Source organism: Phascolarctos cinereus, unplaced genomic scaffold (assembly GCF_003287225.1).
Source record: "Phascolarctos cinereus isolate Bilbo 61053 unplaced genomic scaffold, phaCin_HiC Scaffold_5;HRSCAF=322, whole genome shotgun sequence".
Taxonomy (NCBI): domain Eukaryota; kingdom Metazoa; phylum Chordata; class Mammalia; order Diprotodontia; family Phascolarctidae; genus Phascolarctos; species Phascolarctos cinereus.
This window is the reverse complement of record NW_027555958.1, coordinates 16,433,032-16,493,979: the sequence shown is the minus strand read 5'-3', so window position 1 is coordinate 16,493,979 and position 60,948 is coordinate 16,433,032. Positions and strand designations below refer to the sequence as shown.

At 44.2% G+C, this 60,948-nt stretch overlaps 2 protein-coding genes across 6 annotated transcripts in view; both read left to right on the top strand.

Moving 5' to 3' along the window:
• The first annotated feature begins 2,489 nt into the window (after positions 1 to 2,489).
• KLHL6 (kelch like family member 6) lies at positions 2,490 to 41,669 on the top strand. 2 transcript variants are annotated; one of them, XM_021005760.2, is made up of 7 exons: positions 2,490 to 2,904; positions 20,459 to 20,624; positions 27,193 to 27,642; positions 30,299 to 30,536; positions 31,781 to 31,983; positions 34,188 to 34,401; positions 38,330 to 41,669. In XM_021005760.2, exons 1-7 carry the CDS (start codon positions 2,645 to 2,647, stop codon positions 38,629 to 38,631), a joined length of 1,833 nt encoding a protein of 610 aa, XP_020861419.1. In that variant the 5' UTR covers positions 2,490 to 2,644; the 3' UTR covers positions 38,632 to 41,669. The 2 variants fall into 2 exon arrangements, with proteins under 2 accessions (XP_020861419.1, XP_078010827.1); XM_078154701.1 differs by lacking the exon at positions 2,490 to 2,904 and adding an exon at positions 16,293 to 16,916.
• Positions 41,670 to 49,846: 8,177 nt separating this feature from the next.
• SCIMP (SLP adaptor and CSK interacting membrane protein) overlaps positions 49,847 to 60,948 on the top strand; it is a 20,050-nt gene continuing 8,948 nt past the window's right edge. For 3 of the 4 annotated variants that reach the window (XR_013486796.1, XR_013486795.1, XM_021005773.2), the window contains exons 1-2: positions 49,847 to 50,062; positions 59,334 to 59,457. Coding sequence is in view for 2 of the 4 variants with exons in the window: in XM_021005773.2 (XP_020861432.1) it covers positions 59,346 to 59,457 (112 nt within the window). In the remaining 2 variants the exon portion in view is untranslated. Of the gene's footprint in view, positions 50,063 to 58,927; positions 59,259 to 59,333; positions 59,458 to 60,948 lie in introns of those variants that run through there. The other variant, XM_078154700.1, reaches the window with a different exon arrangement.

Genomic DNA, 60,948 nt, shown 5'->3' with positions numbered 1-60,948 from the left:
ACCCTGGGCAAGTCACTTAACTTCTGTCTGCTTCAGTGTCCTCAACTATAAAATGAGGATCATAATATTATCTACCTTCCAGGATGGTTGGGAGGAACAAATGCGATAATATCTGTAAAGTGGTTAGTACAGTATCTGATACATAGCAGGTGCTTAATAAATGGTTTTTCCCCTTCCTCCCCACTCTCCCTTCCCCAATCTTCTTGCACATCACTCCCTTCCATATGCTTTATGATTCAGCCATATCGAATCTTGTGGAATAGACCTGCTCTCTCAAGTTACACTGGAGCCCTCTACGCATTTTAGAGGGCTTTCTCTCCTTGGGTCATCATTCGTGGTGAGTATGGGTGCCCTGGATGCCTGCGTTGATCCAGCACCATGGATGGAGCCCAGACACTCCAGAACAGAGTGAGTTCAGCTGGTTTCCTTCAAGTCTTGTCTCAAGTAGCACCTTCTGCAGGATGCCTGTCCTGGTCCCCCTCCAAAGTTACCTTGTATCTGCCTTGGCCATGTTTTATACATGTATACATCTAAACTGTCTCCTCCGTTAGAACAGAGGCTCCTTGAGGACAGGCACTGCTTCATTTCTGTCTTCATAGCTCCTAGTATAGTGCCTGGCACATAGTAGGTCCTTAATAAGTGCTTGATGATTGATGGATTGAGCTGTGGTCTCTACCCGGCTAAGACCCACCATGACGTTATATCCAGCTGAGGTCTCTCTCCTCCAGTTTCCCCACCATCCCAAAGGAGCGATGTCTACTAGTGGGCACTGACACCTGATATGTATAACCCTAAAAAGTTTCATAAAATCATATATCTGGAACTGGAAGAGACCTCAGAGTCATGTAGTCCAACCCCTTCATTTTACAGATAGGGAAACTAAGGCCTAGGGTGAGGGAAATGTGATGCATAAATCCACATACATTGTGTCAAAGGTGCCCTCTGCCTGGTTATAACTAACTAAATTACACAGATGGCTCCTAGGAAGAGCCAATAAACCATTTAGGAGTACGCCATGGAGATACCCTTCTATTTTAAAGGTGGAAACCTTGGTCATTGGACTGGGTTTAGAAGGGCAATCTAAAGCCGTGAGAACATTTTTTCTTCTCATGAAGCTACTGCCTCATGTGGGGACTGAACCCATCATGTTGGCCAGCCATGTTTACAGCAAGTTCCAACCCAACGAGCTAAATAGTCCAGGCAAACTGTACTTAGATCCACTTCCCACTGGAAGCTTCAGCCCACGTTCTGTCTTTCTTTTTTCTTAGTTGGGTGGTGCATTTCTCATTGTAGACAAAGATGCTGCAATGACTTAGACGATGGATGAGGTCAGCCATGGCGGATGCCAAGGGCACAATCATCTTCGGGTGTCAAGGGTGAGAGGGAGTCCAAGATGGTCTGGGACTTCTGGGTCCGTGTTTCAGGGCAGCTCAGGCTTGTACCAGCTTGTTCAACTGGGAGTATGGAGTGGGCATGGGATCAGAGACTCATACAGAGGAAAATGGGCTGGATTCCGTGTCAGAGAACCTTGGTTTGAACTCCTCCTACTGCTTGTATGACCTTGGGCCAGTTCCTTAACCTCTCTGGGCCTCAGCTTCCACATCTGTAAAACGAAAGCATTGGGCTTCGTGGTTCTTTCAAGCTCTCTGACTTTCCACCATCTTAATGATGATTCCCAGAATTATTCCATCAGCAGAGGGACTCACCGAGAGATATTAGAAACGCAGTCCATAGCCGGGACTGAACTGAAGACCTCCATTACAACTGGTAGTTGATCATCATATTAAGGTAGAAAATTCCCCGAATCAGTCAGTCGATAAGCATTTGTTAAGGACCTACTATGTGCTAAGCACTGGGGATACAAAGGAAAGCAAAAAGTCCCTGCTCTCAAGGAGCTCCTGGTCTAATGGACACAAAGTTGACAGAGAGCTGGAATCAGGAAGCTATTCAGTCATTTCAGTCTTGTCCAACTCTCGGTGACCCCATTTGGGGTTTTCCTGGCAGAGATACTGGAGCGGTTTGCCATTTCCTTCTCCAGCTCATTTTACAGATGAGGAAACTGAGGCAAGCGGGGTGAAGTTACTTGCCCAGGGTCACACAGCTACTAAGTGCCTGAGGCTGGATTTGAACTCAGGTCTTCCTGACTTCAGGTCTCGAGCTCTATCCACTCTACCACCTCACTGCCCCAGTACAGAAAGACCTGGATTCAAATCCTGTGTCAGATAATTATTAGTTGTGTGAGCCCAGGCAAGGCACTTACAAGTTTCCTCAGCTGTAAAATGAGGAGCTTAGACTCAATGATGTCTGAGACATCTCCTGGCTCTAAATTTGTGACAATATGTGTGATCTGTGACCTGAATCTCCCCCTTATATCCTGGCTTCTCCCTTTGTATGTCTGTCTGAAGTTGTTACTAAATGCAGTGGTATTTCAAAGAAAGAAGAAAAAAAAAAGAAGTTGCCCTCATTTGTAGCAACAGGATGAGAAAGTGCAAGGTTTCCTGTTATGTGTATGTGTGTGACAGCTGTTGATAAGTGGAGGGCCTTGGACAGGAAATCTGCTTAGCCCCTACGGTGTGACCTGGGTGCAACATCAGAGCTCTTTCAGACTCAAGTGTTGACGGGATGACATGGTGCCCCCTGAAACATGGGAGACACTGTGGAAAAAAGCCTAGAAGGACCCCTTACTCCTCTGGATGAGGGCCATTCCAGGAAAAACGGGGATCTGGTGGAAATCTTGAACGACGAAAAAGTGAAATTCGATGACACGGAGCTCTCAAGAATAATACAAAATGGCCTGGAAAACCTTCGACTGGAAAATTCCCTGACTGATGTCATCTTGTGCGTGGACATTCAGGAATTCTCCTGCCACCGGGCAGTGCTAGCTGCGGCCAGCAATTATTTCAGGTACACGATACCCAGAATGAGAGTCATGTTTGGCATTCGTTTGAAAAAGTGCTAGGGTTGAAACTAATTGCTAGGACGCTGTAGCCACGGAGAGGCCCAGAGGTGGTGACCCTAAAAGCTTTTTGCAGACTAAGTCATAGAAAAAGCACCATTTTAGGCATGCGTTTCAATGGAAGGCAAAGCCAAGTGTAGTTGTTGTAGGGGAAGATGAAATGAATTGAAACTCCTGGCTCTTGCTGAGTTCGGTTGTTGTTTTTTTTTAAATTCGGCACCATTGTTATCCTTGCTCTTTGAAACAGAATGTTAGAGAAACAGCATGTAAAACAAGAGTCCCTTCTTTTTCCCAGTTATAGCACGAATCGCTGAGGATGCTCTGTGCACCGACTGACTTTGAATCACCAAACCTGGGTTCAAATCCTGACTCTAGCGCTCTCTATCTGTCACTTCACCTTTCCCAGGTCTGAGGGTCCCCATTTGTAAAATGACTTTGTTGGACTAGATAGCCTTTGTTGTCCCTTACAAATGTAGATTTAGGATCCTATAGTTGAGGGGCTTAGGGAGATAGGGGGAGAGAAGGGAGCCTTGGCACAAAGTAGGTACTTTACAAACGCTTGTTGACCTGACTTGACTGATAGGAAGCTCATGGGAGTGTAGATTTAAGGGTAGAAGAGACTTTAGATGTCATCTAGTTATAGGACCATAAGATTCTAGCTCTAGATCTGGAAGGGACCTCAGTCACCCTAGCCTACCCCCCTCATTTTACTGATGGGGAAACTGAGGCCCAGAGAAGAGAAATGATTTAGAATGACATGACTGTAAATATAGAGACAGAAGGGACCTCAGAGATCAGGTAGTCCATTACCTTCATTTTACAGGTAGGAAAACCAAGGCCCAGAGAAATGAAATGTTTTGCCTGAGGTCACACAGGTAGGAAGAAGGAAAGCTAGATGTCAAACCTAAATTTTCTGATTCCAGACCCAGCCTTCCTCCCATCCCAGAATGCTGCCAATACAAGCCACAAGGTATTGTTCATAACTGGTGTCTCGGAGTCCCATGGCAGGGACGTTCCTGAGGCTGTAGAGTGTCATTGCCATGGAAAAAGGAGAAACCATGTCATGATCCTCCTTGACATCAAGGAAAGGGATCTTCCCATTCACTGTCTTAGATCACAGAGAAAAGAACAAACAGCTTTAGTTTTTAAGTTTTAACGATTCTTTTTGCATTTACGCCATAGTATCATCCTCTTCTCCCTCCACTGAACCATTCCTCGTAACGAGCAAAGGTATTGAACCAAGCCAAGCAATGCAGGCCTGGTGTTTGAGATTAGAGGTCCCATTCTGCTTCATTAGTCCCCCCACCTCCCTCCTGGGAGAACACCCTTTGTCGTCTGAGACCGAGACTGATCATGACAGTTATTCAGGCTGCCTTCATTTACATTATTGTAGGCAAGCTCTGTACCGACCTCCTGATTCTGCCTGTTTCCCCCATATTAGCCCATACACATCTTCCCATCCAACAACACATAGTAAATGACACATTTGAAAAACACAGCAAGAAGGCTCTTCTCCTAGCAGGTACGGAATAATATTTGCCTCGTGAGTGACATGAAAGACCGTCTTTCTTAATTCATTTTTCATGGGATGGGTAACAATAGCTACTTTGACATCCATGGACAGAGCGGGGGATACAAGCATCCACGTGGAACTGATTTGTTATTGCAGGCCCCTAAGACAAGCAGACCCCTGTGGTGGGTCTCCATATTGAATCCATTGTCACTACGGGAAAGAGAGAGGACGGCAAAAGGTATGAAAAGTGAATGCTAGCCCTGGAGCCAGAACATCTCGGTTCCTTTGACACTTAATGCCATGTGACCTTAGGCAAGTCACTTAATATTCCTCGGCCTCAGTTTCCTCACTTGTAAATGTGGAGGTTGGGCAAAGTGGCCTCTGAGATCCCTTCCAGATCTAGGATTCCATGAAATCCCATTAATCTCCCTGAGTCTCGGTTTCCTCATCTGTAAAATAAAGCGGTTAGACTCCTATGTTCCTTCTGATATACTTTGATAACTCCATCATTTCAGTCCCTGAGCATTCCCCCCAACATTGCAAATTTCCATCCTTCCCCACCCATTTTGTGTGATTCTTCCCTTGGTTTTCTTAGCACATCAGACCTAGCCATTAGCCTCCCACTGCTTCTTCCTTGTCTCTCCATCTTTCTACCCAGCCAGCCCACTTCCTTTTTCTAGTCTCGCGTATTCACTTCGATGTTGCATGCTATTTATTGCTGGAAGAATGGCTCCATTTCCTGTCTGATAGCCGACCTTTTCGTTTCATCCACAAGCACTTTTGGATTGACAGGAAGCATTGTGAGAGCACTGAAGATGAAGGAAAAGGACAGGGGGTGGGTCAAATCCTGGCTTTTTGTGACCTTGGGCAAACCAAACAATCTTTCTGGGTCACAGTCTCCTCATTTGTAAAAGGAAGGGCTTTGTCTCCACTTCTTAGCTGGCTTAGCTAGATCTCATGCCAAGCTTTAGCAGGTGGGTTGATAGGGCTTAGAATCTTCCATATTTCTCTATAATGGAAGGACTCTTGCATTGACTAAATTCCCATAAGAGGCAGTGACCAAATCAATGTCTTTTGGCCATCTCCCATTTTTTTGAGTGCTTAAAAATTTTGGGTTGGAGCTGTTATAATTATTCATATTATCTCCTCATTTCTTAGAATTTGATGTTTACTTGGACTTTTGCTGATAAGACTGCTTGTTAGAAGCTGGTTCTAAATGACTAGAATCCCACCTTCTGCAAGCTGCCTTTCCCAGTCCTCCTTAAACGTAGTATCATCCCTCTGAGACTGTTCCCTCATTTATCCTGTCTATAGCTTAGCAGATTCTGACTCATCAAATGAAGAAAGTATTCGTGAGTATTCTTCAGGTGTGAAGCTTCTCCAGCGTTTACCTGCTTCTGGCCTCTTTCATTTTTTGACCCCCTTGCGTATTTTCCAACATCGTTTTCACTGTTGTCCATTGCGCTTATTCTCAGGCTGAAGTCATTGAATATCAAGGTCTGGGTTGACTAAGTATGTTGAGTTTTTCATAGAGTTTCTCCATCTCTTTATTTTCTGCAATGGGTATTGGTTCAGACCTGAGCTCCAAACTGTCCTCGCTGTGTTTACCTACAGTCATCAAAAGCTTGGCGAGGCAGCAGAACTTCATGGCCTGTAACATGATGCTTCTTATCTTCAGATAACATAAACGTGCACATACATCAGTACGCAATGAAAGTCTGATGAAGAGACAGGTCAACCCTCCCTCCGCCGAGCCAAGGCTCTTTCTGATTTCATCATGACAAGAATTTGTCAGTGTCTCTGGGGTTCAGTTCCTCTAAGAGTCTGTGCCCTTGCTGGCTGTCACTTCCAAAATGTCAGGATTTAAAATTCCTACATGGTCTAAGAACTGGCTGACTTTCAGCAACCTCTAACCTGGGGGTTGTAAGCTAGGCTCCGTGGCTCTGTGGATAGATTTCAAAAGATCCACGAATTTATTTAAAACTTTTTAAAACTTAATTTCATTAGATTTGATTTCCTCTGTAATTCTCCATGTTTTATTTTAGAAACATGATTGTAAGAAGAGCTCCCTAGGCTTTGCTGGGCTCCCAGAGGGAACCTAGAACAGCTGAACTTAAGAACTCTCGCTGTAGCCCATTTTATCATGCTTCTTCCACTGTATCTATAGGAGCACAAAGGTGCCGTAGAGGAATGAAGGCTCTTCTGTAATTTTGTCTACTAAATAGATACAATTCATCTCTGAGTGGCCGGCCTCCAGGTGGTGACCTCCACTCTACTTGTCCGGCTACTCCTCTGATAGCAGGCACAGGCCAGTGCTGGTCCCATGCCCAAAGCCTTTCTAGTCTAGTAGAATCTTGTCAGAGCTTGTGGCATAACTTGGTACAACCCCTAAGAACCCAGGATCATCTTCGGGTCATGTCAAGCACTGGAGTAGGATTTATGTAAAGAAGATTTTTTTTTTTTAAAGAATGGACCTTTGATTTCATTAGTATAAGGAACTTTCAGTGAAAAAACTTCCTCTCCCACCGTAGACTGGCATCTGTTCCTCCACTAGCAGGGTGTCTTAGAGGGTTATTGGGGGTCACTGAGACCTTACCTTCAAGGTTGACTTTCTATCCTGCATCAGGATTATGTGTGTGTGTGTGTATGTGTGTGTGTGTGTGTGTGTGTGTGTGTGTGTGTGTGTGTGCATGCGCTTGTGTGTGTTTGACTTTCCTTCAAGGTCGACTTTCTATCATCTATGTGTGTGGTAGACCCTTTTGGCAGTCTCTGGGGAAGCCTCTTTATTTCTTTTCTAAACAATATTTTTAAATGATTGATGGAAAATTTCCATTTTATTAGAGATCAGTGAAAATGAAGATGCATTCTCATTAGAGTTCACAGAGCCCTTGAAATCTATCCATAGACCCCCCCCCATATTATGTTGCCACTAATAACTTATCCAGCACTTTTAAGGTTTACAAAGTACTTTGCAAATATTGCCTCATGTTATCCTTGTAGTAACCCAGGGAAGGAGGTGCTACTATTTTCATTTTACAGATGAGGAAACTGAGGCAGATGGCAGTTAAGTGCCTTGCCGAGGCTCACACAGTTAGTGCCTGAGGCAGGATTTGAAGTCAGGTCTTCCTCTCTCCAGGTCCACCCCATACTGAGCTCAATTTCCTGTCAGTATTAATGAAAATAACCCAGAGTATGGGGTTGTTACTTACTCCTATGTTTAAATAACATTTGAGCAAAACAGTTCAGAATCATCATGACTCTTCATGTTTTTCTGGACACTTTGTCCTGGAGAGGAAGCTTGGAGCTGGAATCTGGGTTCAAGGCCTACCACCCTGGGCAAGTCACTTAACCTCACTATGCTTCTGGAAACTGTCTAAGGAACACCTTTGATATGCATTAGAAGAGGGAGTTTCCCCATCAGGAGCCCCCCAGATGAATGAAATCAGAGGTTTGGGTCCTCCCCAAAACCCCTACCAAAAATCCAAGCAATCAACTATGTTCTGAAGTTTTGAAAAACTATAACCATAGGGTTAATATTTTATTCATTGTTTTTTTGTGGGTGAAAATGGCTGAAATCTTAGACACCACCAGGATCCTGGCTTCTTGAACAAAGGAACAAAGGAAAATATGAAGGAAGGCTTCCAGACTTTTATTGAAAGCCAGGAAGAGAGGAGTAGGAGAGACTGTGGACTGGCTAATTGTGTGTGTGTGTGTGTGTGTGTGTGTGTGTGTGTGTGTGTGTGTTTGCGTGAAGGCCTGTGTGTACAAACTCCCTCTCATTCCTGATTAGTCATGAAGGATTTTCCTTCTATTCTTCTCTTCAGACTAGCTACTCAGGCATTTTATCTTTGGACTCCAGAGGATATCATTCTAGCCATGGATGGGCATGGCCCTAGAGGAATGTGGTGTTTGGGTTCTAACCTCTGTCCATCTCTCTGCCCAGCTCTCAGAATCTTGGGGGAACTGAGGACTAGTTTGCTCTAGGTGTTATGTGCCCCAAAAAGCTTAGGAGTGGCCCTTCGGCCCCAGTGCCTGTGTTTTGTAAATTGTGAGGAGTTAACCAGCTGTGAACGGTGAGCTCTGAAAGTGAGGTTGGGAGAAGCATGACAAAATAGGTCTTCTCCCCCCCCCCCCCATTTATTTGCCTGTTGTAGTCACTGAGAACAGGAAAAACAGAAGGTAAGGGAGGATTCCAGACTGATTCAGGCTTTCAGGGGTTCACTAGCCCAGCGGCCAGGCCCCATCTCTTTAAGGGTCATCCTTGGGAGGGACTAGCACTCCTGGAACAGGGGGGTGTCTGGCTCTGAAACTGGCCAGGATGGGGCCCTAGTGAGGACAGAATGAGAAGAGCAATGAGACTGCCTTTGGGACAGATACATAGACTCTGCTGCTTTGAACAGCAGGTTGACCAGTGTTGGTACGGATCTACTTCTGGGTTTCTTAGACCTGGTAATGTGCGTTTACTCCTTTCACTCAACCAATAAGTATTTATTAAGAATGAAACAATTCCTACACTCAGGGGGCATAATTCTAACAGGAGATAAAATGCAAGCTGCCCGAGGGCAGGGACTGTTTCATTTTTGGCTCTGAATCTGCATCATCTAGTACATGATAGGTACATAAACTTGTTTATTGATTGGCATCGGGACAAACAACCCATAGGTATATAAATGCACACAAAATGCAATATAAATACAGGATTAACAGCGGATAAACAACCCATAGGTATATAAATACACACAAAATGCAATATAAATACAGGATTTTTTTTAGGAAGAAGAAATAATCAGTCAATAAGCGTTTATTAAGTGCCTGCTACTTGCTGGGCACTGTGCTAGTCACTTGTGATACAAAGGCAGAAATATAACAGGCCCCATCTTCAGGGAGCTGGGTGATGTCCGGAAATGCTATTGGGGGCATCTCAGTGAATTACAAACTCATAAGGGATCAAAAGCGTGCTATGGCAGCACCCAGAGCTTCTGCCATCTTAGACTACCTTCAGAGAGCCTAGCACGGCGCTAATCCCTCTGTACTCTGCCATGGTTGGCTCGTGCTGAAGCACTGAGTTCAGTCCTGCAGCATTCAAAGGAGGACAACCAGGCTAGTGAAAGGTCTTGGGTTATGCGATGGGCTTGAGCACTGGAAGAACCATGCTGGAGGAGGGGAGACAAGAATACTGCCTTCAAGTATTTGAAAGGCCATCAGTAGAGGAGGGGTGAGAGTTGGCTGTGCCTGGCTTTAGGAGGCAGAACCAGGAGCAGTGAGTAGAAATGGAAACTGTCACAGTTAGTGGTGTCCAAACATATGACCTGCATTTAGTAGTAGCGGATTCATCCTCACTAGAGAACTTCAAGCAAAGACTGGTTGACTCTTTTGGGAAGGCGTTGTAGAGTGGATTCTTGTTCAGGTTTGGGTTGGACTTGAGGGTTTCTGAGATCCTTGACGACTTGGAGATTGGTTTCATGATTCTCTGAAGGAATCCTGGTCATGGTCCAGGCTTTGTAGGACAGAAAGAAGAAAAACAACAACTAAAAACCACAACCAACAAAAATTCTGTCCTCAAGTGCAGACTGCCTGACTCTGACCACAGATAGGTGTCCTTATTTAGCCTGTCATACCAAGGTGGGATTGAAGGCCTAACCAAACTTTCTCTCTCTTCCTCACACATGACCTTCCCTGTCCCATCTCCATGCCTGGAGTCCGCTCCCCCATCGCCTTTGCCTCACAGAACCCCTGTCTTCCCTGACACACGGCCCAGGCAGCACCTTCTCCATGGATCCTTTCCTACCCCCACCTCAACTGCCCATGCCTCTGCTCCCTAACTCCCTTGTATTAATTCTGCATATTTCTTTGTTCCCCCCCGGCCTTGGAATCTCAGCTGCTGGAGAGTTGTATTTGTTTCAGTTTTGCATATCGAAGGGCTTAATAAATGATCTATTGATTCCTTCAACTTCGTCTTCCTAGCTTCAGCACCTAGCACTGGGCGTGGCACATGGCAGGCTCTTACTAAATGCCTGTTGATTGACGGATGGATGTTTACCTTCATGCTTGCCCCAACGTTACCCTCTGACTCTCTAAACAGCAGCCAGGCCGGAGCTACTCTCCACACCTCGTGAGTGACCCTGAACCTTTTCTCCCCAGTGCAGCAGCAGCAGCATCTCTCTGGAGCCTAAGATGGCGCCCTAGGGGAGCTTGGTTCAGGAAATATTCTAGTTTGGCAGCTGAAGGTTTTTCATATAGAAGAGGGATCAGCTTTGTTTTGCTTGTGGGGGGGGGGTGAGGAAAAGCAGGGAGGGACAATGAGTATACGTTTCAAAGAGGAAAAGTTGGGTTTGATTTAAGGGCAAAAACATCTCAAGTATGAGAGCCTTTCAGAAATGGAGCACCACCTCTGTACTTCTGCTTCTGCCAGGATCAGCCTGTCAGGAGGGCCCTTCTCCCAGCCTCCTCCCTCCCCACTCCAGCGGGTTCTGGGCATGCAGATTCTGGGTCATTCTCCCTCAGGCTCACCAGCACTGTCCCCTTACACACGCCCAGACACCTAGCTACATGCCTACATCCCCAGCAAAGGTCAGACGCACCAGCCTTGAACACATGTGGCTGCCCCACTATCCCCCCAAACCCCTAGGTAACCAGGGAAGTAGGGTGGGCAGACTGGAGGGTCCTGATTTTTCTCTGTTTTAACTTCAGGGCCTGATTTCCTTAGTGCCGAGATGGGGACCCCTGGCTGTTTTCACAGCTGCGGGGCAGACAGTCTTGCCGCCAAGGCTCTGTTTCAAATTTTCCCATTGACTCACTGTGCGATTATTGGGCAATTTAATTGCTCTTGGCCTGTTTTTCAGCCATAAAATGTGGATCCTAATAGCTACCCTCAGTTTCATAAGTGTCTTGTGAGGATCAGGGAGTCACTGTCTGGAAAATGCAGAGAGCCCTGCAGGGAAGGGGGTTTGGTCTCTGATATGCACAGGATCCTAGGATTTAGAGCTGGGCAGGCAGGACCTCAGAGACCACTGAGGTTAACCTCCCCAGCCCCATTTTACAGATGAGCAAACTGAGGTCAAGCAGTGACTCACTCCAGGTTACACAGTGATACCTTATATTTCCAGGTCTATGCAAAAGCACTAAGGGACCCATTAAAAGCAGAATTCAAAGCAAACGCTTCTGGCAGCAGTGTAAAAATAGGGAGAGTTATAAAGGAGTAGAATAAACTGACTGAGGCCTCCAGGTAGTGCAGTACAGTAGAAAGAACACAAGATTAGGGGCCAGGGAATCTGAATTCCAATCCTGCCTCTGTCACTTACAACCTTTGTAGCCTAGGGCATTTCACCTCACTGGGACACAGTTTCCTCATTGGCGAAACAAGGTTGGACTAGATGCCCTCTAAAAGTCCATTCTGGCAGCTGGGTGGTATAGTGGATAGAGTGCTGGAACTGGAGTTAGGAAGACTCTTCTTCATGAGTTCAAACCTGGCCTCAGATACTTACTAGCTGTGTAACCCTGGGCAAGTCACTTTACCCTGTTTGCCTCAGTTTCCTCATCTATAAAATGAGCAGAAGAAGTAAATGGCAAACCGCTCCAGTATCTTTGCCAGGAAAACCCCAAATGGGTCACAAAGAGTTGGACAAGACTGCAAAATGACTGAACAGCAAACCTGTGACTCCAGAGCTAATGCTTTTTTCCACTGTCTTGCCTACCTCCCGTCCTTACTGGCTGAACCCAAGGAATCAGGGATGGAGCCAGGAGAGAAGCGAGCATGGATGAGCCCAGAGGGAAGAAAGGCTGAAAAAGGCAAGGGGTGCCCATGATACCCCAGTTCACGTGTGAGTTGAGGGAAGGCTTTGTTGAGAAAAGAACCATGTCTACCATGGTTAGGTCATGTCCTGTGGGACACCTCAGATTACCAAAATCAAAACTAAAACAAACAATGGAAAAACCCCAGCAGTTAGGACAGACACATCTTGAAGAAACAATTAATGTCTGTGAGAAGGTGAAGATTAAACACCAGGCACACAATGAGACGAAAACATTTTTCTAGTGCTCCAAATGGCCTGCTAGAAAAACTTGGTGGGTTGCTGGGCAGGGTTGATTTTTTTTTTTTGGCACATTTCCCAGTGTGCCTCAGCCAGTCAAGAAGCATTTATTAAACACTATGTGCCGGGCTGAGGATACAAAGAAAGGCAAAAACTCAGTCCCAACCCTCATGGAGCTTCCACTCTAAGTTGGGGGAGGGGGAGACAACGTGCAAATAACAATGTACATGTAAAGCATGTACAGGTAAATGGGAGATAATCTCAGAGGGTAGACACTAGCCACACGGGGAGGGGAAGAAAGGACACCAGGAAGACTTCCTGCAGAAGGTGAGATCTGAGCTGAGGTTTAAAGGAAGCCGGGAAGCAGACCTGAGGAGGAAAAGCATTCATGAGGGGCCTGAAACGCAGAAGATGTGACTATCACTGGCTGATCCAGGCAGGCGAACAGAGGAAAAAATCTGTTTGACCATCTAGCTGTAGCGTCCTTATGATGGGAAACAACCAGTTTGACTGATGCTTTAAGTGGATTGTTAGGAAGGAGAAATCATGGCAGAGATGAAGGCGGTCTAGACGAGATCTGAGGTCAGGAAGACCTGGGTTCCAAACCACCTCTGGTACTTGCTACCTGTGTGACGTTGGGCAAGTCCCCAAAACCTTGCCTCAGTTTCCTCATCTGTAAAAATGAGGAGGTCAAACTACATGAGCCTTAAGTTGCCTTCCAGCTCTAAATGGATGAACCCATGAAACTGAGAACCATTTTGCTTTTCTAGCTGCCGGCTTTGGCTCCATTTTACAGATGGGGAAATAACTGATTATAGAATTTCCTGGACTCTGTTATGGAGGGGGGCAGAAGGAGAAGGACTGGCCATAGAAAGGATGCTTTTTAATCAGGTGAAATTTTTAAAATAGTTTGAAAGAGATGCTACAGACACCATCTTTAGGATAGAATCCCAGGGTCTTCTGTCACCAACGTTTGCTGTCATGGGAGATGTCCTGGGTGCCAGAATGGAAGTAGGGAGAGGAGTCAGGAATAAGGAAGAGGACATGACTGTGCTTCAGCAGCCCCACCCAGGCAATTTTGAAGTTTGAAAATTGAAAGAGGAAGTGAGTCCAGGCCTCCGGGATCCCTCATGAGCCTTGAGTTACATTCGGGTAGATTCTGTCCTTCCCCACCAGGGACCCAGGCGAGTCTCCAAGGTGAAGAGAAGGGGTAGATACACATTGCCAATGGGAGTCTCTTACCGGGAGCTCCTCACAAGTGAAACTGCAAGTCTGGCAATAGGTGCATATGTGCACATTTACATGTATTTTAATGTTAACAGGATTTTACTGACCCAGTCTCTAACCTGAGAACAAAATGGCAGGCCGGAGACAAAGTGCCAGTAATCAGGTAGCTCTTTAATTAATTAGTTTCATTACGAGCAACAGATTTGCGAATCGAGAATTCTCCTGATCAGAGCTGCACCTTGCTGAAGACAGAGATTAGACACATAAATCACAAGTGGAAAGGGAGGAGGGGAGGTGGATTACAAGCAATTGTTCCTGGGCCAGAGTGGTTTCCCACAACAAACCCGCCAATGCAACAATTCTGGAGTCTTGTGGGAGCAACACTGCTCAAGTCCTTGGGGGTCATCACTTAGTGGGTCCCAGGACCAGAGTTCTGTGACAGGAACAGGCTTTACAATCTTTGATTCACTTTTCCCTTCAGGTATGCAGGCAGAAGGATGCTGGGGACTGTGAGCCTTGCCAAGGTTTGATTGACCAGTTCAAGCTGCATTGTGAGTCTGACTCACAAGCTGGAAAAGGCAATTCTGCAAAATTTAATCTATTAGTATATTCGTTACACATATCATATCGATTATTATAAAAATCAGAATTCCCTCCACAATATGGAGATGGAGATGGAGATGTACTCCAAAGGGCTATAATCTCTCTGACATAGAAATTCCCTCCAACAATGCAGATTGCGACCCCTCCCTGCCTGCTCATCCTCTGTGACTCTTGTCCATGTCCTCCCACTAGTTTTCCACAGGGGGTTCCCTCCAATGTGCTGAAGGCCTTGCATGCTTCCTCCCAGCACCATGGAGACACCAGTGAAGCGATCTGTCCATCCACCTGCTGTCACTCGCTCTTGCTACGTATGTGACCAGTGCATGTTCTCTTCCTGACGTCAGCCACTCCGGGTCCTCTTCAGCATTCCCCACTGGCTGTGTGTTGTGGTCTGCTCACGCTCGCCGTGAGTCTTTCCATTACATTCTGTGTGATTCACCTGTTTGGTTCCTCAGAGGCAATGGAATTCCAGCTTTCTCTGTCTTTGCAGCACTAACGATAATGTTTGCATTGAAAGATGGGCCTTTGCCATCATGGGAATCTTGGGGTCCCCAAAAGAGCTTTGCAGTTTCTGAAGGTGATCCCCACCCATAGTCTTCCTCCTTTTCTCTTCTGGCCCTCCAGTTCATTGTCTGTCTGTCTTGTCTGCCCCAGATAGCTAGCTAGTATTTATATAGTGCTTTAAGGTTTGCTACAAGTTTTTCAATTATTATCTCACTCAATCCTCACAACAACTTTGAGCGGTAAGTGATAATTTCTACAGATGAGGAAACTGAGGAAGACAGAGGTTAAGTGACTTGACCAGGGTCACACAGCTAGTAAATGTCTAGGCAGGATTTAGACTCACATGTTCCCCACTCCATGTCCAGCACTCTGTTCACTGTGCCAATATGTATGGTCAGTTAAGCTCTGCATGCAGCAGACATTCTTTATCCGTTTGGTCTTCCCTGTGTGGATAATCAGGCCACACTCCTTTGAGTGATTACAGATCTCTTCCAGGCAGCTCTGAAATGTCTCTGGGCTTGATGCAATCAGCATAGTGTCCTCTACACCACTCCCACGCACAGAATCCCTCCTCTGGGTCTCCTCCATCACAGTGGTGAATAGCTTTGGCAGGCATCCATTTCCCTGTTTCATGCCTCGTACAGTCTAGTATCACATACTTGTGGACAGCATTATTTCTGTTGTTATATTCTCCAAGGAATTTGGAACGATCTTGATAACCCCATTTGAGGTTTTCTTGGCAGAGATACTGAAGTAGTTTACCATTTCCTTCTACGAACAGTTACTTTCCCAGGGTCGGACAGCTAGTAACTTTGCTGTAAAAGAGCCTGTCTGGTGGTGTTTCATTCTCTAATTCTTGTTTGTAATCCACGAATGATTAACACAATGAAATGTTATACTCTCTATATCTTTCAGTCAATTGTGAGATAGAAAGGTGTGGTCCATTGTAGAAAATCACCTCGGGGGCAGCTGGTGGTTCAGTGGATAGAGAACGGGTCCTGGAGTCAGAAGGACCTGAGTTCAAATCTAGCCTCAGCTTACTAGCTATGTGATCTTGGGCAAGTCACTTAGGCCCCATTGCTTCCTCCCACACACATACAAAAAAAAATCACCTAAGAAAGCCTGCCTTCAAGTTCCCTCCAAAGAGCCTCGTGAAGACTGCCCTCAGTTCATATACAGAAAACCCTCATAAAGGTTTTGTATAAATGATAGAGTAAAGACAAATAGATCACGAGTTCTCTTGGTCATTCTTTTTTGTAATCAATAAAGTCTGAAATTTCTTTGCCTTTTGACATCTTATAAATCACTCTTACAGTGTTCTTACAGTTGCATCACTTCTAACACAGATCTCTTTCTCCACCTGATTCAGTCTGAAAGAAGTATAAATGCTACAGACTTACAAAATTGATGTCTGAAAGTTTAATTATTTAAAACTTTAAAATATCTGTATGTTTCTTATTAAAATTCAGCATAATCACTAAACTTTCAGACGTCAATTTTGTAAGTTTGTAGCATTTATACCCCTGAGGTTACTCAGACTTAAACCGCACTAAGACTTTTGGGACATCCTGTATGCATACGTATACACACGTGTACATATGTGTATGTACGTAGATGTTTTGTTTTTACTTACCTGTGTACATAATGTTCCCTGATTCCTGTCTGCCTCCCAACCTGGGCCCCCTGCCCCCGAAGTGAAACTCTTTAATGCCAAGGACTATTTGGCTTCTGAGTCACCCTCCCAGAGTCTAGTCCAATGCCTGATGCTCGGTAGGCATTTATTAAATGCTTGTTGAATTAAAGTGAATGCTAAAGTGCTACACAAATAAGAGACAGATCAATCAAAAAAAAATCAGCAAGCATTTACTGAGCACCTACTGTATGCCATGCACTGTGCTAAGCATTGGAGATGCAAGTAACAAGAATAATCACTATTGAGTCGTTTCAGGTGCATCCAGCCATTCGTTCAGGGTTTTCTTGGCAGAGACACTGGAGTGGTTGGCCGTTTCCTTCTCCAGCTCATCTGACAGATGAGGAACTGGGGCAAACAGAGTGAAGTGACTTGCCCAGGGTCACACAGCTAGTAAGTGTCTGAGGCTGAATTTGAACTCAGGAAAATGAATCTTTCTGATGCCAAGGCCAGCACGCTATCCATTGTGCCAGCAAACTTACATTCTTTTTTTTTTTAAAGAATGTCTTTATTTTATTTTTTCTCAGTTACATGTAAAAACAATTTTAAACATTTTTAAAAATAATTTTTGAATTCCAAATTCTTTCCCTCTCTCCCCTCCCCCTTCCTTGAGAAGGCAAGCACTTTGATAGAGATTGTACATGTGCAGTCATGCAAAACATATTTCCATATTAGCCATGTTGCAAAAGAGAACACAGGACTCCCCCCTCCAAAAAAAAATGAAAACAAGAAAAATGAAGTAAAGGAAAAGTATGCTTCAGTCTACATTCAGACTCCATCAATTCTTTCGCTGGAGCCAGATAGCATTTTTCAATTGTCTTGGATAATTATTTTGCTGAGAATGGCTAAGTCGTTCCCAGTTGATCATCATACAGTATTGCTGTTACTGTGTACTATGACCTCCTAGCTCTGCTCATTCCACATCGCGTGAGCTGCTGTAAGTCTTTCCAGGTTTTCCTGAGAATATCCTGCTTGTCATTTCTTATAGCCCAATAGTATTCCATCAGAATTATATACCACAACTTGTTCAGCCATTCCTCAATTGATGGGCATCCTTTTGTTCTTCCAGATGAATTTTGTTATTATTTTTTCTAGCTCTATAAAATAATTTTTGGCTGTTTTATTGGAATGGTACTGAATAAGCAAATTAGTATAGATAGATTTATTTTTATTATGTTGGCTCTGCCTAGCCATGGGCAATTAATATTTCTCCAATTGTTTAGATCTGACTTTATTTGTATGAAAAGTAATTGTAATTGTGTTCATATAGTTCCTGGGTTTGTTTTGGCAGGTAAATGCCCAAGTATTTTATATTGTCTGCAGTTATTTTAAAAGGAATTTCTCTTTCTATGTCACTGCTAGACTTTGTTGGTAATATATAAAAATGTTGATGGTTTGTGTGGTTTTATTTTCTATCCTGCAACTTTGCTGAAGTTGTTAATTATTTCAACTGATTTCTTAGTTGATTCTCTAGAACACTCTAAGTATACCATCATATCATCTACAAAGAGTGATGGTTTTGTTTCCTCTTTACCCATTATAATACCTTCACTTTCCTTTTCTTCTTTATTACTATAGCTAGAATTTCTAGTACAATATTGAAGAATAGTGGTGATAATGGGCATCCTTGTTTCACTCCTGATCATATTGGGAAGGCTTCTATCTTATCCCCATTGCAAATAATGCTTGCTACTTATTATTTTAAGGAAAGCTCCATTTATTCCTATTCTTTCGAGAATTTTTAATAAGAATATATGTTGTATTTTATTGAAGGCCTTTTCTGCACCCATTGAGATAATCATATGATTTTTGTTTGTTTTGTTATTGATATGGTCAATTATACTGGTAGTTTTCCTAATATTGGACTAGTCCTGCATTCCTGGTATCAATCCCACCTGGACATAGTATGTGATCTTTGTGATGTATTGCTGCAATCTCCTTGCTAGTGTTTTATTTAAAATTTTTGCATCAGTATTGATAAGGGAAATTGGTGTCTAGTTCTTTCTCTGTTTTTGCTCTTCCTGGTTTAGGTACCAGCATCATATTTGTGTCATATAAGGAATTTGATAGAATTCCTTCTCTATTTTTCCAAATAGCTTATATAGTTTTAAAAATAATTGTTCTTTAAATGTTTGGTAGAACTCACTTATAAATCCATCTGGTCTTAAGGATTTTTTCTTAGGAGCTCATTTATGGTTTTTTCAATTTCATTTTCTAAGATAGAATTATTTAAATATTCTATTTTCTCTTCTGTTAATCTGGGCAATATATATATATATACATATATATATATATATATATATATTTTTTGGTAAATATTCATCCATTTCACTTAGATTGTTAGATTTATTGGCATATATTTGGGCAAAATAGCTCCTAATAATTGCTTTAGTTTCATCTTTATTTGTGTTGAATTCACCTCTTTCATTTTTGATACTAGTAATTTGGTTCCTTCTTTTTTTTAATCAAATTAACCAACTGTCTATCTATTCATTGTTTTTTTTCCCCCTTAAAACCAGCTCCTTGTTTTATTTATTAGTTCAATGGTTTTCTTTCAATTTTATTAATCTCTCCTTTGACTTTCAGGATTTCCAATTTGATGTTTAAGCTAGCTTACATTCTAATGTTGGAGCAAATGAAGATACATATGTTTATATGACATAAATATAAGTGAATAAATGCAGATGATGCTTTTAATCGTTATTGTTGTTTGGAACTTGAAGCAAATCTTCTCATAGAAGATATGTCATACATCATGGTGATTGGAATTCTAGGCTAGCCTACAAAGACCCATTTAACCCATAATGGGCTTGAACTTTAGTGTTCTGCCAGTTGTACCCTAAAACTACATCTAATGATGTTTCTATATAAGAAGATGCAGCCAAGGTTTCCCACTTAGGATATGCAAAAATATTTCTCATGTGTGCGTTGGGCTTGCTGACTCTCCGTCACTAGCCATAGTGGCAGTATATATATATATATATATATATATACACACACACACACACATATACATACATATATATGTGTATATATGTATATACACACACATATATACATACATATATGTGTGTATATATGTATATGTATACACACATACACACACACACACACACACACACACACACACACACACACACACACACACCTGAGCACAATTATCCCTCCATTGAATGTCAGTTACTCTATTTTTTTCATTACGTGGGCCCCAGGAATGTATTGCCTGCTTCCTCTTCCACTCTTACCAGCTGTGGTTTTGACCAGGCACTCTGTAGCAGAGAAAGCTTAGCTATAGAGCTCAGAATGCAGCCTTTTTTAAGCTTTTCTTTGGGTGTTTTATGCAAGGGTTGTTGTGTTTTTTTTTTTAAATAGGTTATCTTTGCTGCTGATAAAACAGAAAGGAAAAGAAAAATGAATAAGTGGACTCTCTCTTACGATTCTTCTTCCCTTTCTCTCTCTTTTCATTTAGGTCTTGTAACATCACCCATAGGTGCTACATGGTGGGTCGCTGCAAGATTCTCTTATATTCCAAAAATAGAAAGGCAGGGTGGTCATAGTGGGCTGAGCACTAGACTTGGAGTTCTAAACCCAACTCAGAGACTTACTAGCTATGTGACTCGGGGTCAGTCACTTAATCTCTGACCTTCAATTTTCTCTTCCATGAAAGGAGGCTGGATTCAATGACCTCTCTAATACTTTCCAGCTCCAATCCTGTGATTCTATTCTAAGTACAAGAGACGGTTCTTGAGGGAGACCAGGGGCTGCCCTACCCAGGTCCTCTGACTTGGTACAAAGCTCTTCCTATACCAGTCTAAGCAGCAGTAGTAGGAAGAAGGGAGGACCCACCAAGGCCTCAAAGGGGACTGTCATGGAAGAAAGGGCTGTACATAAGTTGGGCATGCATAAGTTGGAGACTGCCTCTATTTCTCTTTCAGGGCCATGTTCTGTAATGACTTAAAGGAGAAATATGAGAAGAAAATCGTCATCAAAGGTGTGGATGCAGAAACTATGAATATTCTCTTAGACTATACGTACACAAGTAAGGCTCTCATTACCAAACAAAATGTCCAGCGGGTCTTGGAAGCTGCCAGCCTCTTCCAGGTGGGTGAACTGGTGAGATAGTCAACAGAAACTCAGAACTCCCAGAAACTTGTTGGTTCTTGTCTCAGTGAACTGGCTAGACCTGAGCCCGGGCTGTTATTAGGATGACAAAAGCTTGTGTTTTTACTGGGGCCTGTGCCTGCTTGAAGGTTGGGGCATGCCTGCCTCAGAGAACCTTCATGTGGATCCTAGTTGGGGGGGAAGTTGTGAGAGGTGCCGTGGGCATAACTAATAAAGTCCTTGTGGGAATCCTGCCCATTAATTCTTTCGTTGAGCTTTTCATCTCCCACCATCAGGCAGTCAACATGTCGACACTCATTGACAAAAGTGAAGGATTTAGAGAAATTTAGGAAGAGTTGTATGAAGTGAGCAGAATCAGAAGGATAATTAATACGGTGACTTGTAAAGGGAAAATGGAAAGCTTAAGAACTCTGTTCAATGTAGTGACCCATCAAAATTCCAGAAAATAAGAATCGTGCTTCCCACCTCTTGGCAGAAAAATGCAGACTTTAGTGAGACACACATTTTCTGACCTATTTGTTCCAGGGCGGGGGTATCTCGTTACAAGGAAGGGAGGAGTGTTGTGGAGGGAGGGAGAGGGTTGGATGCTGATGCAAAAAGCGAGTAAATAAGTAACCCAGAGCTGCCCTATTTCTGTCATTCCAGTCCCCCGGGTGTGTACCCTCTGAATCACCCCTGACTCCTCAGTCTCTCTCACCCATGTAATCTGTCCAGTTGCCAACAGCTTTTGCATCAGACTTCTCTCTACCCACAGCCACCATGATGTTCCGGGTCCTCATCATTTCTAACCTGAATTATTGCAATGGTCTCTTTCATTGGTCTCCCTGACTCGAGTGCTTTCTCTCCAAAGCATCCTTCATACAGCTGTGACCTTTCCAGTCTTCTCATACCTTACTCTCCTATGTGTACTTTTGGTCTCCTGGCTGTTCCAAGAACAAGACACTCTATCTCTCGGCTCCTGGCATTCTCTCTGGTTGTCCCTCATGCCTGGAACGGTCTTCCTCCTCTGCTCTGACTATTGACCTCTTTCTTTTAAGTCCCAACTAAAATCCCCCTCTTTTACATCCCCTCTTAATTCTAGTGCCTTCCTATTTGTCCTGTGCTTAGCTTGCTTAGTATGTATTTGTTTTCATGTTGTCTCCCCCATTAAATTCTAAGCTCCTTGAGGGCAGAGACCACCTTTTGCCTCTTTTTGTATCTTAGTGCAGAGCCTGGCACATAGTAGACACTTAGTAAATATTTGCTGATTGATTAAAAATGATTTTTACTAAAGCTCAAGTCTGACAATGTCACCCTATACTCAAAAACTGCCTTATTGGATCCTTCGAGGATCAAATAAAGCTGTTGTTTGGCATTTGAACCCCTGACCCACCCTGTCTTTCTAGCTGCGTCACACATTCTTTCTTTCCATACATTCTATGGAGCAGCCGATCTGGTATTCTTGCTGCCCCTCTCATGTAAGACTCCCTCACTGTTCCTCTACACCCATTCTTTCCTGTGCCTGGGATGTACCTGTTTCTTATTTTGCCCCAGGTTTCCTCCAAGACTCAGCCCAGGTGATGCCTTCAGCATGCAGCCTTTCCCACTCCTGTCCAGTGCTGGTGCCCTCCCACCAAGGTCTCCTGGGCTTGCTTTATATGTGATATATACACCTTTCTCTATGCACATTGTTTCAATCAATCAATAAGCAGTTATAAAGCACCTACTGTGTGCCAAACATGTCACTAGGCACTGGGAATACAAAACCACAGATGAAACATTCTCTCCCCTTAGGGAGCTTACATTCTATTGGGCATGGGAAACAGCAGCAGGCATTTATTAAGCACTTTCCATATGCCAGGCATGGTACTAAGAGGTAAGGACACAAAAACAAAGAACCAAACAGCCCCTATTCTCAAGGCGCTTACATTGTACGGGGAAGCAAGTTAGAAACATGGTAATTAGGGAGGGAGGGCACAAGTTGTCTCCCCTGGTAGAATGTAAGCTCCTTGAGGGCAAAGCCCTTTCCATGTTGGTCTCAGCATGCCTACGTAGTGGGCGCTTACAACATTTGTGTCGTTTGACTTATTGAAACACAGAGATACATAGTTACAGAGGATAGATACATAGTTATATCAGGGTAGGCTCGGAGGACAGAGCGGGTCCATCAGTATGTGTCTGCATTGAATTAAAGGGACTAATCAGAAGCCAGGACCACAGAACCTGTGGGAGGTGGGGCGGGGCTAACAGTCTTTTGGCTACTTTTAGACTCTTACCCAGTTTAGTAACATAGACTCTGAAGCCTGAGAAGCAGGTGAAGAGTTGAAATGCACCTGCGTGGCTTCCCGGAAAGTCCTCGCTCAGTGAACAGACCATGTGAGCCTGGGACACCGTGTGCAGGCTCTGTAGAGAGAAGTGAACCCACTGAAGGTGGGCCGCAGGTGGTCTGAAAATGGAGTCTCACTTATTTTTATCCTTTGAGCTGAAAGGCTGAAAGTAAGTAAAGTCCCAGTCTAGAAGAATTTACCTAGAGGCCTTGAGGCGGCATAATGGATAGAGTTCTGGAGTTGGAGCAGGAGAAGACCTGAGTTTGAATCTTCTCGCAGACACTTACCAGCTGTGTGACCCTGGGTTAATTACTTAAACCCCCCTCTGCCTCTGTTTTTTCATGTCTAAAATACTGATAGCCATAGCACCTCTCTCCCAGGTTGTCGTATGGATCAAATGAGATAATATTGTAAAGTGCTTTGTAGACCTCAAGTCACTATATCACCATCCTCTTCCTCCTCCTCCTCCTCCTCCTCCTCATCATTGTTATTATCATCTTCTCATTAGAGGAGAACTGGGTGCAGGTGGAGGAAGAACCAGAGACAAGTAGGTTCAAAGGTACCACATGGACAGGCCTGGGTCTTAGAGCCACAGAAAAGGATCATAGATCTGCCTGGAAGGGTTAGGGTCAGAGTTCAAGGTGGGGTCAGAGTCCAAGGGTTAGGGTTAGCGGTAATCTAGTCCAACACCCTCATTTTGAAGATAAGAAGCCTCAGTTTCCTTATCTCTCCCCTCCTCACGGGCTCCTCCCCATTTGCCCTAAAACATGCTCAAGTCTCCACCAGTCTACAGGAAGCTGTTCTCCCAGCCACGAGGTCATCTTTCCTCCTTTTTTCCTCTGTGTAGCATTTCATCCTGCTGCATATTCCAATGGACTCATTCTACCAACCCCCAAATTTCCATATTATGGTAGCATAACTTAGGTTCTCAAACTCAAAATGAACACATTGCCTTTGACTTTTCTCTCTCCATCTCCCACATATGCCCAATCAATTAACAGTTAATAATAATAATAATAATAATAATTTATCAATCACTTACTATGTGCCAGGCACTGTGTCCCACTGTGGTGGGAGTATAAAGAAAGGCGAAAATAATCCCTGCCCTCCAGGAGCTCCTGGTCTAATGGAGATAAACAACTATACAAGGTTTATACAGACTAGATTAAGAATAATCTCAGAGGAAAGGGGCCAGTGAGAATTGGAGAGGGGACTAGAGAAGGCCTCCTGTAGATACACATTTTAAGCTAAATCTTTCTTTTTTTTTTTTAAGTGAAGCAATTGAGGTCAAGTGACTTGCCCAGAGTCTCACAGCTAGGAGGTATTATGTGTCTGAGGCCTGACTTGAACTTGGGTCCTCCTGACTCCAGGGCCTGTACTCTATCCACTGTACCACCTAGCTGCCTCTTTAAGCTAAATCTTGAAGAAAGCCAGTAAGTAGAGGTGAGGAGGGAAAGCATTTCAGACAGGGGGGACAGCCAAAGAAAAGGCATGGGGTCAGGAGATCATGGATAACTTTGGAGAGAGCGCTTTAGGTTGATGATGAGGTTGGAAGCCAGAATGCAGAGGGCTTAGAAGGGAGTGAGAAGAAGGGAAGTGGGGGGGACCCATCATGGACAACCTTCTCAAGATATTAACCACAAAAGATAAAACCAGGATGGTAGCTAGTAGGGATGGTAGGACCAAGTGAGGGTTTTTTAAGGATGGAAAAGACATGGGCATGTCAGTAGGCAGCAGGGAAACTAGAAGAGATTGGAGTTAAGATATGGAGAGAGGATGATGGAGAGAAAAATCTGCTGTAGAAGATAAAATAGACAAGGATCCAGGGTGCATGTAGAGGGAATTGCCTGAGCAAATAGCAGGGCCATTTCTTCCTAAGAAACAGGAATAGAGGAGATTGTAGGGAAATGTTGTGAAATGAGAAGAGGGAACTCTCTTCACGAGATGAGGCCAAATGACCTCAGTTTTTCATGACATTTGGGGCAAGGTCTTCAGCTGAGAGAGTGGGGGAGGGATGCTTTGGGAAGCTTACAGAGGAATGAAAAAGTCTAGAACAACAACCACAGTGAAAGGGTGAGTGAATCGATCAGGGAGATGCAAGAAGATCGCTTTGCCGAAGAGGGCACGGTTGAGATGATGGAACATAAATTGTAGAAGACTGAAGTCAGCATGATTTGGTGATTTTTTTTCCAGCTCTGTTTGACAGCCTAAGAGGGAAAGGAGGCTAATGGTAGAAAGAATCTCAGGTTGGTGTTTGGCAAGGCAGAGTCGGAGACAGAACAAGAGAGCGAAAGACTTGAGTGTATGGTGTAAGATGAACTTGGTTGACCAGGGGATCAAGATAGGGAAGAGAGGATAGTGTTGCTAGAGAAGGGGCTGTAGCCTGAGGAAAGACTTGAGGGGTCAAAGGATTGGAGGTCACCAGGAAGTTGGAGAACAGGGTTAGGGATTGTAAGATAGAAGGGGAAATGGAATGATAAAAGATTGTGATCAGTCAAAGGCATTTCAGGGTTGTGAATGTGGAAATAGACCACTGAAGTGTCGTGACCATCTGCATGCAGCTGAGATTGAACAGGGGAGAAGTCATAGGAAATGAGAAGCATGAGATGGAGTAGGTGGTCATGGGAAGTGAGTAGAATGAGGAACTGGGAAATTAGACTGTTTGTGGGAACATCAATGTGCTGCCAGCTCCTCGTAGGGGAGCAGGAACGGGGGAAGAGGGAAAGACTGTGAGCCAGGTGACGGATCCACTGGGAAAGGAGTGAGAGTGTCCCGGGGGCTGACGGCAGCCACCAGGGGCCGGAGTAGGGGATAAGCCTGGGCACTCAGAACCTGAGAGGGGGAGAGGCTGCTGAGCAGTGATGGTGGCGGTGAGATGAGCAACGTTCACGTGTCCATGGCCATAAGTTGGTTCTGATTATGAGCATCACAGGGGACATTATCTGACTATATGTGTACACACACACACACACACACACACATTTTGATAATGATATTTAGATAGATAGATAGATAGATAGATAGATAGATAGATAGATAGATAGAAGCTAGGTGATGAAGCGGATAGAGCTTCCAGCCTGGAGTTAGGAAGATCTGAGTTCAAATCAGCCTCAGACACCTACTAGCTGTGTGACCCTGGTCAAGTCACTTGACCTTTGTTTGCTTTCATCCACTGAAGAAGGAAATGGCAAACCATTCCAGGCTGTTTGGGGTCATGAGGATGCAACCAAAAAACAACTAAACAAAGATGATAGCTCTGCTGCCTGCACCATCACTGGGGCAGCCCCCACCATGAGCGAGAACTGTCTTACCCAAGTCCAGATGTGTGGGCCTGGGGTCAGGTCAAATGTCCTTGAAATAACTGCAGGTTATGTCTAATAGGGACCTAGGTCTACACAGATAATCATGTGTACATCACAGATGAAAAGGAACTAATGGATAATGATCAATTTGACCCTGACAATGAGAGGAGTAAATGCACTGTGGTATGGAACAGTTAATCTGTTCATTAGTTTTGCTGAGATTTCTCTCTCTGTCTCTGTCTCTTTCTCTCTCTCATTCTTTGTTATAAAGACTGGATGTTTCTCTTGGGAGAGGCAGTTATCCATTTGAAAATAAAGATGATGTAAAAACAAAATATATCAATCAATTTTTAAAAATATGTAGAAGGGAATTAATGTCCTTGATATTCATACTTGTTTCACACTTCAAGTGCCTGTAATTGCAGGGGTGAGGTTCCTTTCTCTGCCAATGTAGAATGCAACCTCTCCAGAAATGAGTAGGCAGTGTTCCAGAGGTGCCCACTTAATTCAATTTAAAGAACACATATTTAGCGCCTGCCGGGTGCTGACTCAGCACACTTTAGTCACTTCACCCTTAACATGGGAATAATAAAGCCATCTTTGCCTGAAGGTGGTGGCCTGAGCCAGATGGCATGTTGAAATTTGAACTTGAGTTGTTATTTCAACCCTCTAGGCTTTAATTTCCTCACCTACAAAATAAGGGAATTGGACTAGATCATGGCTTCATAGATCTAGATTTGGAAGGGGCCCCAGAGTCCATCTAGTCCATTTGACAGATGGGGAAACTGAGGCCCCCAGAGGCAAAGTGGCTCACCCAAGGTCATATCTAAGGTCCTTCAGCAAGTCTATGAGTATCTTCACAATCCCACGAAAACCTAAGGCATGAAATAGGAGTTGATCCCTTTCTGACATGTTCTAATTCCATGGTGTTCCTTGCAGTTCCTTAGGATGGTAGATGCCTGTGCTAGCTTTCTCACTGAAGCCCTCAACCCTGAAAACTGTGTTGGAATCCTGAGGCTGGCAGACACACACTCCTTGGACCGCTTAAAGAAGCAAGTTCAAGGCTACATCATCCAGAATTTTACCCAAATCTTGAACTATGACGAATTCCTGGAGCTCCCGGTGGACACCCTCCGCCATACCCTGCAGAGTGACGACCTCTATGTCACTGAGGAATCCCAAGTGTTCGAGATGGTGATGTGCTGGGTCCGGCATAAACAGTCGGAGAGACTTTGTTTGCTCCCGCGTGTCCTTGAGAACGTCCGATTGCCTCTTCTGGACCCTTGGTATTTTGTGGAGACTGTGGAAGCAGACCCGCTTATCCGACAAAGCCCTGAAGTCTTCTCGCTCCTACAAGAGGCAAGGATGTATCATCTCTCCGGCAATGAGGTGGGCGGAAAACAAGAGCTATGTAGAGCAAATCAACACTGTGCTTGTTTGAATCTTGGCTCTGCTGCTAATTCCCTGAATGATCTTCGACACTGCACTTCCTCTGTCTGGGTCAGGGCTTCCTCCTTTATAAAATGAGGAGAGTAGACATCTGTAGGGACCCCTCCAGCTTTATGTCCCATGTATCTATAATCTGTAACAGCCTCAGGGAAATCAAAGTGGAACTAAGCCAAATTTGGGGAGATGAACCAAACATGGGACGTCACTTAGTATATGGGCAACTCCCAAGGAGGAAATTTCCTGTGCCAATGTAGAGTGCCACCTGGTCTGCAAGTCATAGGCATGGAGAATTGAGGGTGGGGTGTGGCACAAGGGATGGGGGTGGGTGATGGGGGGGAGAGATCCCGAGAGGTTCAGTGGCTTTTGCCAGCTTGTGTCAAACACAGGACCTAAACTCATCCCCCTGACTCCAAACCAGGCTCTGTCTCCACTAAGCCATCTTGCCTTTTGTTGGCATTTTTATTATTTTGTTTTATTTACACACGTGAATAAGGTCCCCTCATCCCTAGAGCTTCTTGGGCTATGATTACACCAAGCCAGGTTTATAATAACTACTTATTGTGTCCTGAAGGTTTCCCTTATAACTTCCATGGGGGGTCTAAAATAATTTGTCCTAGACCAGGCAGAAAAAAAGTTCTATTTGGGAATCTGAGTTATGTGAAGGGTCCCAGTAGCAAGTTGGAACAAGGGATATTTAAGATTTGCTAGTTGACCCCTTGGAATGCTGGACACTGGAGCATGGCCATGAGGGGATGGTGAGGTGTGAGGCAGAAGAAGAGACAGGGAGGAGTCAAGCGTGACAACAGCAAACATGGCAGGGCCCGTGGGTGCTGGGTAGGTGGAAAGGAGGGATAAATGGAGCTAAAAACTGGAAAAAGTGGGGTCTTGTGCTTTGGATTTTAGGGAGGGGGATAAGGAGGGGAGGGGGAGGGGAAGAGAGGCTCCCTACTCACTACATCAGACTGCCTCTTAATGATAGGAATGATGGTGATGATGATGATGATGATGAGAGGAAGCTCGCTATAGCAGATAGAGACCCGAGCTCACATCCCACCTCAGACACACACTTAATGCAACACTGTGCATTCCAGGAAGCAAGCCCTCACGTTAGCCTCCATGCCCTCTTCAGTCGCAGACCAGCCCATAACACCCCAACCTCCACCTCGCCCCGGAGCGGGTGCCTTTCCACCTCTTTATATCTCCCTTTTATATGGTGTCTTCCCCTTCTAAGCTCCTTGAATTTCCTGGGCTTAGCACAGTGCCTGGAACACAGTAAGCACTTAATAAATGCTCTGTCAGTTTATCTCTTTAGGACTCAGTTCCCTTCTCTGTAAAATGAGAGTGTTGGACGAGGTGGCTTCCGACTTAAGATTCAGGATCTCCATCTGTCATAGAGATGATGTCCAAATTCCCTTCCACCTCTGAATCCCATGACTCTGTGCTATCTCTTGGGGTGTGGTGGGGGGCGGGGGGTGCAGTGCAGGCTGGGCAGGGAAGCAGGGCTCTGAGGTTCAAATCTTGCTACGCTTCTTACTCCTTGTGTGACACTGGGAAAGTCATTTTAGACTCCCTGCCTCCGTTTCCTCATCTGCAGAATGGGGAGCTCTCTTTTAGCCTGCCTATGCTTCTTACTCCTCATGTGACATTGGAAAAAAAATCACTTCACTCTCCTTGCCTCAGCTTCCTCATCTGTATAATGGGGAGCTCCCTTCGAGCTCCGAAACCTATGGAACACTCATAGTTGTGATTTTGAAACTGACCAGCCTGGTTAACCCTCAAATCTTGTGAATGATGGTGCTGCCCTCTGGTGGCTCTGACTTGTGATTACAATAACAATAAAGGGGAAAAAAGACCCATGCTGATTTATTTTATTAGAGCATATATTACCACGAACATGGCTCATACTTATATACCACTTTACAGTTTGTAGAATGCTTTATAAGCAGTATCTCATTTAGGTCCCCACATCAACCCTAGGAAGTTGGGGTAATTATTATCATTTTACTAATGGGGAAAATGGAACTCTGGGAGAGGCTAAGTCAGAGATCCACCCAGGGCCACTCAGTTAGTAAGTGTCTGAGGCTGGATTTGAACCCAGCTCTTCCTGACTCCATGCCTAACACTCTAGGCACTATGCCACCCTTCTTCAACTTCATGTGAGAATAAGATGATAGGATAGCAATAGGAGCAATCTGACCGTTAACAGAAATGATCAGAAACACAAAGAAATAGAAATACGGTGGAGCGTGGCTTAGTAATGCTTCACCTACGGAGCAGGTGTTTCTGACCCAGGGCCAGGGCTATTCCCCAGGAGTCACACAGTGTGCGGTACAGACCAACCAGGAAGAGAAAAGACTTTCCTTAATAGAATCATTGTCTATAATGGAGCCAAGAGACACAGGTGTGAGTCTCCCAGCCTCTATCAACTCCTGGAGGTGAGAACTGGGGGGATGAAATGCTTTATGTGTTTGTCAGTTTGAGTCTTCAGCATTCTTTGAAATGAGTTTAGAGTGTTTTGCAGACCTGCAAATACTAGCTGTTATCATGACTACAAACAGATCTGCATTTTTGAAAGACGTGTTTCTTTGGTTTTCAGATTATTTCAGAGAGAACCAAGCCCAGGATGCACGAATTTCAGTCTGAGGTCTTTATGATCATTGGAGGCTGCACTAAAGATGAGAAGTTTGTGGCTGAAGTGACCTGCCTGGACCCACTGAGGCGCAGCCGTCTGGAAGTAGCCAAGCTCCCAATTACTGAGCAGGAACCAGAGAGTGAGAATAAAAAATGGGTGGAGTTTGCCTGTGTGACCTTAAAAAATGAAGTCTACATATCAGGTAGGGTGCCTTTGTGCTCTGAACGTGACCCCGTGGACCATACTGTCCGTGGGCTTCCTTGGCATCAAGACGCTGGAGTGGTTTGCCATTTCCCTCTCCAAAGGATTCAGGCAGACAGAGCTTAAGTGACCTGCCCAGGATCACACAGCTAGTAAGCATATGAGGCTGGATTTGAACTTCCTAACCAGACATAGCACTCTAACCCACTGCCACCACCTCACTACTTCGAGACCATGGGGCAGGTCCAGAAGCTGGGATAGAATCAATCATCCCAGCCCACCCATTGCTGGTGTAGACACCCCTTCCAGTTCCAAAGCCATGATGATACTTCCTGCACATGCACCAGAGCGAAACTGACAAGCTTACCAGGTGTCCGACTCTGGAGAGAGGGGAGCTGGGGGAGAAGGGAAAGTATAGAAGGGGGCCTTTAGGCAAGGGGGTCTGGGAACCCCTTGGGCAGATTTCAGGGGATCCATGAGCTTGAATGAGAAAAAAATCCTTATTTTTACTAACTTTTGTAGTATTATGCAATTATGCAAAAATTATACAATTAATTATGTCATATACAATTTTATGCATTTAAAGATGTGATTTTGAGAAAAGTTGGTAGGCTTTCCCAGACTGGCTGCCCAAGGACTCCAGGGCACAAAAGAGGTTAGGAAGCTTTATTCTAGGCTATAGTAAGCAGACAGGCACTAGATTCTACATTGTCTTCTACATTGCTCTGTATTTGTAGTTTAGAACTTTGGTTCAGGTCAATGTCAGTTAATCATCTATTCTGTGCAAGGCATCTGGGATACAGACAAAGTCGATCAGTCCTGCCTTCATGGATCTTACATTCTACTGCTATGGATCCTGTCTGTTGAAGTAGGAGAGGAGGTGGCTTGGTGCCGTCAATAATCATTTATTAAGCACTTACTGTGTGCCAGGCACAATGAAAAGTATATCGACCGTGGAATTGGAGACCTTGAGTTTGAATCCTACCTTTGATGTTTACTTCTGTGTAACCTTGGACTTAATATTCCTAAGCCTCAGTTTTCTCATCAATAAAATGGGGAGGAAGGCTCCAACCAGATCTCCTCTCCAAGGCCACTTCTGACTCTGGATCCATGAGCTTGTGAGATACAGCATGTGTCTTATAGTTTTAAAATCTTACTTCCATCACTGGTCCATAGTTCTCATTGATTTGACATAGAGTTTTAAAGCTTTCTTACCTAACAACCCACGTCTTGTTTCCACTGTAGGTGGTAAGGAAACACAACGGGATGTCTGGAAATATAATTCTTCTATCAACAAGTGGATCCAAATTGAGTATTTAAATTTTGGCCGATGGAGACACAAGATGGCGGTTCTGGGTGGCAAAGTCTACGTCATTGGCGGCTTTGATGGTCTACAGAGAATTAATAATGTGGAAACATATGACCCTTTTCATAACTGCTGGTCAGAGGTAGAGTCTAGATGTTTTTCCTGGGGTATTTTAAAAATTCTACATCTTAAAAAATTCTTTAGATCCTTTTGTTCAACCTCCACCTTCGCCCTTCCCATCTTGGAGTATCTTGCTTGCCGTTAGAGGGTCAGGGATGTGGCCAGTTGCTTACCGTTTATACCCCTCCCTTCAGAATGTGGTGATTGCAACATCCTTTTTTGGATGCTAACAGAGAGAATGGCGTCAGCAAGAGGACAGAAGGTCTCTTCCAAGGCAGCATCGAGGACATGTCTGCAAGGCTTTCTTCCATCCTCTGCCTTCTTTCACTTGTTAGCTGGTGTGTTTGTACCCATACGTGGCATTAGACAGTGTGATGTAGTGATTAGAAGAGTAGGCTCTGAGACCTGGGGGCCAAATCTGCCTTCAAAACTTTACTAGCATTGTGACCTTGGGCAAGTCATCTAACCTGTGTAGGTCTTAGTTTCCTCATCTGTAAAATCATCCCTAATTTCTTCATTAACAGTTAATCATTTACACACCCTAAGGTCACAGGGGTAAAGCTAGAAGGGACCCCAGAGGCCATGTGGCCCATCCTCCCTCATTTTATAGATGAGGAAGATGAGGCCCGAGGAGGTTTAAGTGATGAAACCCCAGGGTCGGGGTTTGGTCCCAAGTCCATGTCACTTCCCATTCAGCAAAATGGCATCAAAGATTTCTGACACTCAGCAGAAGTGACAAAAGCCATTCCAGCATGTAATGTGGAGCAGCAAAGAAAACAAGAAAAGGAAAAACTCCAAATCTGACATCATTGGAAAAGTGGTACCGCTGACTTCAGTGGGGCATTGCCCTGGCAGTCAGGAAGACGTAGTAGCTACACGGTCCTAGGCAAGTGGCCACCTTGTGCCTCAGTTTCCTCATCTGTAAAATGAGAAGGTTGGATTCAGTGCTCTCAAAGGTCCCTTCTGGCTCTAAATCCAAGACCCTCTGATCTCCAAAGAGTCACAGGGCTGGAGCCTGGGTTGCCTGGATTGTTTACTCTGGGGAAAGGAGGGAGAAGGGCAGAGAAGAACCCGGCCCTAAGCTGCCTGCTGGCAGGCAGTACTTGACCCTGATTAATGGAGATCCCTGTATGGACCAGAGGACATCGGACCATGGATGTAGAGCAGGAAGGGACCACACAGGCCATCTCTTCCGTCTCAAGACCAAATGAGGAGGCTGAGGTCTGGGGAGGTTAAGTTACTTGGCCAAGGTCACACAGGCAGGCGGGATCAGAGATCGAATTTGAGTCTACCATGTCAGAGAGGCTACTTGGACTGAAAAGACAAGGCCTGAATTGTTGAGTAGGGTGGGGGAGAGAATGTGTTGATATTGTGGCATTCCCATGAATCCTTATTTGTGGAGATGGCTTTTTTTTTTAATATGGTCTTGGGTGTCTACTCCCAGAAGTCTGTGCAGAGCCAATGACTCATGGAACTGAGGCTGGGAAATGATCCCTAGGTGACAACAAGGAAAACTGTCCTGTGTCTACTGGGTTTAGGGTGTGTCTGTCAGCTCAGCTGGGGGTGGAGATTCAGAAGAAAGCGGACAGGCGGAGGCAGCGGGGGATGGCAGAGAGGACCTAGCTCTGGAGTCCAAGGTCTTGGGTTCAGATCCCACAAGTGACCATCAGCAAGTCACTTAACTCACTTAACTTCTGCGGGCCTCGGTGTCCTCCTCTGTAAAACGATGAAGCTGGTCTAGATGGCCTCGGGAATCTCTTTCAGATCTAGATGGCCGATCCTTTGATCTCTTTGGGCTGAGTTTCCTCCTCTGTGAGATGAAGGATGCTTCCCTCTGGATCACAAGGAGATGCTGGCAGTCTTATCTGAAGAGGTAGTGCCTTTAGGACAGGGACAGATATCTTGGCTTCTAAGGCTGCTTCAGGCCTTCTTTGATTCTTAGATTCATAGGTTTAGAACTGAAAGGAACATTGAAGACTGTCTAATCCCACTTACTCATTAACAGGTGGTAAAACTGAGGTCTAGGGTGGTATGAAGGGGCAGAACCAAGATTTGAACTCAGATCCTCCCTCCCTAAGTCCCCCAGATGTCTCTCCATTGCCTCATACCCTCCCTAATGTGTTGGGGCCAAAGAGTAGGGGGAATGGGGAAGGGATGGGAGAACTGGATTGACTCTGTCCCCTTTGGTACTGAGAGAGCCCTCTTGCTTCCTCTCCCGGGGCCCAGGCAGCCCCTCTCCTGATCCACGTGAGCTCCTTTGCAGCTGCCAGCCACAAGAAGAAGCTGTACGTGATTGGGGGAGGACCCAACGGAAAACTGGCAACAGACAAGACTCAGTGTTACGACGCTTCGGCCAACAAGTGGTGTTTGAAGTCATCCATGCCAGTGGAGGCCAAATGCATCAATGCCGTCAGCTTCCGGGACCACATCTATGTTGTGGGTAAGTAGATTGTCAGGAACAATGTCCATCAGGACATTGATGGTCTATGAGGACCAGAAATCTAGAGCTGAAGGGAGCCCTGGAACCCATCTTGTCCAGTCCCCTCAAGTCTAGTGATGAGGAAACTGAGACTCAAGGTGAAGTGACTTGCCTAAGGTCACCCGGGTGGTAAGCATTTTAACCCAGGCAGGATTTGAACCCAGGTCCTCTGACTCCAGGGTCCATGCTCTTTCTTACCATATCGCATTGACCACAAGGAAGTCATAGGATCCTAAATCTGGATCTGGAAGAAACTTCAGAGGCCGTCAGTCAAGTCCAGCCTGCTCATTTGATTCAGCCAGTTCCATAAATGTGAGTTGTTTCTTCATTAGTTAGTTAAAAAAATTAAAAAAGAATAGCTCACACCTACATAACACGCTACGATTTGTAAAGTCCTTTAATATGTGATAACAATGAACAGACTGTTCTCAAGGCTACCTATCTGGCCCCAGTCTCTCTGCTGACCTCCAGTCTCGCATCTCCAACTGGATTTCCAGTAGCCATCTTAAACTTGGTTAATGATAAGTCTTCCTTTTTTTCTTTCTTTTTGTTTCTCCTGCAAATGTTGATGAACTGAAAGTTTGTTTTCTTGTCACATTCACCTCACCTGACCAAAAGCTGGCCCACAGTTTAAGACCTTAAAGATTCCTTAGATAAGAAGCCAGAGCAAGAACGTCAACTGTCCCTGACTCCTCGGGACCATGGAAATCTTCCTTCTCAAGTAGTTTATTTGTGAGTCCTCTACATGTAGTTTCATTTGCAGACTGACACAAGTCTGTAGCGTTTCACGGAATCTATGTCGTTAGGGGATGCTTGAGATGATGATTCTCTTTAAGTTTGTTCCATTTTTATGACATTGAAGAAAGCATAGGATTAGGAATCTATCTTTTCTTGAGTTTCCTTTCATTCTTGCCTACAAAGAAATGTTCAAGATCGCAACATTGAAACGAATTCTTTGTCACTCGAATGCAATACTGCCTGTAAGAAGGCTTGTTAGCATCTAATGATTGTTCAGGTTTTCTCCAAGGCCTAAATCTATGCTTGAGGATGATAATAAAACCTCAGTCTTTCTTCTATAATTTCCATCATGATAAATATATTTTGGCAGCAAAATACCTGCCACGTGAACTAAGGGAAGAGACATTTCTTCCATAACGCTCAATATGCATAAGACAGAACTCATTATCTATCCCCCAGATCCCCCCCCCCACCTTCCTTGTTATTGGAGAGGGTGACATTCTACTTCGTTTCCCTTGGGCTCACAACCTAGGTGTTATTGCTGTCTCTCATCACCCACATCCAAGCCGCTGCCAAGGCCTGCCAATTTTACCCTAAATATGTCTTCTTCTTTCCTCTGACACTGCCACCACTCCCTCTCTCCCTCAATATTTATCCAGCACCTACTGTGTGCCAGGCACTTGGCTAAATGTAGGCTCCCATCAGCCCAGTTCTGGACTATTGCACTAGCCTTCAGGGGGGAGGGGCGGTCTCCTTGCATCTCTCTCCACTCCAATACATCCTCTATTCAGCCACTTCAAATAATTTTCCTAAAGTTCAGGTCTGACCATCTCTCTCTCTCTCTCTCTCTCTGTGTTTCTCTTTGTCTCTCTGTCTCTATCTCTCTCTGTGTCTGTGTGTTTCTGTCTCTCTCTCTTTCTGTCTGTCTTTCTCTCTTTCTCTCTCTCTCTCTCTCTCACACCCCCCCTCAATTCACCCCCACCCTGCCCCATTCAATAAATTCCAAGGACTTCTTATCACCTCCAGGATCAAATATAAACCTCTCTGTTTGGCCCTTCACAACCAAGACCCCTCCTGTCTTCCCAGTCTTCTTACACCTCACTCCCCAGCACGTACTCTTTTGATCCAGGGACACTGGCCTCCTGGCTGTTCTAAGAAGAAGACCGTCCATCTCTCGGCTCTGGGCATTCTCTCTGGTTATCTCCAATCTCTGAGCACTCTGATCTTCCTGACTTCCCTTAAATGCCAACTAAAATGCCACCTTCTACAGGAAGCTTTCCCTCTTAATTCCAGTGCTTTCCCTCTGTTAACTATTTCCTAGTTATCCTGTCTATAGCTCACTTTGTATATATGTGTTTACAAGTTGTCCTCCACATTAGATTGTAAGCTCCTTGAGGGCAGGGACTGTCTTTTGCCTCTTTTTGTATCCCCAGTGTTTAGTACAATTCCTGGCACATAGTAGGTACTTAATAAGTATTGATTAAGGTAGGTGGTGCAAGTCCTCATAGCCCCATTGTGCAGATGGGGAAACTGAGGCTCAGAAGGGTGATTTGATTTCCTTCCTTCCCTGTGATACAGAGGAAGGCGCACTGATAGGAATGAGTGGATCTTAGGTCAAATCCCCTTCTGATGGGAATTACCTGCATGACCTTGGGCAAACCCCTTAAGTTGTCTGAGCCTTCGTCTCCCCATCACTGGCATGACGGGTCACTTTAGATGGCTTCAAAGGGCCTTTTCAGCTATGGACAGATCTTGACATCAGGACTTCTGACTCAAAGTCTAGACCTGTTTTTTAGGTTGGTATTATAGTACGTATCAAAATAATGCTGTGGGTTAATAGAAAAGCAAAGAACCAAAGAATTAAAGTGCCAACTGTGGGAAATCTCAGCTGAAACCTGGATGTAGCCAAGGTATCCGTTCAGCAGCTAACTAAAGCCTCAAGAAAGTTCTCTTTCTCAGTAAAATAAAGGGCTAGGAGACAATTGGCAACGCTCAGTCCTCAGAGTTGTGGGGTCTGCATTTTGTAGCCTTTTCTCAATCAGGAAAAACATTCTTTTTGAATGTTACATAACATACATCTAAAACAAGATAGAAAAACCACATTATAAACTTGTAGCAATGGCTATAAATACATTATCTTACATGTTTCTCATCGCCAATAGGTTGGATATGGTACATACAGAGCACAAAATTACTAAGGCGATAAAGACTAGATAAATACATGTCAGCTGTATGGTAGCATACAAGTGGCACCCCCATCTACCCACTCTAAAAAAATCATGTAGTACTGTCAGAAAAAAGTCTTAAGACCACATATTTTAACAAGAAATAAATTCAATAAAGATGAGTTATGCAGGTTTTCTCATGGCCTCAAATGAACGGACTTCTCCAGCCTTTACCTCCTAGAATACTTAGCTGCCTCCATGTGAACTGCCACCTTAAGCACCCCTGGCCTTGTCATATGCTCTACCTTTATATCCTTAGTACTTCCAGGCCTTTCCACGTGCCTTGCTACTGAGCCCTCTTAAGTGTATTGATTCCCTCAGTGAACGTGTGAGCCCTTTTCCTTCCCTCCCCTCCCTCTTCCTTCCTCCTTCCCTTCTTTTCTTTCTCCCTTCCTTCTTTCCTTCCCTCCTTCTTTCCATGGCTCAGCTTAGGTGCCGCCTCCGCCCAGACAATCCTTCCCTAATCTCTACTCCCTTCTGCTCTCTACTCTCATCTTTCTCAAATTTTCTTGTGTTTACTTCTCTGTATAAATGTATATATTATATACACACATACACACAAAATATACATATGCATGTGTTCATACACCTATGTGTGTATGTGTCATTGGTAGTGCCTCCCTCAACTAGAACGTGAATCCTTTGTGAGCCAGGACTCAGTCTCTGTTCTCTGTGCATCCCACTGCCTGGCACAGGGCTTGGCACATAGGAAGTACCAATTGTTCCACACCCCTTCAAATAGCAGCTCTTGGAGGGCGGGGGCTAGTTCCCCTTTCTGTCTCCCTGTCTCTGGTGCCCCACACACGGTAGAGGTTTTACAGATGATTTTCACTGAATCGATTTGGAGGACGGCCGGGCTGATCTGGGCGGCTCGGTGGACCTGTCCAGCACGTCAGACACCAGCCAGCATCTCTCTTGTCTCGTAGGTGGGGCCATGAAAGCCTTGTATTCGTACAGCCCTCAGGAGGACAGCTGGTGCCTGGTGACCCAGCTCAGCCAGGAGCGGGCGAGCTGCGGGATCTCCCCTTGTAACAACAGACTGTACATCACTGGGGGAAGGGATGAAAAGAATGAGGTCATTGCCACCGTGCTGTGCTGGGACACGGAGACTCAGAAGCTGACTGAGGAGTGTGTGCTCCCCCGGGGGGTCTCCCACCATGGCAGCGTCACCATCAGGAAGTCCTACACCCACATCAGGCTGATTGTCCCTGGCGCGGTTTCTGTGTGATGGGCGGAGAGGGAGGAGGGGGCAGGGTGTGTGTACAACAGGACTTCATATTTATATGGTGTGTTAAGGTTTACAAAGCCCTTGTGGAGGAGGCCGTGCAAGTACCGCCATCCACATCTAATAGATGCAAAATGAGAAGCGAAGGGGTGTGATTCTGAGGATGTGGCCAGTGTCAGAGTGGAAATTTGAACCCAGGCCTCCTGAGTCAAAGCCCAGCAGCTCTAGGGAAATGGGATGGTGACCCAAGTACATGTCCCACCTTCTTTAGGGGCAGGCTTGGATCGAGTTCAAGCGTCTTCCCTGGAAGCAGGGCCATTTGGTCCGAACCATTGGAACCCCTACTGGATGCCATCATGGGCCAAGGACTTCAAAGTCATTGGTGTCTTTGGTTACTAAATACTTTGGCTCATTTTTGGCAAAAGAGGTGAAAAATCGAAAAGGAAGTTTCAGGAAAGAACAGCCTTCAAATGCATTTAGGACATTTGGTTCTCCCATCTCCTTTTGGGAAACTTCAAGCCAAAAATCCTGTTTCATTGTGTGTGTGTGTGTGTGTGTGTGTGTGTTTTCTTCGGTTTGGTTTTTTTGTTTTGTTTTGTTTTGTTTTACTGTATCAATGTGTGGGCTTTGGTTTGGTTTTGTTTTGCGAGTGACTTAACTTTATTTATAGAACTTGCCGCTGACTCATTGTGCCTCCCTGTGATGTCATTTTGATATTTGCTACTGGGAGACACTCCTAGACTGTCAAGAGAACTCCAAGAGGTGTGTGTGCTTTCGCTTGAATCACCCCCATTGCAGGAGAACAATCTGATTTCTTTTCTGTCGGGCTTTTGGGACCTGCCCAATGTCTTAATCAGGAAAGGAAGGGTATTATGGTTTTGTTTCTGTTTTGAAATCAAACACAGTAGTCGGGCCTGGAGCTGGCCTCCAGGCCCCCAGGCAGGCAGGCCTAACCAAGATACACTACCTGGGCTCTTTCATCATGGCGGTGGTTGGGGAAAAGGTTTGGGAACTACCTGCCTGCTGGGAAAGGAAGACAATGTGCCTGGTGTTTTTTTCCCAATCAAAAACCCATCATTCTCGTCTCTACTTTGTGCTAAGTGTACAGGTTGGAACACTTGCCCCAGATCTGCCATTTCTTTATCATGTTGATGTGCAGTGCTGTGGCACGCCGGTAGAATGAAAGAAGCATAAAGCACCTACTTGTGCTAGGTGTTGGTTTACAAAGACTGAAATGAAAACAGTCTTTGCCCTCAGAAGTTTATATTCTATTGGGGAGAAGGGAGGGAAGGGGAAATGCTAACAGCTAGGAGGTTGGGGACAGTGGAGGAGGGGCAGAAAGTGACATTTTCTGAGCTTTGAAAGGATTCAAACAGGTGAATATGAGATCGTAGCATCCTACATTTTGAGCTGGAAGGGACCTTGAAACACTCCCATTTTATAGATGAGCAAACCACAAAAGAGAAGCAGTATAGGGGCAGATAGAACACTGCGTTTGGACTCAGGAGGACTTGGGTTCCAATTCCTGGACTCTACCTCAGTTTTCTCATCTGAAAAAGAGTAGGAAGGTTCCACTTGATGGACTCTCGGGTCTTTCCTAGTTCTAAGTCCCTGATCCCATGAACTGAGGCACAGAAAAGGTAAGCGATTTGCCAAGGTTATGCAAATGGAAAAGGGAGGATTTGAACCCAGGTGTTCTGACTCCAGACCAGCATTCTTTTCACAATACCATGCCACCTTTCAACAAGACCCTTTTAGGCAGGTAAACCAGCCTAGTCAGAGCAGCGAGATACTCTGAGAAAGAGACAAGAGAGAGCCTGTGCCAGGAAAGTCAAACCACCACCACCATCTTGATCACCATCTCCCTTCTGAGCCTGATGCAGATAGCCCAGGAGCTTCAGCCCCGGAGCTTTGGGAATGACAATGCTTCCAGCCCACTGCTCTTAGCCATCATCATGGGAAGATATAACCGGGGAACTGCTCTTATAGAAACTACATCCATAGCCACTGAAGACCCCCAGAAGAAAGTTCTTGTCACCCAAGGCTTGGCTCTACCAAATGGTTTAACATCAGAGACTGCTGTGATTTTTATAATGTCGTATGTCTTGTTAACAATGTCTTGTTAAATGTCATACACAATGGCATTTAACAAGAGGCATGACTATGTGCTTTGCTGCTCCATCCCAAGTACCATGGGACCTTCCCACTTGACTTGGCAACGAATCCTTCCCCATGTGTTGTCTTCCCTCATTAGAATATGAGCTCCTTGAGAGCAGGGACCATCTCTCTTTTCTATCTAGCATTTAGTACAGTGCTTTGTACACACTAGGTGTTTTATAGATACCTAATTCATTCATTCAAGAAATGGAGGACAAGCTGGGCTAAGGCATGGAAGCCGGAGAAGCCCTCAGTTTCAACTTCTGTTACAACTCCGAGAAAATTCACTTTTAGGGAATTTGATAAATTTTCATTCATTTTTGGCAGCTGGCTAATGACTTCAAAGAAATGGGTACAAATCCTGGCAGCCTTGACTATTCTACTTTGGGGTCAACAGGCCTCTAGAATCAAAGCCTGAAATCTCTTCCTTGGAGACAATGCCTTTTAATCCACATCATTGAATCCCTGACTATTCTGGGTCATTGACTTCAAATTCTGTGTGTTTTGGTTCAATTTGTCAAGAGCCATGAATAATTCTAAAGAGAATTTCAAAGAGCTTTGCTCATCCCAAGACTTTTCATCATGTTGAGGAAGCAACTTGGTTCAGAAAATTGGGGGCATCAAATAAAGTATCCTATTTTATTCTGTCTCTTTTCTGGGTGTGGTCACTATATCAGACTTTTTTTTTACTTTCGCCAAGTGAAACTTCATCTTATTTATAGATCTCGGTGGAGCAGCAGGAGCATTGCTAGGTTATGATGTTGATGGCTAACCATAGACTCCTTCCCATGTTCTGTATCCTGTCATGATATGGCTGGAAGAAGGTAATGTTGAGAGAAAAGAAAAATACATTAATAAATAAAGAAGAAATTTTGTTCTGTTAATGTTTTGGGTGTGAAGGATGTTTTCTTAACTTAAGGAAGACTCTCTGCCTTAGGAATAGGCATTAAAATATTGATACTTTGGGTCCCTGCTATGAACAGAAGGATGTGTGAAATTCACACATATTTGTGGAAAATTTAAAGACATCACTTGTGGACGCTACTAGTGATTTTTTAAATTTAATTTTTAACTTTAATTGACATCATTTATGTTTATATCACCTACATTCTCCCTCATTACCCCCCCCTTATCTTCACCATATCCTCCCTTCTTTTCTTTCCTAGAGAACCAGCCCTTATAGCAATGAAAAAAACAGAAAAAGCCAGTTCAGTGAGCGAACCCCTCATCCACGCACAGCATCGTGGGCAGTGTTCCATACCAATAGTTCCCCACCTCCGCAAAGAAGGGAGAGAGATGAATTCTCACTTCTCTTCTTTGGAGCCAAGCTTGGTCACTATGATTCTACAGATTTTGCTCATGTTTCTTTGTTACAGTCGTGTGTATTGTTTTCCTTGTTTTGCTTACTTCATCTAAGTCTTCCCTGGCCTCTCTGTATTTATCATCACTTCTTATGGGACAGTCATATTCCATTACATTCATGTAGCACAACTTGTTTACTCGTACTCCAATTGATGGGCACCTACTTTGTTTTCTTTGTTGCCACAGAAATGCTGCAGTAAATATTTTGGCATGCAGGGGGTGCCAAAAGTCTTGGTGCAATTTTAAGTTGTTAAAGCTTAAAGCTTTTTAGTTGTTAAAGCTGAAAACTGCACTACGACTTTTGGGACATGATTTGTATGGGACTTTTATTTTTATCAGTAACATCTTTGAAATAGATAATAGTCAAAACACAATGACTGAGCACCAGTAGACTTAGGTTGTATGCTAGGAATCCAAAGAGAAGGGAATCAATAATCAATTGATTAATCAACCATTTATTAAGCACCTACTCTGTGCCAGGCTCTGTGCTAGGTAATAGAGATACAGAAACAAAGATGGAAACAATCTTGGCTCTTCAGGAGATTGCATTCTAATGAGGGAGATTATGTGGAATGGGAAAGCATTTATTAAGAGCTTATTGTGTGCCAAGCACTGTGCTAAGTGCTTGGGGTTATAGACAGAAAATACAAGAAAGTTCTTGCTGTCATGGAGATCATATTCCACTAGGAGGAGATAGCACACAAAATCGGGCTCATTCTGTGTTCAGTTCATGGCAGATAGAAATACCAGATGACCACTTAGGCAGGGAAGTAGCAGGGCAGATGGCAAGGAGCCAAGCACCTTGGACAGCAATGACAGGGCTGGTGGTCCACAATCAAGAAGAGAGTGGGGCCAACGTGCCAAGTGGGATGGGGCCATGGGATACCTCCAGAAAAGGGGGAATGTGAAGGTCAGAGCTCAGCTGATAGTGGCCTTTATGAAGTGGGAACTGGGCAATTTGGCAATGAGGGCCGGCTTGGGGAAGGGAAAGATCTGTGGCGCCCCTCAGTTCAGTTGGAGGAGGGAAACACTACTCCTGGGTGGGGGTGGAAGAGTGATTACGTAGGGTTTTATAGAAAATATGGGTCCCCAACCTGGGCTTTGAAAGAAAAGCAGGATTTCATCAAACAGGATGTTTGAGAATAGGTGTGAAACATCACCTGTCAGCTGCCTTGGATAATTTTGCTGAAAAGTTTTCATATATATTATCGTGGGGTTTTTTTTTTTTGAGAGTAGGGCTCCCTTTTGCCCTTCATTCCTTCCTAAGTAGCCTGGTGGTCCTCTACTGCTGGAACCTCACCATATGGTCTTCCCCCATTAGAATGTAAGCTCCTTGAGGACAGGGACTTGGACTCCAACAACCCTGTGGGGTAGATGCTATTATTATTATTATTGTGCCCATTTTACAGATGAAGAAAATGGGGCTGAGAAAGGTTAAGTGACTTTCCTAGGGATGCATAGCTAGTAAATATCTGAGGCTGGATTTGAACTCAGATCTTCCTGACTCTCAAATCCAGCAATCCATCCACTCCACCAACTAGCCATCTCTGGGACTTTAGGGATTCCAGATGGAGTTTAGAAAATGCAGTTCAAAATGTTCCTAGTATACAGTTAGGAGTCCACCCCCAGTTTGCTTGTCCCTTTGGGGATTACTGTCACAGGCTTCTGATTCTAGGACCATTTCTGTCTCTCAGCCTGGGGAAATTAATAAAAAACAAAACAAAACATTGATTCCATACCCATGAGGTATTGCCTATGCGAAGGAGGGGCTCAGGATACAAATTTAAAAGCGAGAGTATATCTGCCCTCTAGGAGTTTACATTTTACTGGGGGAGAGGAGGAAAGGGACACGCATTTATGAAGCGCTTTCTATGTGTCCAGCACTGTCCTAAGTACTTTCTCAATATCTCATTTGTTGCTGGGGAACAGAATATGTTCATGGCTAAGTAAAGACACAATACTTTGAGAAGGGGGAGGACCCTGGTAACTTAAAGGGGCAGGGATCTCAGAAGGACCACTTCTGTTTCTGTTTGAATTATTTTGACCCGTGAGGTGAAATTTGCTTCTCAGTGGTCAGAGGCTTAGATTCAAGCAAACCTTTGGAGATGAGGAAAAGGCACTGATGATTCTGTGTGGTTCTTGGGGGGTCTCCCCAATGTGGGCATTTTATTTGTGCTTTGTCAGGGCACTGATCCAAGGGTAGGCAGCTTGGAGGTCAGGGAGTACCTCCGGGCTGTATCCTTACTCAACTCCCTTGATCATCTCACGTGTCATGGTTTTCCCTGATCCTCTTCCCAAGAGTAAGAGGTTAATTTCCTAGAAAGGAGAGTCTGCAATGATGGAATAATGCAGGTAATTTAGTCCAGGCTGCTTATGCTATAACTGCCCTGTCACCATAGAGAGTCCCAGCTATAACACCAATTAACTGTGAGGGGCTTACAGGAAGTAAGTGATGAGCAAAGCAAACTTACTTTTCTTTCTGTTGTCTCTCCACCTTCCTCCCCTCTTCCTTCCACCCCAGGCATCTTTGCTCTTCTCCCCTTTTCCTCTTTCTCTCTGTACCTTGCATCCTGCCTCAACAAGATAGCTGATCTTCACCTTCCCTCACCAAGAAGGCAAGGCACCTGAGCTGTGGGAACAGGAAGGCAGCTACCTCAGGCAATGGTCCTAGTCAGAGGATTGGCTTCTATTCCCTATGGAGATATGGAAGAATTTTTAAGAGACTGATGCTGATTCCCCAATGCTCTGCCTTTGATGATCTTATTTTTTAATTGAAACCTTCCAGAGTTTGTATTCCTTGAAGTCATATTGACTACTGGCATGTCTGAGAAGGACCAACCTACCTTCATTTTTCTTTAAAATGATGAAAATAGTAACTATCATTCTCACCTACCCAATAACTATCCTGCTTGAGAGTCTTGGTACAATCATCTCTCAATTATGATTTCAGAGACTAGTTAATATCCAGTATATGTATTATCCAGGTCTTCTCCCAAGCCAGTAACCTTTGGGGCCCCAGTTCTCTTTTAGCACCAAATGGGCTGGGAGAGGGACCATGTGATCAGGACAGAGAAAGAAGATGAAGCTCAAATCAGCCTTTCCTATTGCCATCAATAAAATATTGGATGAGGGTGAAAGTGAGGTTTTATTGATGTGCGGGCACACCCCCTGGCACCTTCTGCTGGAGCCCTACCCAAGGGGATACTTAAGTGTCTGAGACTGCAAAGGACTCTGGGAAAGGTTATTCACTGGCAGATATGGCTTTTTTTTTTCAAAAAAGAGGCTCTGAAATGAGTCTTATTTATGTCCTTTGACCTATAAATAAACCTTCGTTGCCTATCTCTGAACCTTGTGAAATGTGTGCTTGCAAGGGGCGTTTTGGACAACACCCTCACGTAGCATCACACAGGAAGTTCCCAGATTATCTGGACGGGGGCAACGAACCAGAAAAGTGAGAAACCAATGAATCCCCCAAGATGTATCCTAGCTCTTCATGTGTTGTAAGAGCTACTGACTTGTGATGACAGCTTAAATCTCTCCAGCCACACTCAAAGGAGATCAAGTTAAAGGGACCTTTGGGGTGACTGAAGATCAGCGATTTAGAGCCAGCAAGGACCTTAGAAACCATCCAATCAACACCCCACCCCCAATTTTACAGATGAGGAAACTGAGGCCCAGAAAGGGGAAGTGATTTGTCCACAGGTGCTTAGAAGAGGCCGGGTCCTCTGACTCCAAACCAAGCCGTTTTCTTCTGCAGGATACCGACCTATTTGTGAGTCACCAGGCAAATCAGAAGTCATTCCCCGAGGGAAGGAGGGAGGGAGGGAGGAAGGGAAGCTTAACCCTTGCATCACAAAATAAAAAGTACAGCCAGATAGGAGATGATCATCATATCTTCAAATACAGTCAGGTCACGTAGCTGGGGAGGATTAGGTTTCTCTGTGCAAGGAGGGGATAAACCTCAAAAGGAGGGAATTACCTGGTCAGGTAACAAGGGACAGAGACATGAGCTCTGTGGGAGAGAGCTGTAGGAACCATCCTCCCACCCCCATCAGGTGTTACTAACCTGGGGTGCATGGATTTGGTCGGAAAACAATTACATCTTCATTTCAGTATATTTGGTCTCCTTGTCCTGTGCATTTTACTTGATGCAGACACCCCACTAGTTTTAGCCTTACTCTCAAGCTCAGGAGATCCACCAGCCTGAGCCACTCTGGCAGCAAACAAGGGAGGGGGAACACACATTTATTAAACACCTACTATGTCCCAACCACTTTGCAAATATTATCTCATTTGATCCTCACAAAAACCCTAATTTACAGTTGAGGAAATGAAGGCCAATAAAAGTTGAATGACTTGCCCAGGGTCACACAGCTAGGAAGTGTCTGAAATCACATTTGAACTCAGGTCTTCCTGACTCCAAGCCCTGTGCTCTATCCACTGAGCCACCTAGCAGCCTCTACAGGGCATTATAGGGATGTGCCACCATACCCTGTTCACATTTATTGTTATAGGGGATGCCTGGGGTGGGTGGGTGGGGGGTGGGTATATCTGGAAATGAAGGTGGTGCAAAAGCAAAAGATATTGTAAATTTGTTTTCAAGAAATAAAGAATGGGTTTCAAAAAAAGAAAGAAAGAAGAAAGAAAGAAAGAAAGAAAGAAAGAAAGAAAGAAAGAAAGAAAGAAAGAAAGAAATGAAGGTTCTGCCTAGGCTCTTCCAGACTCAATTTCTCCCCTTGGTCACCTAATTCCCAGGTGACCTTTTGGACTCACTTGCTATATGAGCTCAAGATAAAAGCCCTGAACAATTCCTGAGTTACCATGTGTGTGCAAATAATATGAAACCAAACCTTATGTGACTCTCATCTAGTTCAGATCTTTCCCCAAACTGCCTTGGTCTGGAGGGCGGAAGGCCCAGGTGCCCAGGAGACAGTGATGACCAGACCTGGAGTCTTCCATCAAAAGCAGCAGATGCTCAGAAGGCAAAGCTCCCAAAGCCATAAGGAAAATTCCATGAACGCTAATTATGAGAGACAGCTTGGGGTAGCAGTGAGCAAGCTTTCCTCAAAGCCCCAGAGATCTGGATTCAAGTTCCACTTTTGACACTTACTGGCTGTGTGAGCCTGAGCAAGGCCCTTGACCTCAGAGTGTTCTGGGCATCCTTCTAAGACTAGAAGGTGCCAACCTGCATTGACAGAGGAATTTTCCTAACTTGGGAGTTTCCCTATGCCAGTGAAATCACAAGCTCTGACTCTGTCCCCTTAATTATGGCTGCCAAGATAAAACATTTCACATTTTAGACACCATCCACACAGAGGATTGTAGGCTTAGAGTTGAAAGGGATCTCAGAGACCATCTAGTCTATTCCCCTCGTTTTTTACAGATGAGAAAACTAAGGCCCAGGGAGGTTTAGTGACTTGACCAGAGTCACAGGTGGTAAGCTATGGAAGTGGGGTCTTTGAATCTAGTTTCTAGTGCAAACTGTAGCAAGCAAATTGTCATAACCCATACCAGCGATGTGAGACCCAGAGCTACCGGCAGATTAAAAGGCAATTGGGAAATATTTAATAAAAGAAATAAGGATGCAATAGAACATCATGTTAATATGTAGTTTTCCAAGTCGATATCTATCTATCTCTATCTATCTATCTATCTATCTATCTATCTATCTATCTATCTATCTATCTATCTATCTATCTATCTATTTTTTGGTGAGGCAATTGGGGTTAAGTGAGTTGCCCAGGGTCACATAGCTAGTAAGTGTCCGGTGTCTGAGACCAGATTTCAACTGCCCTGACTCCAAGACCAGAGCTCTATCCACTGCACCACCTACCTGCCCCCAAGTTGATATATATTCTGCAGGGATTCTTATGGATAACGTGGCGGCCCCCATTTCTAGATGACCCAGGCCATCACCTTCTGCCAACATCCATCCCAGGTAGTGGGATCCAAGGGGTTGGCATGCATGAGGGAAGTCTGTTCTCAACATCTGCATATCCACAGATTGGTGGGTACCTGCTACACTCAAACCAGGGGGGAACACGTTTTAGTGGGATTCTATGTGTTAGAATCCCTGGCACTCCCTACCTTCTTAGTCCATACAGGCTTCCAGATAGAAAGTCAGGGACAGAAGGTTAAAGGGCCCACTGAGGTTACTCGGGGCACTTTGACAAAGTGGGTGACAGGGTTCAGTGCTGGTCAAGGAAAGCGCTTCTGAGCTTTTCTTTACCCAGAGCCCAATGTATTTGGTTCTACGCTGGATGTCCTGCTCTCTGAGAGCTCAGGCTTTCTCTGATGCTCCTTCCTTACTGATCTGGCCTCTAAGCTCACAGCAGATAGGCCAGCACTAGGTGAAGGCTTCGTTCTGGCCAACAAGTGTATTTGCTAAAGGAAAACGAAATGAAATGTGTGACTCTCAGAGATGCAGGTCGTTTAACCTCCAGATGCCTCAGTGTTCTCAACTGCAAAACAAGGAGAGCTGCGCTCAGATGTTCCTTTCGAATCTCGGTAGGTGATCCCCTGGTACCCGGGTGTTCCAAAAGTCTTGGTGCAATAGTAAGCTTTGAAAGCCACACAAGTGGTAAATAGTAGAGGTGGGAGTTGTACTCAGGTACTCCCTCACTCTAAAAGTTCAACATGTTTTCTGCTACCTGGTTTTTCAAGTGCTGGGAAGTCTTAACCTCTGTGGAAGTCCAAGGATTTTCAGGGGTCCCTTTCTCTGTTGAAAGTGCATAATTATGTGGTACTTGTTACTTACATGACCTTCCTCATTTGTTGGGAGAGAGAGAGAGAGAGAGAGAGAGAGAGAGAGAGAGAGAGAGAGAGAGAGAGAGAGAGAGAGAGAGAGGGAGAGAGAGGGAGAGAGAGAGAGAGAGGAAGAGAGAGGGAGAAAAAGAGAGAGAAAGAGAGAGAGGAGAGAAAGAGAAAAAGAGAAAGAGAGAGAGAAAGAGAGAGAGAAAGAAAGAGAGCTAAAGAGAAAGAGAGAGGGAGAGAGAGAGAAAGAGAGAGAGAGGAAGAGAGAGAGAAAGAGAGAGAGGGAGAGAGAGAGAAAGAGAGAAGGAGAAAGAGAAAGAGAGAGAGAAAGAGAAAAAGAGAGAGAGGGAGAAAGAGAGAAAGAAAGAGGGAGAGCGAGAGAGAAAGAGAGAGAGAAAGAGAAAAAGAAAGAGAGAGAGAGAGAGAGGGAGAGATAGCTTTGGATTGAGGATTCAATGTTCTCAGTTAATAAGCATTTATTATTAAAGTCCTGCTATGTGCCAAGCAATGGAGATAGAGAGGCAACATTACACAGACCCTATCCTCAGGGAACTTAGATTCTATCAAGGGAAACAAGATGTATTCGTGTTATCTAATTATGTACAAACTACACAGAGTAAGTGATATTTCGTTCAAGGAGAGAACAGAGAAGGGCTGTTTTCAGAAAGACCTTTGGGGTAGCGAGGGGATTCTAAATTCAAGGACACATTCAGTTCAACTCCGTGAAGATGTATCCTATATGCAAGGTACCACGCCAATGTGTGAGGGATACACAGATGAGAAATAACATAGCTTTTCAATATGACCTTCCTGGGGAAGTTTACAATATTTTAGGAGCGGATGCAGGTGGTGAGCAGTGAGTCATGTAAGCCAGTAACTACAATCAAAGTGAATATGTTGTTAAGTGCATCGGAGCCAGTTTTGACCCACTAGAAAGGGGAACTCTTCCTCGTTTCTCTTTAGTCAGATTTCCAGCCACTTGGTGATTGCACCTCCTTCAAAAAGTTGGTCAGAAAAGGAAGTAGCATCAGGGTTTGTTTCAGAAGTCTCCAAGTTTGCAGCCAAGGGGACCCAGTGATTAACTGTTCCCTCGGTCTGCTGGTTCAGGCTCACTGCTTAATCAAATAAGAAAAGTCATCTGAGAGAGCACCTGCAAGGAGAGGTAAGCCTTTCAACTTTCTCTTTTAGACAGACACTCTACTAAGGATGGAATACTAGCTAAGGTAGTTACTGTTCAGTCATGCCCAACTCTTCGTGACCCCATTTGGGGTTTTCTTGGCCGGGATACTGGAGGGGTTTGCCATTTCCTTCTCCAGCTCACTTGACAGATGAGGAAACAGAGGCAAACAGGGTCAGGTGACTTGCCCAGGGTCACACAGCTGGGAAGTTTCTAAGGCTGGATTTGAATTCAAGAAGATGAAGCATCCTGACTCCAAGCTCTGTCCATTGCACCACCTAGCTGCCCCAGTGAAAGGATCACAGAACAACAGAAAAGAAAATACGTGAATGGGGTCCTGTTTGTCTTTAGTTCTGGTCGTAGACTGAGAAGGCTGGAAGAGACTTTGTATATCTTGCCTAACTACCCCATTCTTTCAAGGGGAAAACTGAGACCCTCAGGGAGAAGACGGGACTTGCTCAAGGCCACTTCTGTCCTGAAGGGCTAGTGTAAGACTATCTATGCCTCAATTATAGGTAACAGTATGGAAAAACATTGATTATGTCTACAGCCTTGCTTGAAAATGCAAAACATGTGAAATTCAAACCTACTTGTGAAAATTCAAACACATTTTCATTTGCTCCATGCTCGCTAATGATTTCAATCCAGTAAAATATCTTCATTTAAACACATGATTAATTTTGACAAAGTGAAAATAGGACCCTGATGTATAAATTTGTCAATTTTTTTACCCTGATAGACAGATTTTGCCCAAGTAGCCTGGCCTAAATCTAGGGCATACACTGCTCATATCAGTGGGATTAGGCCTGAAATCTAAAAGGGGCAGAGGAGGAAAGTCTTAGTTCCAACCGTCTGCCCAAGGGCTTCCAAGCCCATCCTCCAGCAGTGTTTAAGGGGGGCTGACTACATTTCCCTTTGTTAGAAGACTTTAGAGCAGAATAGTGGGAATGCTTACAGGCCCTTTTGATTCACTGATAGAGAACTGAGATGGGTATTTTTAAATTCTTAGAATTAAGTTTTTCAGACTTACCTCCTATTCCCAGAAAAGTTTTAGGTCTGCAGCTCCCTGAAAGATGTACTTTCTTGCCTCAGCACCAGACAGTTTTTATCATCAGAAGGAAAGGCATTTGGAAGATTAATGAGAAAGGGTCAGAGGAGTCGGGGGCATTTATCAGGGAGAAGAGTACAGTTAGAATAGATTACCCAGCATGAATTTACCAGAGAAGTTACTTATCTCTAAGCCTCGGTATTCCCATCCGTTAAACTGGGATAATAATACCAATGTTTGTACTGCCTGCCTCAAACAGGTGTTGTGAAGAATGTACTTATTAAGTACATTAACGTACATATTAAGCATGTGAGTTATTATTAGGTACTAATAGCTCTCTTTAGGATGTGGGGATAGAGCACCAGTCCTGGAGTCAGGAAGACATGAGTTTAAATCCAGCCTCAGACTGTTACTAGCTGTGTCACCCTGGGCAAGACACTTCATCCTGTTTGCCTCAGTTTCTCCATCTGTAAAATGATATGGAGGAGGAAATAGCAAACCACTCTAGCATCTTTGCCAAGAAAACCCCAAATGGAGTCATGAAGAGTTGGACACAACTGAACAACATTAACAAATATGAGTCATTATTATGTATTAATAATTCTCTTCGGGATATGCCTAGTTTTCCCTACAAGAGTGAATTGGGGGGGAGCAGGGGGAAAGGAGTTAGGCCCAACAAGAGAGAATCACGTTAGATCCAAGGAGGACTTTGTTGATGGTGTACGTTTTTAAACACCAAAACACACTTCCAAGAGTACCTGTGGAAGGAATCTCTATCCATGAGAAATTTTAAAATGAAAGATACAACATAGCCATCATTTCTGAATATTTTAGAAATTCATCTTCTAATATAGATATCCCTTTTATACAATATTATTTCTAATTGTAAAAGTTGTGAGCAGACAATCCCACTGCATGAGCAACAGTATCGATTTGTATTAATTATGATTATCATTCAGACTGAGACTTTCAATCACTCTGCTTCATGTCTCAGACCTATTCCCAGAGGTGTGAGAAATGAAGGCCGGGAATCTGGAAAGTGTGCACACAAATCTGCCTTGTTTGGCTAACCTAGCACATAACTAGTCACATTTAATAGGACATTAAGACGTACAAAGGCTCTCTATCTGTTGTATTATTTGACCCTCACATGAATAATTATTATTGTTGTTCAGTTGCTTCAGTCATATCTGACTCTTTGTGACCCCATTCTGGGGTTTTCTTGGCAGAGATACTGGAGCAATTTGCTATTTCCTTCTCCAGCTTATTTTACAGATGAGGAACTGAGGCAAACAGGGTTAAGTGACTTGTCCAGGGTCACACAGCTAGGAAATGTCTGAGGCCAGATTTGAACTCAAGAAGATGAGTCTTTCTGATTCCAAGTCCAGTGCTCTATCCACTGTACCACCCAGTTGCCCTTCACGTGAATAATAGGGTTTATTATAACCCAATAAAATTTACAATCAATACAATAAGCATTTATTAAGTGCCTACTGTATGCCAGGTATTGTGCCAGGTGCTGGAGATACGAGAACAACAATGAGACAGTTCCTGCCCTCAAGGAATGGAGATAATGTGTGCACAGAGAAGGAAACTAAAAATACCTACAAAACAAAATAATTAGGGGGAGAAGAGTGAGCAATAGTCATTGGGGAAACCAGGAAGACTTTCATGAAGGAAGTATCATGGGACCTGAGCCTTGAAGGGAATTGGGGATTCCAAGAGATGGGTGTAAGGAAGGAGCATGGTCTAGGCACAAGGGACAGATAGAATGTCGTGGACCGGGAATAACAGGTGGTCCAGCTGGTTGGACCCTAGAGTATGTGAGGGAAAGAAATGGGGAGGGATTAAAATTTCAACAGCGAAATTTGAATTTATATTAGAGGCAGTAGGGCATTGTTTGGGGGAGCGGTGCAGATAGACCAAAGCTTTAAGAATAGCAATTTAGGGGGGGCAGCTAGGTGGCATGGTGGATAGAACACCCACCCTGGAGTCAGGAGGACCTGAGTTCAAATCCGACCTCAGACACATAACACGTATTAGCTGTGTGACCCTGGGCAGGTCACTTAACCCTAAATGCCAAAAAAAAAAAATCATATCAATTTAGTGTAATATTATTGTGCCATAAGAAACAGACGTGTTCCACGATGAAATAGGTGGTTTCTGAGAAAACCCAGAGAACCTCTACGAGCTGGTGCGGGACGCAACTAGGGAAGCAGTTTGTCAATGACAACAGTGTTATAGAGGAAAATTGGTTTGAAAGACTTTGTAACCTTGATCCAATGCAATGACCAGCCATGATTGTAGAGCACCAGGGATGAAGCACATGCTGGTAACCTTCTAGGCTTACCAAATACATTCTTCACCTGTTTGAAGCAGACAGTACATGCAGGGTACGGATTAAGACATTTTGTATACATGGCCATTGCAAGATGTTCTGCTTGACTAGGTATACTTCCTATAAGAATTTTCTTCTGCTTTTTTTTTCCCCAATGGGAAGAAAGTTGTAGAGAAAAACAAAGATTTTTGTTAATTGAAAAAAAAAATTGAAAAAAATCTTGGGAAAGCTGTTTGAACTCATTTCCTGTTAAGGCAAACAGGCTAGATTTGCTTAAAATTTTTAAAAAGTTTTAAAAAGCAAAGAACATGGCATGAATATTCCAGGGAAGCAATATTTGTTTAATTGTTTAATGTCAACTTCCATACTCATAATGGGTACAATAATGCATTAGATATCAGCAGCCATGCATTCAACCATGCAAAAGTTATCTCAAAGAATCTTGTCAGACTAGTGAAGGAAAGACACCAGAAAAAAGGACTGCCTTGTGGCACTCTGAAAAAGAAAAAAGAAATGTTAATTCCTCTATTCTAATTCCTTGGAAATAAGCTTCCAAGAAGCAAAGTGCTGGCTGCTGTTCAGCCATTTTCCAGTCATTTCTGACTCTTGGTGACTCCCTTTGGGGGATACTGGAGCGGTTTGCTCATTTTACGGAAGAGGAAATTGAAGCAAACAGGGTTACATGATTTGCCTAGGGTCACACAGTAGTAAGTGTCTGAGGCTGGATTTGAACTCCGGAAGATGAGTCTTCCTGACTCCAGGCCTGGTGATCTATGCCCTGTGCCACCTAAGGAGGAAAACACTAAAAGAAAAATTTCTGCAATGAATCACTGCAATTGCATAGAGAATGCAAACCTATTCCCAGACAAGGTAACCACAGTATAATAATAATAATAATAATAATAATAATAATAGTAATAACAATAATAGCAACAACTAGTATTTTCTATATGCCAGGCACTGTGCAAATATCTCATTTGATCCTTACAATGACCCTGAGAAGGAGGTGTTATTATTATCCCCATTTCACAGTTGAGGAAACTGAGGCAAACAGAGGTTAAGTGACTTGCCCCGTGTCACACAGCTATTACGTATCTATAGCTGGATTTGAACTCGGATCTTCCTAATTCCAGGCCCTGCTGTCTACCTACTAGGGCACTTAGCTGCTCCGGCCTAGCTTATCCTAACATCACTTCTCACTTACTCTTCTAACTCACTTGATTTTATCAGTTGTATCGGTAAAAGGCAGCTATGACTCTTACAAATTCTACGAGAGGGCCCTCAATGTTGACTCCTGACACTCTTGCATTAACATTGAACTAGTAGTCAATAAACATTTATTAAGCACCTCCTATGTGCCAGGCACTGTGGTAAGTGCTGAGGCTACAAATGCAGAAAATGAAGACAGCTCCCCCCTTCAAGGATTGTACGATCTGTTAGGGGAAGACAGTTCACAAAAGGAGGCTGGGAAGGGTCACCAGAGAGTTTGGGAGGCGAGGAACGCCAAGGAAGGCGTGGTGTTTGTGGAGCTGAGACCAGAACAGCTGATGGGAGGAGAATGCATCATAGTTACCTCTTAGCAAAGTGATTTATTTCGATGGCATGGTAAAGAACGATAGCTTCCAAACATGCCTCGTGCCCCACTAACCGAGGGCGCGCTGCCCCACAGTATCCACGGGAAAAACGAGCCCCGTGCACAGCGGTTGTGATGCCTTCAGGCAGGGTGCAGATGGACCAGAGACAATTCCCAGGTCCTGGAAGTTCTCTCTCCGGCTGGACAGTCCCCATGCAGTTGCTGTTCCTTTTGGGTCCAGCTTCTTTTCCTGGTGAGAGGCTCCGCTGGGCTTCCGGGAGCTGATCCCTTCAGCACCTGACTTCTCCGCTGCCAGGGACGCCACTCCTGGAAGCTGCTTCATCCCGCCAGCAACCCCCTTTCCGCATCCATGTCTATCTGCCATGACCTGATCCTCATTTGATGTCGTCCTCGAAATAAGAGGGAAGGAGCCAGAGAAAGGGGTCACTGTCCCATTCTGCAGGAGGGCACTGTGCTTCAGAGAGTTCAGGCGATTTCTCAGAAAGGTCTTCTGGCATGGAACTGAATGTTCCATGAGATTATCTCAAACTGATGAGTGAATGAGTGAGGAAGGCTTTATAGAAAGGGACGTTTCCAGAGTTAGAAGAGGCCTCAGAGTCCGTCTACTCTGGATCCTTCATTTTACATATGAAAAAACAAAAGTGACATGACTGAGGTCACACAAGTAGTGACAAAAGCAGGATTTGAACTCAGGTCACAGATTTGGAGCTGGAAAGGGCTTCAAAGGCCACATCACTTAAATCCCTTGGTTTACAGATGAGGAGACCAAGGCTCAGAAAGGTTAAGTGACTTCCCACCGTCACACAATTAGCAAGGAGAAAAGACAGGGTTCAAAGCCAGGTCGCAAAGTGTTGAGCTGGATAGATTCTTGTCCAAACCCTTCTTTTTACAGATTGAGGAAACTGAGTTTCCCAGGTGGAGAAGGACTTACCTAAGGTCACTTAGCCAGTAAGAATCAGAGGCACCACCCTGACTCCTGAGGCAGTGCACTTTCCACTGGGCCAACAGCCTCTAACATCTCCAAGGTTCCTTTTAGCTCCGTAATTCTGCGACTGTGATCTCACACCTGCACTTACTTGGTCCTCACATTTTGAGAAGTGTGGGGATCTCCAATGCTTCCTCTCCCTCTCCCCCCCCCCACTGTAAGCTTGCTGTGTCATGGAAATTTTCAATCATGGCAGATGGATTCTCTAGCCCAACTTTTCAGAAAAACCTTTTTAGAGAAGTGAAAGTGGGTGCTGTGGAGTGGGGAGAAATAAGTGGTTTCTGTTTTGGGAGACTCAGAAGAAAGTTCTTGCCCCAAAGTGCTGGCTCTTGCTCTTCTCTTGTTGTCTGGCCCTGCTAACTCAGCTGCAAAAGATTCCACCGATGATGAGTTATGGAAGGGAAACCTTAGTTGTAGAAAAAGATGGAAAAATGGTGTGACCCGACCTGCCATGGACTCTAGGATGCCTCCCTGGCATTGCCCAGGTCTTGAATTCATGATAATGGCATGGCAATGTGAGTTATGCATGGGTTGTTATGGGCAGCTAGGGGATGCCATAGTACAGAGTGCTGGGACTGGAGTCAGGAAGACTCATCTTCCTGAGTTCAAATCTGTATACTTACTAGCTGTGTGACCCTGGGCAAGTCACTCCAGTATCTCTGCCAAGAAAACCCCAAATGGAGCCATGAAGAGTTGAACATGCCTGAAAAACAGTTGAACAACCACAAAACATGGAAAGAGCCCAGACTCTGGAGTGGAGTCACTGGGTTCAAATCCTGCCTTTGCCCCTTCATACCTGTTGGGCCTTTCCCTGGACCTCAGTTTTCTCTTCTGTAAAATGAGGGAATAGGACTGGAAGACCCCTGAGATTCCCTCCAATTCTAAGTCTATCATCCTGATCCTGAAATCTTCGGAGCAGAAATTTTGGAAACTAAAACTGGCCCCAGTGTTTTTGTGGTGCGTCAAACACACAAAATGCCAATGGGCATCAGAGGCAGGACTGTTTTTGTTTTCCTTTCCAAGGCCAAAAGTGAGTTTTACAAACGGACACCAATGACAACGTGAAGATTCTGGAGTTGCAGAGATTAGAGCTGGAAGGGGCCTTAGAGACTGTCTAGCCCAACTCCCTCTTTTTACAGAGAAAGAAACTGAGGTCTGGGGAGGGGTGGTGACTTCTCGTTGTTCAGTCACATCCGACTCTTCGTGACCCATTTGGGGTTTTCTTGGCAGAGATACTGGAGCAGTTGGCTATTTCCTTCTCCAGCTTGTTTTACAGATGAGGAAACTGAGGGAAATAGGGTTAGGTGACTCGCCCAGGGTCACAAGCTGTCTGAGGCCAGATTGGAACTCAAGATGAGTCTTCCTCACTCCAGGCCCAGTGCTCTGTGCACTATGGTGCCCCCTAGAATCAGAAGGGACCAACTGTCCACCCCACGAGACAGAGATGTGTTGAAGGTCACACAGGTAAGCATCAGAGGGAGGAGTCAGTGTTCTTTCCAGGGTCCATGTCCTATTTCAGCAAGGTGTGGCATCTGCACTCCCTCTAAGAGTCTTCATTATCATAAGTGCTTTACTATTATTATCTCATTTGGTCCTGGAAACAATCTTGGGAGGTAGCTGCTTTTATTATCCCCACTTTACAGTTGAGGTAGCTGAGGCAGACAATGGTTAAGTGACTTGCCCAGGGTCACACAGCTATTAAGTGTCTAAGGCTGGATTTGAACTCATGAAGATGAGTCTTCCTGACTCCAGTCCTAGAACTGATGCAAAGTGAAATGAACAGAACCAGGAAAACATTACACTTAACCACTAAAGCAATGTAAATGGGTAGAACAACAGTCAAAAAAGAAACAGACCAGAATGTTGCGATATCATCCAGGACAAACATGGCCCCAGATGAGAGAGATGAAAAGATACCGCTCTCTGCTCTTTTGCAGAGGGAGTGGTCCGTGGGCATGGAAGACGGAATATAATGTCTTTGTATTCATCTGTTTTGATTAACTTTTTTCTCTTCATTTTTTTCCTTTTGAAATGCTTTGTTATAAAGGATGGCTCTCTAGGACAGGGAAGGAGGAGGGATACAGAGGGAAATGTAGGTGATATAAAATAGAAAATCAACAAAAGTCCGCTTTTTAAAAAGGATCAGTGGTTAGTAATGTTCAAAGGCTGTTTATTCAGACAGGATGTGCTGGTTGTGGGTGTTTACCCAAGAATAACCTGATTTAGAAATAGCTATACCTTTCTCAACTGTAACAGAATCATGTCTGAATTTAGTCATGGTAAAGTCGGTGATCACCTGTGGTATGATTTTAGGAGGCACAGGAGAAAGACTCACTGCCCCCCCCCTCTGTGAAGCAATCAGGGTTAAGTGACTTACCCAGGCTCACACAGCTAACATCCAGTGTCTGAGGATGGATTTGAACTCAGGTCCTCCTGACTCCAGGGCTAGTGCTCTATCTACTGTGACACCTAGCTGCCCCCAACTCACTGCCTCTTGAACCTTTCTCTTAGCAGCTAAGGAAGGCTTGCAATTCAACCATGTGAAACTTTGACTCCTATAAAATATAAATCTCTTTGGATGGGACAACATTTAAACCATTGTTCATTTTTACCTAGTTTTCACCATGAAAACCTTTTCCCCACCATGTTTTAAAAGAAACATTAAGTCAAATGAACTCTGGACCATGACAGTTTCCTCAGCTTCTCTGAATATGATTCTTTGCAAAGATTCCCAGTTCCAAATACTATTGAGATTGATCAATAGTATCACTGACTTAAAATGGGATACGGTTAACATGACTGACTAAATCAACCCCACTCCTATACGGAAAAAAAAAATAAAGAGGATAAATGCAAATAAACCCAATGTAGTTAGGGAGGAAGGGCCCTAGCAGTTGGGGGATGAGGAAAGGCTCCATGTTGAAGGTTGAATCGGAGCTGCATCTTCAAAGGAAGAGTAGAATTCTGTGAGGTGGAAGAGAGATGGGCAGGCATTCTAGGCAGGGGGGACAGCCAATGCAAACGTGTGGAGGTGGGAATTTGAGTGTCTTGTGAGAGGAACAGAGAGAAGTCCAGGTTGGTTGATCACAGAATGCAAAAGGGGCAGTAGTGTGCAATTAGGCTAGAAATACAGATTGGGACCAGGCTGCAAAGAGAAAAGAAAACCAACCTCCAGTTGGGCTAGAATTAACAGTGTAATGGAGAGCAAAACACAAGGTAATTATTTCCCACTCCCCCTACTCCAACAAGTCCTCTGCTGGTCTTCTAACCTCATCTTTTTTTCCTCCTCAGGGTTGCATTACAATGAACTGGTGGCTACAGAATTTCTGGATCCTCTTGGCTGGAACGATAATCCTTGTTTCAGTAACACTTGCCTTAGTAATGTACTGTATCTGTAGGAGACTGCTTAGACAAGGTAACTAACGGTCCAACTGGAGGGGTATGGGTAGGGGTGAGAATTTGCTTAATGTTTGAGGAGTAATAGCTCCATAAAGGGCAATGGTCCTCACTTTGGGGCTGGCTTTTATGGTTATTTTAAACACTTTTAATTATTAATTATTATTAATAATACTTCTGAGTCCATAGTGAGACAAATTAAAACCTCGAGAGACAGAGTTTCTGGATAATTAATAATCAATTTATTAATTAGGCTAGCCAGCAATCAGTAACTTAATGGTCAGTGCTTTCTCTTGGCAACCAAAGATGCCAAGGGAGACCCTGAAATGCCTTCAATGTTTTGTGTAAGGGACCTCTCTGACAAGTGAAGATCAACCCTGATTGGTGGACATTTAATGAGGAGGTGGGCTAAAAGCCTTCAGCTCTTCCTGCTGAGAATGTGGCTTGATCATGTCAGTATCTGGGCAGGGAAACCCTCTTCATCTGGACCTTTCTAGCTAGTTTCTTCTTCATGAACTGGGTTGCCTTGAGCTCTAATGGAGGGGTTCTTCCCCCTGGTTAAGGCTTGCCCAGACTAGATTCTACATATACTTTAAACAGAAATTAGGTCTCCTAGTTGGGTGGGGTCCTGCCCAACTGACAAGCATGTGCCTTGAGGGCTTTGAGCAAATCTCCTCAGTCAGCCGTGCCCTTCGGAGGCTGACTGACTTTTTCAGGAGATGGGTTTTAACACAAACAAGAGGGAAAAGAGTGGATCACAAATTAATAGCTGGTTATTAATATAATAGTATAATATTAATTTCTCTCAATAGCATGAGACACCAGCTAAGGTTGCAAGATGTCAAATCAATTAGTCAAAAAGTAAAAAATCAAGACATCTCTGGTTAACCTGATTGATTTCTTTCATTTTGAGCCTGTTTGTTGATTGAATTAAGTGGTTTAGATAAATATGAAGATGTGGCAGAAGCAGGGAAAAACTCACATGAACTGATGTGGTGTAAAACAAGCAAGGCCTCGATGATGTAAATCAGGGGAAGAACAATTAAATGTTGTGTAATTTGGATCGAGAGGAAATGAGAAGTGGGGGACTATGGGTATGGAATACCATATGTTGTCTATATATGGCCAATGTGTGAACCGGTTATGCTTAACTGTTCTTTGTTAAAAATAAAAAATACTGAGGTAGAGGGGTGTTATCTGGAAACATCTGTGATGACTTAAAAGACTTAAAAAAGGAATTGGGTGGTTTATTAAGACTGGCTGTTTCGGTATTATATGAATGAAGTCAAGTATTTCTGCCTTCATGGGTACATATAGGAAAACATGATACAGTTTGGATTATCCACAGATAGATTTGTCTATCTTATGATTTATCTGAAGTTAATTTTGTATCCTTGCTAAATTTCTATATCTTCGATTTAAATACAAACAATTTAAATCATGATTTATTTATTTATTGTACACTTTCAAATCAGTGAAGTATGGGTAACAAGGGAGACAAACTGGAGAT

What these genes read in the sequence shown, in the direction of transcription:
- KLHL6 (XM_021005760.2), top strand. Translation starts at nt 2,645, where the DNA reads ATGGGAGACACTGTGGAAAAAAGCCTAGAAGGACCCCTTACTCCTCTG. An exon ending in ATCATCTCTCCGGCAATGAG is followed by an intron (nt 27,643 to 30,298) that starts GTGGGCGGAAAA and finishes TTTGGTTTTCAG; the next exon opens with ATTATTTCAGAGAGAACCAA. An exon ending in GGACCACATCTATGTTGTGG is followed by an intron (nt 34,402 to 38,329) that starts GTAAGTAGATTG and finishes CTTGTCTCGTAG; the next exon opens with GTGGGGCCATGAAAGCCTTG.